This window comes from Bidens hawaiensis, unplaced genomic scaffold, assembly GCF_021521415.1.
Source record: "Bidens hawaiensis isolate Kalapana, Puna unplaced genomic scaffold, B.hawaiensis_p1.1 tig00013988_1, whole genome shotgun sequence".
NCBI classification, from domain to species: domain Eukaryota; kingdom Viridiplantae; phylum Streptophyta; class Magnoliopsida; order Asterales; family Asteraceae; genus Bidens; species Bidens hawaiensis.
Genome location: NW_027492200.1, coordinates 72,289 through 144,377, shown reverse-complemented (window position 1 = coordinate 144,377; position 72,089 = coordinate 72,289). Strand labels below are relative to the sequence as shown.

Below are 72,089 nucleotides of genomic sequence, written 5' to 3'. Positions count from 1 at the left end.
ATAACGTCGCGCAAAAGAGGAATAATGAAAACGCCTAGGCACGTGTCAACATAATCAAGATATGGCAAAATCACTTACAATATGACAAGGATTGAGTATAATAATTTCCTTACAACCTTGTTCTTATTTCAACGTGCAAGCATATCTTATATTCAACAAGCAAACATGCAATATAAAGAGATGAATGGGGAATGCGCAAGATGCGAAGAAGGGAAAAACAGAATTTCATTCCAAAGCATTGAAATTTACAAGTTTACAAGATGATAAGATACAAACTACAAATAAAAATAAAAAACATGAAGGGCTTCTCAAGTCTCCACGTCGACGTCAGCCTCTTCATAGTCCTCATCACCGCCCTCAGCATCTGGCGCAACCCGCTCCTCGTCATCTCCAAACTGACCATAGTCAAGTTGTTCATCCTGAATGGAGTCTTCTATCACAATAGTGTCAGGAGCGGATCCTTTGGCCACGCCAGAGCCGCTAGCAGGAGCAGCATTCCCCGCGCCATCATCGCCGCCACCAGCCCCTTCGCACTCGTCAAGTAATTTCTTTAGCGCGCCGAGATCGGGCTGGTCAGCAAGCGCGGATATCTGCAAATCATAAGGAAAAATATGAGTACAAAAAGACTTGGAAAATAAGTCAAGGTTATCTCATTAAGTTTAAAATACCTGCGCAAGGATGGGAATGGGAGTATTCAAATACTTCTCCCCCATCGCGGCCATGTCCGCGCAGGCAACGTCGCTCTGATAAGGGTACTCGGATGGGTTCTTCTTCAACATGCCATATTCATAGCCATCCGTAAACCCTTCAGCTCGACCCACCAAGCGCGCGGCAGCGTTGCAATCCATCACAAGGGCCTGAAACTCGTCTGAGTATTTCATCGCGTAAGCGCAACGAGTCATACCCTGTGAGATTAGCCATTGGCGATCCTGCGCGAGGGAAGCAACAGACATCTCAAGAACAGGAATCTGAGAGTTTAACAACTCAACAGTTTCCTTAGTCTGTTTCAGCTCCTCTTTGTCGGACGCTGCTGCCGCCAGGGCTTCTTCCTTTTCCGCTCGCGCAAGATCGAGTGCTTCCTGGCTAGACGCTGCCGTCGCCAAGGCTTCGTCTTTCTCGGCCTGCGCGGCCGCCAGCTCCTTCTTCAGGCGCGCAACCTCACTCTCCAGCGATGATTTGTCAGTTATAGACTGGACAAGAGCTTGGTCACGCGCCTCCGCGTCCAGCTCCAAGTCGCGCACTCTACGCGCGTACTTGGCAGCGTCCGCCTCGGCCGCCTGTAGCTTCTCCCGCGCAGCCTGTAGCTCATGACCGCGCTTCACGAAGGCGGTGTTGGCACTTGCTCTGTTCTCACTGAGCTCTGCTTGGAGCTTTTCAGCTCTCTCTCGAGCATCAGAAAGATGCCAAGCAGACACTTTAGCCTCTTGCTTGGCTTCCGCAAGAGCATCACGTACCTTTACGTAATCATAGCGAAGCTCTTGGGAGGCAGCAAAGAAAGCCGACCCAGCAAACAGATGATCTTTGAGCAAGTCATCGCGAGCGCGGCCCTCCTGAAACCTCCTTTCAGCTGGAGGCACAGAATGAGCCCAGAAGTCCTCACACACACCCATGGACTGAAATGAGCTGTCCTCAGTAATGTTCCATCTCGGGCGGTAGATGTGATCGGCTTCCTGCAAACACAAAGTAATGATCTAAGTCATCAAAACACTAATATGGAAGTCCGCGCAGCGGAGCAAAAACGAACTTATACCTGCGGGGACGAAGCAGAAAAGTCAGCGCCAGGCCCACGAGAAGACGGCGCCGCGAAACCTCGTGGCGCTGCAGGGCTGGCGCGGCCGCCGTCGGAGTCTTCAACTTCAAACTCCTCATCCTCCTCTGAAACAGGCCTTTTCTCCTGCGACCTAGAACCAAAGTCAGTCTCGCGAGGAGGGCTGTGCGCAGGAGGAGGTGAGGGAGGTCTCGACGCCGCCAGGTCGGCGCGTAAAACGGCCTCCTGCTCCTTAGTAATCCCGATGAGGGGAGATTCAGCGCTTGCAGGAGCAGGAGCAGAACCAACGGCGCTGGCACCGGCGCCAGGAGTGCCGCCAGCAGCTTGTACGCCAGCTATGACTCCTATGAAAAAATCAACAAAAAGAAATGGTTCATGACTTGATCTAAAAGAAAAAAGTCAGAAAATACAAGCACAATACGTACCTTGGCGCAACTCCGTTCGCGAGGCGAACATCACCATGAAGTCCATTCTACCCTTTTTCGAGGGTAAAACAGGGGACTTCGAAGCGACCTCCGGCGCAGCCTCGGCATCTTGTTGCGCTTGAGGTTGATCCACCAAGGTCGCCGGCTCTACAAACATTTAAGTGAGCAAGGATTCATTTGTAATTCTATCAGAATCGCGCTCATAGAACCATAAAAGATAACCAAAGGATAAGCAAAGTATACCTGTCGAAGGCGCAACGCCGCTTCCCTTTTCCACCGCGCGAAGGGAGGAGGTAGTGGCACCATACCTCGTGTGGACAGGAGGTCTGCCCACTTTTTGAGGCAAAGAAGACAAGGGAAACTTGGAGGGAAACTCCTGGGTTTTCTCAAATCCCCTCGCCTGAGTAGGAGGATCCTGAGCAACAGGGGCAACATCTTTCTTCTGTTTCTTACTGGCCCCTGCGCCAGTTTTCCCCTTAGCTTTACGCTTTAGTTGGGGTGCCTCCTCCTCCTCCTCCTCTTCCGCGAGCTCCAGCTCGTAGTTCTCAAGCGCGTCTACAATACGTGCAAAAGAAGTGTTAGCCAAATTTGGTATTATAAAGGCAAATGTATAAGTACAAAGGCTTACCAGGCGCATCGCTGTCAAAGAGAAATCCCAGATCAACAGGGATGAACATGTCATCGAAGCGATCGGGGAAGCCAACCTCCCCAGCGCCCAGCGCGACGGAGCCACCCTCCATATGCTCATCATAGGCGGCGTGGACATACTCCTTGCTGACTGCACAAAACAAGTCAAATGATATCAGCAAAACGAATTATATTCGCGCAGAAGTAATGCATTGAATTAACTTACACAAGCCGTCAACTTGGATAACGGGCTCAGTCGCGCTGTCGGCCCACCTCCTGCTCATACCAACCCCCACCAGCGCCTCCTCGCAAATGTTCTTGGCGGGGGATGGTTCGGCAGTCAACTTTTTAACCCAGGCGCCAGTTGGGTTCTTGAAGACACCCACATCCGCAGGCGCAGAAGAGATCGCGCGCATGGTCATGCGGATGGGGATCACACCAGCCTTAATGTAAAAAAATCTCTCAGACCAGTCATGAAGGCTCTTGAATGAAACAGTGCAGCACTTGACCTTCTGACTGCGAGGAATAAATGAGAACCAAGAATCTTGGATCTTGGGATTATAAAAAAACTGAAAGCGCCGAGGGGTGGGCTCCTCGTGCTGAGATTTGCACATGAACTCAAAATGAGTCATGCGCACGAGTCCAAACGGATGGACTTGGGATATATGAATCCCATAAAACCTAAGCACCGCACCCACAAACCTTGTCATCGGGAGACGAAGGTTGCAGTGGGTGAAAAAATGGCAGTTAAGGGATATATAGCCGGTAGGCGGGTCCGCCGCCGTTTGCCCGGCAGCCGGCAACATGCAGCCATACTCAGGGAGAAATCCCTGAGAGGCGACAAGGCTGTCAAAATCGGCCTGCCTCAGTTTGCAGGGGATCTCATCCCACTTCTTCACTGCCTTGGTCCTCCCTACCTCCTCCGATGAGGCCTCAGCAGCCCTCTTCCCCTTGCCGGTCTTCTTCAACGTAGACATCACTAACGATTTCACACGGCGATGGATAGGGGAGATTGTGTTGTTTGAGCTATCAGACATACAACTGTAAAAACGGACAAAGGATGATCTGAAGAACAGAGATCTGGAAGCAGAAGACGGTTATTCGGAATAGAATGAAAGAAAGGAAAGTTTTGAATAAAACAGCAAAGAAGATGAAGAATAAAAACTCTAAGGGCTGGCTTTTATAGGCCCAGGAGAGAGAAAAATTGGTGCTGATCGGATTTCACGCGCCCCCACTCGCAGGTGTAAGCCAACGCGAGCGCGACACGTGTCCCTGACACTGTGTGAGGGGACACGAAAAGAAACTATACAGGTGCTGCCAGAGTTCACGCGCCACCACTCGCAGGAACGGACCAACGCGAGCGCGACACGTGTCCCTGACACTATGTGAGGGGACACGAAAGGCAACTGTAGCACCTCGAGCACACGAAAGGTCTGACACGTCTCCATCACTGACGCATGTCAGCAACAACCAACCACGTACAGGGACGATTCGTTTTCAACCAAAAGGATAGAATTTCGCGCAACGATGATTAATAAGAAGAAAAAGACAAACCCCTACTAAAAGAGCAAACTATTAAGTCTAATATCTATCTTACCTCGCTCGCGCGAGACAAGACACACATTAGACTGGGGGGGCTTGAAGAGGTATGTACCCGCCTCAACACCGAGCGAGGCGGGTCAACCCACAAGATATAGACAAGAGGCTTGAAATCAAGACATTATGAAGGCACAAAGCCAAAACCTATGCGCATGGCGCATATCACATATGCTCACGCATATCACATATGCTCAGGCATCACTTGCTCAGGCATCACATATGCTCACGCATCACATATGCTCACGCATCACATATGCTCACGCATATCACATATGCGCGTGGCACATCCGCGCGTGGCGCATATCACATGCTTGTGCATATCACATCTGCGCATGAAACATCTGCGCGTGAGAATAAAGAGAAGACCTCGCGCATCCTCAGGATAGGCGCGTATCACACATGCACATAATCAACCTCGTCCTTATCCAAATCAGGATTAGGGCAACCTTGATTGTGCACGTCAGACAACCTTCCAGAAGGTATCTTTTTAAGGAATAAGAATATGCTGATGTTGACAGCTGCCAATGAAAGGTGGACAACTTAGCAAAACCCATGTGCTACCACGTGATTATAACCAATGAAAAAGCACCAGGTGTCCCAGAGGACACGTGGCGCAAAGCAATTGGAGGAGGCCAACAAGGCCCTAATTAGGTCTGAGCCCAATCATGGGAAACCCTAGCATTATAAATACCACATCAACTCCACAAGGAGAGGGACATCCAATAACATCCTATTACAGAGTATTCAGCTACATTAAGCAATACACTCCAATTTCCTTACTCTCATATTATTATCTTCTCCTACAAACACTTATTCTCACACCGGAGGGTTACCCCAAAGAGGACCCCTCTGTCCCTTTCTGAGGGGTAAGTTAACGGTGCTGTTCATTTTGTAGGTGGAGGAATCCAGATCCCAGAGAACCATCGGTGAAATAGCATAACCACACCCGAGGAAAGTAGATCGTCTACCAGTGAGTCGATCCACGTTTCTTCAACATACTCAATGTAACCGAACTATGAACTTATTCTTTCGAATCTAGTTAGAAGAGGCAATTCCCGGTCCTATATGAAATTATTCTAGTTTTGAGTTGTTATATTTAACTCAATTTATTTAACGGGGCTGTGTTTTGGTTGAGTTGTTATATCTCACTTAATGTAACCTAACTATGACCATGTACTTTCGAATCTAGTTAGAAGTGGCAAATCCCGGTCCTATATGAAATTAGTTTTGAGTTGTTATATCTAACTCAATTTATTAAACGGGATTGTATTTTGGTTTATTTGTTTGAGCAGCTTATAAAAATAGGTCGTGTTCCGGTTGACCAACTTATTCCATAACTAAAAAAGGTAGACACGTCAACCCATTTATTACAACTTGATTACAATCTGTTTACAGCATGTCAACCTGTTTGACTTGTTTAGATAAAAAGATTAATCGAGCTATATTCAACTTCAAGTTATACTATTTTAAGCATATCTAGGTTTCGATCTTGATGTTTTTCTTTTACTTATATTATATAGTATAAAGTGTCAAAGTGATATGCAAGCAAGGCTTGAGTATAACCTACCTTTACATTGTTACCATTGTAGATAACGAAAGAGGTTTTTATTTCTATTATGTAATATGTACTACGCTCTCAATCATAAAAGATATAAAACATATGAAAGTAATGTTTTGATTTAAATAATATTCTTTTAGCAATAATAAAAGCAAAAGTGTTAAAAGAGAATAAATTCTATAAATATCCAGCAATCTTATATATGCCTTTACTTGTAGCAAGTGTGATTTGTGAAGCAATCAAAATGGTGAGAACAAAGGTCAATATGCTTTCTTGGTTATTCATCTTTCTCTTTTCAACCCAGATCCAATTAAGACTTGCTCATGGAAATGAAAGAATTGAACATTCAAAAAGCCTAGCTCTACTCCAAGAATCTCGACTCGAGGTAAAGACTCCTATGACCTAATTAGGGTTCCTTTTACATTGAATATCTGTATTAAATATATTGGATATTAAATATATTGGAGTTGTTTATAATGCAGGGTTAGCGTCAGTAACTTTTGATGGCAATCAAGAATCTATGAAACATAATACCGTGACATTAGCAAAAGGACAGAAAGGGGGAAGGGGAAGCGGAGGTGGATCAATAAATCATACTCAACAAGGCATCGACAGATGCTCCTCATCGTGTGCTCGAGTTCATAATGGTTATTAGTTCATGCATTTTTGTGTTTATAATAACTTAAAATTTTACCATTTAAAAAAAATGAAAAATAAGTAAGAGTCATGTGCTCTTGTTTCATTTGTGTATTATGTTTTATTTTTTTATATGACTTTTATTTGGTTGTTAATAATTCGCATGTTAGTATTAGTTAGTTGTTGAAGTATAAATTCGTTCTTTAAAAATATTCAGCTAATGTTTTTTTAACTGACCACTTGACAAAAAGTTGCGACTACCATTCCTAGAAGTCCCTAGAAGTCTGATTGAACATATGATTTAGTTGATATTATCAATCAATCAAGAGTGAGGTCAGACGGAGAAGTGAGAAGTGTTGATTCCATGCGAGGGATGTCCATCGACGAACTAGTGAGAAATTGACTTGTTGTGGTGACAATATGAGAAGTGAGAAGGTGAGGTCTGACTGAGTGAATTTTATCATCGATTAGGTTTTTTCAGGAATATATCGATGATATAACCGATGGGCTTAACTCAAACGTTAAAATTTGGATATTGGGATTGTAATGCTATAAAATTTGGGCCTACTACGTTGGTAATAAAATATTAAAACTTTTATGCTTGATATATACGAGCAAGCCAATGACTGTTCTTACATTGACTGGAGTTTAGCTTCTTTACAAACCAGGTTGAGCCAATTTCAAATGAGCCTTTTTTCGAGAGTGATTCAAGCTTTAGCTTATAAAGCTTGGACTCTGATTGTTTTGTTTATAATATATTATTTAATTATTATAGTTATACACATTTATTTCTATTTTTGTATAGTTATGATTATATTTTCGAAAATATTTCTATTTAATTTTATAAATTTTTATATGATATATATTTTTTTTGAAAAGACATAGTCAGACCCATTGTTACTATTATATTGCCTATTAATCAAGTAATCCAAGTAAACTAAGGGTGTCTTGGGTGAAGCTTGGCTTCAATTTGGTTTCATTCGGCAAGAATTATTCAACCATCCCTAACGCAGCGGGTTTGGTTTCAGTTTGAAGAATCAGGTAAGGAAACCGAAGTGAGGGAGGAGAGAGACATTGCAATAAACTACTTTCAACCAATCACGCTTTTTATTATCTTTTTCTAAACATTTTTAATTCTAAATCTCAATACACCTCTTATAAATCTTCAAAAATTACCTACTTTTAACATGACACACAGAAAAGCACGACCAATGCATTCTCCAATTAGTCAAATCTTACATTATTAAATCCTCATTCACCCCAAACACCCTAATATCAAACTCATTTGTTTTTTTAATATAACACTTTATATAACTTATAAAAAAATTGTTTTATTTATTTTATATCTTTAGTTTTATTTATTTTAAAAAAAACAATCCAAGTACAGTCAGTGAATAGATGACGTGTCTCTTCCATACTCATCCACCGAAGCCACTACACTCCTTCATCTCGCCACGTGTCACCACTCTCAACTTACGTGTCACTTCTACCCATATATACTCACACCTATCCTTCAATCAATCAAAATTATTAATTTTTTCTTATACATATTACAGTTACATTTAAATCTACTTCAACTTCAATGGCAATCAGAGTAACTGTGAGTACAAGATACACCAGTTATTTGTTTAATTTAAACCATTGTTCATATGTATGTATATGTGCATGTATATATATGTATAAGATATAATAAGAAAGTGTTTGCAGAATTTGGTGAAATCAATGGGGATTAAGCCAAGAGGAAGCCCAACGTTTGCTACATCAGCCTCTCCCAAGACCAAGTAATTTTTTTTATTTTTACGGTATATTACCTACTCGTAGAGGTGTGCATGCATGAAAACGAAAAAACCGAATGTTTTGTAAAAAAAGTATAATTTAAACTTACGATTCGGTTTTGGTGTTGCATCTAATATAAACCGAAAAAATTCAACCGAATTTACAGATTTTTATTTTTGGTTTTTGTAAATATTTAATAAGTATGACCGAATTTAAGATTCGGCTTTGGTTATGCATGTGAAATAAAAACCAAAAAAGCTTAACCGGATTTACATATTTTCATTTTTTATTATGTGTTTTTGAGTCAAGTAATTTATTAAAGTTTAGCAAGTATGACCGAACTTATGGTTCGATTTTGGTTATGCATGTTGAAAAACAAACCAAAAAAACTAAACTGGATTTACATATTTTCATTTTTCATAATGTGTTTTTGCGTCAAGTAATTTATTAAAGTTTTTAACAATTATGACCCAACTTTATGGTTCGATTTTGGTTTCGGTTTTACATATAATAAAAATTAAAAACTGAAGAAACCGAACCGGCCATAAATAGAGATTTTCATTTATAATCCATTGTTTTAAGTAATTTTACGCCCTGCTTACGGTGCGCGCATATAATGTATATATGTGTGAACCCTCGGGTGGGCAAAAGTAAAATTGCACTAATTTTGACGTTATTTTACTAATCTCGTGAATATAACGTTAAAAGTGGCGGAAGGTTAATCAGGCATCATGTGGTGGCGTTGATAGCCGAAAGTCAATGGCACATGCACCGATCAGCCGGTGTCCCGATGATTGAGTGCTATGTGCCTTATGTCCAAGGCTTGATGCAAAACTACTATCGAGCCGGGGGTCTCACCGGAAGCAGCCTCTCTATCCCTATGGGATAGAGGTAAGGCTGTCTACATCTTACCCTCCTCAGACCCTACCATAGCATTGCTATTGGTGGGATATACTGAGTACGATGATGATGATGATGATGATGTTTTAAGTAATTTATAAAAGTTGAATAAATATGTACCTCAAATATTTTAGGTCAAATATATGATAATTAACCTGTTATTAATAAAAAAGGAAAATTGGTTTTAAATAATCCAAACTATGCCTTATTGGTAATTATCAGTTTCAACTTTACACTTGCCTACTGGCAGTACCAACTATTTGTGTATTTGTTTTTAACGAGCCGCGACTAACAGGTGTTAACTCCGTTAGTCTTTGTCTGACGTGGCCATCCCAACTGTCAAAAATCATCTTACGTGGAACGCTACGTGGCGGCTGACTGTGTCCTTTTGTTACCTACTTTCAACACCACTACCATCACCTAAAACAATCCATAAAAGATCATTACATCTACCAAAACTTCAATTCCAATCAAGAATCACCAGACCCTCATCTTATAAATAAGTTCAATTAACACTAACATCAAACCCTAAACTTAAAAACGCCTATATCCCATTGCATACAATCACCAAACCCTAATCTTGAAACCGTCCAAATTAGGCAAAACAAATCAAAACCCTAATTCTGTTCATTCAATACACGGCCCTGAATAATGACCAAAAGGGTAACCTAAATTCGTAAAATTTAGGAAAAATATCCAGAATTGACTCCAACCCTCAACCGTTGGATCAATAACACCAGAAAAAAAAAACCCTAACTCGTCGTCTGTATCATCTTCTTTTCTTGGTTTGAATTGTATGATGGAAATTGGGCAAGAGTGTGTGAATTAGATAGTATATGTGTATTGTGTGATTGCCGCCGTGTAAACAGCACCGGCGAGTATGTGACTGTGAATAATGATAAAGTCGTCGAATAAAAAGGCTTTTAAGAACATGATTCCTACCTTTTGTGGGTTTGAAGATCTAGGTATGTTGAATGAAGTTGAGAGGTGTGTGGGTTTGAAGATATGGGTTTTGGTTTGAAGATCTGGGTATGTTGAATGAAGTTGAGAGGTGTGTGGGTTTGAAGATATGGGTTTTGGTCTGAAGATCTGGGTATGTTGAATGAAGTTGAGAGGTGTGTGGGTTTGAAGATTTGGGTTTTGGTTTGAAGATCTGGGTATTTTGAATGAAGTTGAAAGGTGTGTGGGTTTGAAGATTGGGTTTTGGGTTGAAGATCTGGGTTTTGGGTTTTGGTTTGAAGATATGAGATTATAATTGCCATGTAAGCTACCACATAAGACATAACTTGACAACAAAGCGTGCCACGTAATCAAGTTTTTGCCAACTAGACATGCCACATAAGCATAAGACTAATGGAGTTAACATCCGTTAGTCGGCCCGTTAAAAACAAATACACAAATAGTTGGTACTGCTAGCAGGCAAGTGTAAAGTTGGGACTGATATTTACCAATAGGGCATAGTTTGGATTATTTAAAACCAATTTTCCATAAAAAAAAGTGATAATTTATTTTTTTTGCCAAAACTTACTTTCGGTCCCAAATTTTCAAGTCAAAAGACTCAAAACTACTAAACGAACCGGATTCAAAAAAACTGAAACCAATCGGTTTTCAAAATTCAAAAGAAGTTTAGGTTTCCGGTTCGCTTTAGTCCAAAACCGAACCATGCACACCCATTTGGCCTTCTACCAGAAATTGATAACCATACTACATGTGTTCATTCCGATCTTAATGAATATATATGAGATTTGGTAATTAAATAGGTCGTTGAAAGGCGCATACACACCGGTGTACATCTCACTAGGGTTAATACTAATGGCGGTTAGCATCGGAGCGTTCACAGCAACGCATCAGCTAAAGAGATCACCGAATGTTTCGGTGAAGAAATCGAAGAGGGAGTCGTTGTCGGAGGTGGAAGAGCCGGAGAAGGTGGCCGAGGAGTCGAACGACTTCATTAAGAAGTCGTTCTTCAGGAAGATTGCGCACGTCCAGGACGCCGACCGCCAGGAGATCATGCCTGATCAAATCCGTGGAGATACTTATGCAAAGTAATTATTATTATTTTTATTATTATTATTATTATTATTAATTAGTTAACATGAACTTAATAGCAGGTTGGACACAGTGCCGGTTGAACCGGTTATACTGGGTTTCGAATAAGTAGTCGGTATTTAAAGTCCGGAATTTAGAGGCCGGTATTTATAAGCATAAGTGGTTAGCTAAAGCATCGAACCGCCTGTTTTTTTAAATACCGGTTTAAACCGGCCTACCGGTTTTAAGCCAATAGATTTTTCATATTTTTTTTGCGGCCCATATCTTTTAAGAATGACTTTTAACTTAGCAGGTAAAATTAAAATAAATATACTGGTGAACGATGTCATATACCTAATACACACTTTTATTTATAAAAAAAACAATTTGAAAATCTAGTGCTTTTGTATTACTTTTTATTATGAATTAGTTTTTGGATTTTTTTTTGTTTCATGTAATTTTGGGCTATTTTTTGAGTTGAAAGTTGCGTTTATATAAAATTATAGGGTGAAATTCAACCTGTTGAATCGTTGTACCATTTTTTTAACACAATTCGGTATGAGTAAAATACTTGTTTTTAAAACCAGAACATTGGTTGGACTTAAAAGAGATAGCTGGATTGTTGATATTTGTTTGCGAAATCTCAGGCATGAGAAGCCGTCGACTGAGTCGTTGAAATCAGTAGGAGTGGATGTGGAGAAGAAGCCAGCCACGGCCACTTGAGCACTGAAGAATCGAATCGATGCTTGAATATGTGATGTGCTACTTTAGTATTATAGTTGGCTTAGATTTTTCATAAGAGGCTTGAGACACAATTAAGCGTGTAAATAAGCAAAATATATAATGCATCTGCTTCTTCAAATTGTAGTTTTGAAGTAAAGTTAAAGTTTTCCTCGACTAATGTCAATGGTTATTTGGTTCGTGAATGCATGTAGGTCCACCATCTTGACCGAACCATATTAATTACACATGCTCGTCTTTGTTAATTTTCTTTTGCAATATTGTTTGTGTTTGTGTGTTGTTTGATAATTGAAGGTCATCTTGACTGAACCATATTAATTACACATGCTCATCTTTGTTTAATTTTCTTTTGCAGTATTGTCCGTGTTTGTTTGTGTGTTGTAACTGATAATCGAAGGTCATCTTGACTGAACCATATTAATTACACTTGCTCATTTTTGTTAACTTTTCGGTATTGTTCATGTTTGTGTGTGTTGTTTGATAATCGAACCTCCCCTAAACAGAGGTTGCTTCGGTTGAGGTTGCGTCGGTTGTGTTGTGGTTAGAATGGTGGTAACTGGAGTATAGTTTTTGAACTCACAAATCAGAATTCATTTTTTTTGTTTATCCTAGCCAATCCATATATATATTAATTATAGCAGGTCATAATTGTCATGTTTATGCTATGTAATGATGTCACATGGGTGAGTCAAAAAAATGTTGTTATGTTATCGTCACGTACGGAGTGAGTTAAAATGTTGTTACATTGTCACATAGGGTGTTGTTACGTTATCTCGTCACGTAGGGAATGAGTTGAAATGTTGTTGAGTCAAAATATTGTTACATTGTCACATAGGGATTGAGTCAAAATATTGTTACATTGTCACATAGGGAGTGAGTTGATGAAATGTTGTTACATTATCGTCACCGTCACGTAAGGAGTAGTTTCACTTTTAACACTCACTGAGACTAATCAGACTAATTAATTTGTAAACATAATCTAATTATCTATATAATTTTATACGTTTATTTATTATTATATAATGGGGCAAGGGTATGAATAAAAACCCTATAAATATAACACTTTCATCCTTTATCTTTATAATCTTCAAACAATTTTCCGATACCCATTTTTCTTCTACGATCATAAAATCTTTCAATCCAAGCAAATTGTTCTTCCATCATAATTAAGGTTTACCATAACTCGATACAATTTAGATCCATATAACACATTGTAAGTTATAACAAGCCTTTAAAATATAATTTTAATTTTTGGCTTTATATAAAAAGTAATAATTTTAATAATCTAAACCATGACTTATCGAATGGTGCTAATTCATACAAGCTATTAATCAATTGCATTCATAATTTTATGAGTTTCAAATTTAAATAAAAAATTTATATAAAATACTTTTGTATTCACCAAATATTATAAATACAAATTTTAATAAATACATGTATCATATAAATAAAGCATATTCTACGAATCGTACACATTGATCTCGGACTTTGCTGCATGCCAAAAAACCACACGTGGCAGTCTCTTATGGACTGTTTTATTGCTTAAACTAATCTCACTTAATAATAATAGTAATAAAAAATTAATATATTGTATACTTCACAAAAACTAAACCAAACAAAGAGACCTCATACCACCTTTCAAGTTTCATCTTTGGATCATGGCACCATGCAAACCGAAAATCAATCGTTTGCGGTTCATTTGTTTGATTTTGATCGCTTTATTCACGTTGGAGACAAATGCTTCTTCAGGCAGTGTGAGTGATGAGCTTATAATCATATAATGTAATGTGTTATATATATTGGACCATATTGTTAGTTTTGGAATTGCTAAAGATTTTGTTTTGTCTTGTCAGATATTTTACGAGTCGTTTGATCAGTCGTTTGAGGAGAGTGGTTGGATTGTTTCCGAGAATGAAGATTATTCAGGTGAGATCTGTTGTTTTGACATGGAATTAATTATGTGTTCTTACGGTATTTGATTTGATTCATCGATTTGTTTGTATATAGCATTAATAAATTTTCAGATCAACGAGACATTTATTGAAATTTAAGTAGTTAGTTTACCGCGAAAATCTACTAAAAACCATTGATGAACTATGTAGGAATGATAATGTGTAATCATTCATCGATACACACCACTGACTGGTCATACAACCTGTATAACCTTTTCTATATATATAGTTATGTTGCCTGTATGATATTAATTTGTGAAAAAAAAAGGTTATAAATTATAACATGTATGAAAATACAAAAAGGTTTCATATGTGTGTGTATGATATGTGAAAAGTGTTACAAACTTATAATAGCGTGTATAAAAATAAGATAAGATTCTAAGTGTGATCATATGATATGGGAAAAATGTTAACATGTATGAAAATAAGACAACTAGACAAGATTTTTATAATAGTGGGCGTATGATATGTGAAAAAGGTTAAGTTATAATAACGTGTATGAAAGTAAGATAAGGTTTTAAGTGTGTTCATATCGTATGTGAAAAATGTTATAACAGCATGTATGAAAAATAAGACAAGGTTTTTATATGTGTTCGTGTGATATGTGAAAAAGGTTATAACAACATGTATAAAAATAAGACAAGGTTTTTATATATGTCCATATGATATGTGAAAAATGTTATCATGTATGAAAATAAGACAAGGTTTTTAACTTTTTATATATGTCCGTATGATATGCGATAAAGGTTATAACAACGTGTAGGTAAATAAGATAAGGTTTTATATGTGTCATTGTGCCATATGATATGTGGAAAAGGTTATACAAGAACGTTTTAAGGTGACTTGCAAAAGTTATACCTCGTGTATAAACTTATATGACAGTTATATTTTAACTGACTGATGTGATAGTTATGTGTTATGTCACCACACTTAATATTCCATTCCTTGATGTTTAAAACTCAGGTGTATGGAACCACTCAAAGAGCCAAGGCCACGACGATTACGGGCTTCTGGTTAGCGAGCAAGCTAGAAAATACGCAATCGTAAAAGAATTAAACAAACCTATGGATCTTAAAGACAAGACTATTATTCTACAATTCGAAGCTCGTTTTCAAAACGGCCTCGAATGTGGTGGTGCATATTTAAAATATCTGCGACCGCAGGGATCAGGCTGGAGTCCTAAAGACTTCAACAACAAGTCTCCTTACTCGATCATGTTTGGCCCCGACAGATGCGGGGCCACAAACAAGGTTCATTTTATTATGAACCACAAGAACCCCAAAACCGGAAAGTATATTGAGCACCACCTTAGCTCTCCACCTGGAGTCCCTTATGATACAATGACCCACGTGTATACCGCGGTATTGAAACCGAATAACGAGTTGCGTATTTTGATAGATGGTGAAGAGAAAAAGAAGGCTAACTTTATTTCAAGGGAAGATTTTGAACCGAATTTAATACCGTTAAGAACCGTACCCAACCCGAATGATGTAAGGCCCGAAGGCTGGGATGATGTTAAAACCATACCCGACCCGAATGCTAAAAAGCCTGAAGACTGGGATGAAGACGCACCATTGGAGATTTTGGATATGGATGTTGAGAAGCCAGACGGATGGTTAAACGACGAGCCAGATGAAATCGACGATCCGGATGCGTTAAAGCCGGATGATTGGGATGACGAGGAGGATGGCGAGTGGGAGGCGCCTAAAATAGAAAACCCGAAATGTTACACTGCACCTGGGTGTGGAGAGTGGAAAAGGCCCATGAAAAGGAACCCGGGTTATAAAGGTAAGTGGTATGCTCCACTTATTGACAACCCGAATTACATGGGTGTTTGGAAGCCTCGTGAGATCCCGAACGTTGACTACTTTGACCTTGAGAAACCGGAGTTTGACCCGGTTGCGGGTATTGGTATTGAGATTTGGACAATGCAGGATGGTATATTGTTTGATAATATTTTGATAGCAAGTGATGAAATGAGTGCTAAATCGGTTAGAGACGCCACGTGGAAGCCGAAGTTTTTAGTTGAAAAGGCGAGGCAAACCGCGGAGGAACGGGCAGCTAGTCTTAGTGGCCTCAAGGGTATCCAGGTAATTAAGCTATATAAGTTCAAGATTTTATTTTTATTATTTTTATTTTTATTTATATATATATATATATTTTAATTTAATTTTTAAATTTGGTTGCAACAAATTGCAGAAATCTGTGTTTGATGTGCTTTACAAGATTGCTGATCTACCTGTATTAGGTGACCACAAGATAAAGGTTGTGGTAAGTCAATTTACATATATTTAAAGAAAAAAAATTGCATTTACAAATATTTGAAGCTTGTGACACAAGAATTTTAACGTGGTTCGGTCCCAGCAGAAGACCTACATATATCAACAGGCTTAGGATTTTTCTTATTAGCTCAGAATTAAATAACAAAAAATATTACAATTACATAACATTGTATATATAGAGATAAAACTAGGGTTAACAGCTTAATGAACAAGAAATAAATATGAGCCCGAGCCCATGTTCTCTTTGTCGCCATTTTGGGCCCAAACCCAAAACTGGCCCAAAACCTTCACTAATCGTTATTCTTTCGACCGCACAAATTAAATATTGTTCAAATGATATCACCCATTCGACTGTCCAAATCTGTCTTGATAAGCTTCATTTTAGAAAAACAGCCTTCAACGGTTTGAATTTGTGTTTGTGCAGGAACTAATCGAAGAGGCGGAGAAAAAACCGAACGTTATACTTGGAATCATTATTTCACTTGCTGTTGTCATTGTTAGTCCCTTGTTCAAGATCTTGTTAGCTAAGAAGAAGAAACCAGCAGTAAGTACTTTTTTTGTAATTAAGTTATAATTTTTTTTAAAACTTTAACATCTTTTGTTGTAATGATTTTTTTTATTTTTTTTTAATCAGGTGAAGGTAAATGTGGTGCCAAAGAAAGATGAAGGAAAGATAGAAACAAGTGAGGATCAAAAGAAGGATTCAAAGCAAGAGAGCTAAAGTGTGCTAGATTATAAGCTTCAGTTTATGGTAGAATTCAATATTTAGTTTTTACTAGTTGTTGTCTTCTCTTCATTTTTTAGGAAGTTTTATCAAATTCTTCGAACATAAACGGAAGATTTTAAATGAAAATAAGAGTTTTGACGGATCGTCGTTTCTAGATGTCTCTTTGCTTGTTTCAGTTAATGCTTTTGCGATACACGTGGGTCGTGACGGTCTTATATGTAGAAATAAAATTACGAGGGTTTTGGTTCACTGGGATTCGAAGAAATTGAAATTTTAGGGTCATTCATATTGTCATTGTCACTGCCACTGTCATCATACCCATTGTCACCATTATCACCAATGGCTCCACCACCTAGAGGTGCACAAAAAACCCGAACCCGGAACCGGACCCGAAATAAATACCCGGAACCGGTTTTTCTAATACCCGGGTTTTTAATACCCGAACCCGACCCTACCCGTAGGGTACGGATAGGGTATGCATTTTGGCACTAAAACCCGAACCCGAACCGGACCCGATTTGTACCCGGTAATACCCGAAAACCCGATTTGTACCCGGTAATACCCGGAAACCCGATTTGTACCCGGTAATACCCGGAAACCCGATTTGTACCCGGTAATACCCGAACCCGGAACCGAGGTTTTCCAATACCCGAAACCAGGTATTTCAAATACCCGAAAAATACCTTAAAAATACCCGAATAATACCCCTAAAAAGTGTAAACTTTTAAAAAATCCAATCTATATAAAAAAAATACCGGAAAAAAAGCCGAAAAAACCCGTAAATAGAGTTTTTTCAATACCCGATAATAGGGTATTCAAATACCCGGTTTTAGAATACCCGGTTCTATACCCTACCCGAACCCGATGCATAGGGTATGATTTTTAGAGACAATACCCGACCCGAACCCTACCCGACTATTACCAATACCCGGTCATACCCGTACCCGGTCATACCCGAACCCAGTTCTATACCCGAACCCGGGTATTTAGAAAACCCGATTTGTGCACCTCTACCACCACCATTGAAGTCGTCACACCCCAAAACCACGGCACAACTTCGCATCATTGTCTCCACGCCACCGTCAGCACTTTCTGACTGTTTTAACAAATTCACAAACTAGACATGATTCTTTTGTCAACCAAATGCATCACAAATTTCAATTCTTTTAATTAAGTACAACACAGCATTCAAACTTCTATAACAAAGTAACAGATAAATACAAGAAATAACATTGTAATGTTAGTAAAAACTTGTGTTGAATTGTCACTTCACCGATACGTGTAGATTTGTGTTATCCCTTGTTTCAGCCTCTCCTTTTCTCCATCGGATTCCCGGACGTCGTGTGTTCAAATCTCTCCATTTCCCCATTGGACTGCACCGCCACCAGGTGAGGAGCCATTGTATGTCATGCAGTTCACCTACAACTCTTAATGTTTATATGTAGTTTCATGTTCACATAAAGAAAAAGGTATATGGATGATTAATAGCTTATTACATGTAACATAACTTAATCCTAAAAACTTTTGGTTATTATAAGTGAAGTTAAGATATAAAAAAAAATTATATTCAATAAGCCGATAATTCCCTGCAAACGACTGAAGAAAAAGAATCAAAAGTCTAAAGAACACGGAATGTAAACTTATATCACAAACAAACAAACATCCGCTTATGGTCTCAGTTAAACTCTTATCCTAACAACACCGCTGCAGGCCTTATTAAGTCTCTATAAATTAAACAACAATAAAGAACAAAACAAAGAAACAAAACTGTCAAAACTGTCATCTACCAAGTAACAAAACAACGGCAAAATCTCCCAACAGACGAAAACATAAACTTTTTGTTTGCAGCATGTCATGTCATGTCATCGCTCTCTCCCAACTGCAACCCTTTTTTTTCTCAACTTAACGTTTCCCAGCGCCAGCTTTCTTAGCACTAGGCAGCGGGTTTTCCTCGTCATCAGACTCAATATCACCGTATTCCCACATTCCATACCGTTTAGTACGCGCTTCGTCTTGGTACTTTTCTAGTTCATCGAGCATTTGTTGTATGTCTTTAGGCTCCCATCGCCTCCTTTTCTCCAGCCTTGCCACTCCTCCCTGCAAAATAATATTATTTTCAAACTAAATAATTTCGTAATCATATGTCACGCGTAGGGGTGGCAAATCTGACCCATTGGGTTGAATGGGTTGTATTAAAATGTATATAATGGGTAAAACTAAAAAAATAAAATGATTGAAACGAGTCAAAACGGGTTGACATTTCTTGAAGGTTTTTTTTATTTATGGAACGAGAAAACGAAAGAAACTTTTTAGTACTTTTACTTTTTTAGTTTTTTATTTATATTTCAAGTTATGATTTTTTAATTATTTTTTTTTTTTAATTTTTAATGAGGGGTTTTTGAAATGGGTCAAAATGGGTTGAGATTTCAAAAGCCCCTCGTTAAAAAATTCAAAAAAAATAATTAAAAAATTATAACTTGAAATACAAATCAAAAACTAAAAAGATAAAAATACTAAAAAGTTTTCTCCGTTTTTCTCGTTCAATAAAAAAACTCGAGAAATGTCAACCCGTTTTAATCATTTTCTTTTTTTAGTTTGACCCATTCTGACCCATTATATACATTTTAATAAAATCCATTCAACCCATGGGTCACATTAACCACCCCTAGTCAAGCGCTAAAAATCAGGCATACTGATTACGGACCTTGAGCATGATGGCATTAATGCTGGTATCGGCCTCTGCGTCGATCAAAGTTACCAACAGAATATTTCCGGTTCCTTGGCCTTTGACTTTTCCTCCGGAGTTGTCTCTATCTTCAATGACAGCTTTGAATACCTTCGGCTCACTAAGTGTGTTTTCACTCAAATGCATAGCTGCTTCCTGCCCGTAATCCTCCTCCAACGAAGGTACCTTCAAGTATGCCAGCTGGCAAAGTTGAGCCAGCCCGGGTGCAGAGGATACAGATGGATGCAGAGGCCGTAACTGGCTGTAAGTAACAGCTTCTTGGTTTCCATAATCAATGTAAAACACTTCAAATTTGTCTTTAGCTGATTGAACAGCGCCACGTGGACCATTTACAACCTTACACGTCAATAAAACTTTTATTAAAATCATACTAAAAAGAGAACCAAAGAGTATAAAATATAATTCTGTCTACTCACCATGGCTCGGTTCCATGAGTTATCTGCATTAAACTGTGCAAGGACGATATCGCCCTTCTTTGGATTAAATGCGCCAATCACAGGTGCTTCTTTGAGGTTTAAAGAAGCAAGTTGCTGTTGGATAGAAGCAACTTTCTGATCTTCGACAGCCTGGACATAGAATTTGCCTCCACCGAGAACTTCAGTCACAATTGCCTGTATTTAAACTTTTGATTAATAAAAATAACAGATCAAGCAGATTAACTGTTAAATATATAATAATAATAATAATAATAATAATAATAATAATAATAATAATAAAATCATAATAACCTTAAACTCTTCTTTCTTTTTTGTATCATTAGCTGCACCATTAGAAACTTCCTCTCCTTCTACGTAGTTCTCCCATATCTGCAACAAAACCATCAATCAGAGTCCGTTCCACAATCGAATTTAAATTTAATATACGATTTTAAAACCAAAATTTCTCACCTTTAGTTTCTGCTTTTTGGCAGACTGCTCAGCCTGAGCAAGAAGATGAGCATCTTGGATCCTATCAGCACCGAACCCTGTCTGAAGTCTTGCAAGGCCAGCTTCTAAAAGGTAGACCCCGACATTAGTTTTTGATTCCCACAAGGTACCCAAAAAGGTCCCGGTTCTATCAACTGTCTCCACCTCAATCTGAGCCCACAAAATAATCTTAGTATATATCAAGAGCTAAAAAATGTCGAGCATCAGGGAAAAAAAGGAATGTCACCTCTACATCCCTTTGCATAATCTTGCGTCTCATAAGTGAAATAGCATCGTTTGAGTAAGGCTCGTCACGAGCAGGGCATCGGACACCAGATAATGAGAAGGCAATGCTGCATGTTTCTTTTGGGACAAAGAGTTTAAACCTATGACCACTGAGAACATATTCAACGACAGCTGTCATCCTCCTGTTACGTTGCAGAAACGGGAGGAAATCTTTGGCTTTCTTGGCTGATGTCTGAAGAAATTAAAAACCGAATTCATTTATAAATCTATAAAAATAATTTTAAATAAAAAAAACAATGGCGATTATGATGGTCATAGTTAAAGTGGTTTGAGAGTTTCTAACCGTTAACAGATCTGTGACATGCATACTCGGTGGATCTTTAGCAGAATGAACCCCTTTTCTACCAGCAGTGGCACGAGATTCAGCTGCAAGGAGATTCTCATAGTAATTTGATCTTTCCTCGAAGTCTCTATGTCTAATGACAGTTCCCAGCCCACGGGCAATGATGAGCTCAGCAACATTTACACCAGGCTGCTGACTCGCTGCGGTAGCAGGGGTAGTCGCTGACACATCTTCTCTTTCCTTCCCTTGAGACAACAAGAAGACTGATCCAAACCCCATCACCCGTGAATCTCCAGGCCCGGCTGGAGCAGCAGATCCATCCACAAGTGGGACCTTTCTAGAATATTCCATCGAAACTTGAACCTATGTTTAAACAAATATTTCAAAGATTTAGATTACTTTTTCTATCATAATTTCAATGCAACCTAACCAGACTTGGCCCGTCTGTTTCAAGTCTCACTTTATGACGAGTTTCGACATGCATTGTTTTAACGCATCACCCGACTCGCCCATAAACTAATTCTAAAATCATTTAAAAACAAATTGTGAAAAACATCATACTTGCTGGCCAATTAATCTTGTTCGAAGGAATTCTCTGGCTTCACGGGAATAGGGAGCAGGTTTCTCATCTCGTCTTGGATTTCCCAGTTTAGGGCACCTAATACTTGAAAGATTGACTCGTCTCTCAGCTGCTGGACTGCCAAACGGAAGAGATTCATCGGCAACAACGATGCAGTCCCCGCTAATAACCTCAGCCACCTGTAAAATGGAAACAAAATAATAATAATTTTCAATCGAACTTTAAGATAATCGAAGAAGAGTTTATATAAAGCAAACTTAGACCAACCTTTCCAGTGAAATTGTCGGATATTGCCTTCGAGTTAGTAGATGGAGGTACATAGTTTGTCCATAGCCTCAACTTATTCTTCTTTGCGAGAAGTTCTGCAGCCTTTAACTTCCTCCTCGCTTCGTCTTCCATCATACTAGCACTCCACTCGACATACTTTGCATATCCCTACACAAGAATACCATAACAAAATCGAAACGTCAAAACAATCTTCTTAAAATAGTATCAAGTAACATACTGTAGACTTAAAAGTACATAACATACATTTTCAATTAGCTCCATTGCCAAGTCCTTCGGTAAGTCACCATCAGCATAATACACAGAACCAATCAAATTGCTAAATTTGTCAACACCCTCAAGAACAATGCGGACCTGTAGGTTAATTCATTAGCAAACTAGATGAAATTTTAACTAAGCAGTTCTATCAATCAATAATCAAACAATTAGCTAACAGTATACATACATCTCTATTAAGCACACGGATCTCAGTAAAATGTTTCGCTTCCCTTCCAAAGGCGTCAGGGGAAACTTCATTAAAGGCTGATGAAGCTGCAATTCTCTGAGCTGATGTTAAGGGCCCGCGAGAATCACCATTGGTGTCTCCATTTGGTTCATCAGACGGTACTTCAGATGCTATTATAGAATCTTGTGTTTGTTTTCTTCCCATTGATGGTGCCTATTAAAAAAAACATAATAATCATACGATTACATTAACAATAAAGTATCAACAACGATGCTCCAAGAAAGACCAAAAAGAACGTATATTTTAAGTTTTTAACAAACTTCCTACCTGGATTCCAGCAACAAATACTTGAACAAATTGAAATTCTGGAAGCAGATAAACACGAATCGAGCTCCCATCACGAACTTGTTCCACAACCGCTTCCAGGGGTTTGCCTTTGCTTGCAGCTAAGAGGCCCATTGCATCTAAATTGCTGGGATCACCAACAGCAGACGGTGGAAGGTTTCTAATCGAAGCTTCAACAGAACCCGGGGACTAAATGACAACATAAAAAACAATCATTTTATTTTACAATATGTGTGGTAACCGAAAAATAGTAATCATTTGGACTAAAAGTAACTAACCCTGTTCCATAAGCCTACGCCCTGTTGTCTGGCTTGTTCTTCAAGGCGCAGCAGTCCGGTATGCTCAGGAGTCACCTCTCCTTTAACCTCCTTAACCTGAATTCAGTAGTTGCGACTAAGCTGAATGCAAAGATGAAATCCCATAGTACTTACTATATGCTGGTAAAGGAATCAAAATTACCTTCGCCCAGCCATGAGTGACAACCTCATTTCCAACATTTGTTGTACCAATGAAAACACTGCAGAATTCACGGGAGAAATTTGGGATGGTGTATTCTGTTCTAAAAACAACATCCTGCAAAGAAATAAAAAACGTAAGATGAAATATTCAGATTAGCGTCATTTAATGATAAAGCAGGTTGTATGTATCCGACCTTTCCTACGCATAGCTTCCTTAGAAATTCTCTGCTGTCCCATGCAAATGGCTCATCTTGGCCACCTCGACGTGCCTAAGTACAAAAAAAATTATGTGTTATTTATTATATTTTATTGTGGCAGATAGGCATTTAAGGAATTTTATGTTAAAGTAGGCATACTAGTCGTGGAGCTGAAAGATGAGCCAAAACGATAGTCTTTTCAGGAGGGATTTCTGCTTTGGTAATTCCCATAATCACCAAAGTATCCCCAGATGAAACAGCTTTCACTTTTCCTCTCAACCATCGTGAGTTTGCAGCTGGTTGTGCCATCACTACAGATCTACAAAACATAAACCGAAAAAAAAAAGACATCAAGCATTATTAAAACTAACAACTTAAATATCGCACGGCACATAGTTTTCTCATTGTTACATAAGCAATGTACAACCACTGTATAAACTAACAGGGAAATAAGTATTCAGGCATAAAACATTTTATCGGCAATTAAGGTGATCGACATCCCTATAATTCAAAATTCATGTCATCCAAGTAACAGTGTATCTTTAGCTTTTAACCGTTTCAACATAATTAATCACCGCCATTACACTTTTAATAAACCCCTGTTTAAAGTTGCATACCCTGCCTCACTCAAAATATCTGAACCAGAAATCAAGCTATTATCACTTACAAGACTTATAAAAGATAAAAGATGATTCTTTTCAGCCATTCCAGTATTACACACATATACAAAATCCACTAACATACAATCCATCATCTCAGAAAACCTCACAGATCAACCTCATGCATGTAAATACGCAGATTCATAAAATTAGGTTTAATAAAACCAGATGATTACATTTCAATCACATCACAAATCTCACACAACCATCCAATCTACCAAACAACACAAATCAAAATCACAGTATAACGTATCCTCCTGCATCAAAACACGCAAATTCACAAAATTATGCATAGTAAAACCACATAACAATCACGAACACATACATTAACACTTAAATCACATAAATCTCAATCAATCATCCTATATCACGGATCTACCAAACAACACGAATCAAAATCACAGTATACCATAACCTCATGCATGTAAACACAAATATTCATTAAATTATACACAAACGCATACATTAACACTTCAATCACATCATAAATCTCAAATAATCACCGATCTACCAAACAACACGAATCAAAATCAGTATACCATAACCTAATGCATGTATACACAATTATCAATTCAAAATCCACCTAACTATCACGAATGCATACATTAACACTTCAATCACATCCTAAATCTCAATTAAATCATCCTAAATCACTGATCTACCAAACAACACTCATCAAAATCACAGTACACCATAACCTAATGCATGTAAACACAATAATATGCAAAATTAGATCTAGATTCAGATCCGAACAGCACAATACCTGTAAACAGCCTGTTAAAGCTCCTCTCAATCGATCAATCAACCAAATCACTAACACAGCTAAGCTTCAATTACACACTTATAACCAATTAACAAAATCCACACGTAAATAATTAAAAGCTAAATTAATTATAACGTGTTCGGAACTGTGAAACCAGTGGGTATTAGATTAGTTAGGCCGGCGGAGAAAGTTTTGTTATATAAAAAGAAGTGGAATTTGTTTATATATCTATTTAAAGGTTTATTGGATTTTTTGAATACGCGGATAATAATTCATATTCATTTTATCGTACCGGACTACCGGACGTTTCAAATTAAAAAAGGTCGGGCCCAATGATTGACATATTTTTTTTTTCTGAATTTTAAACTAATGTTTTAAGACTTCTGATTCTAAAGATGATACGAGTCAATTGACGTAAAACTTAGTTCGAAACGGTGATTCAAACAACTTGATTTTTGTTAATTGTAAGTTCAGACACCCCGAATTAAAGTATTGTTTCGTCGTTTTGAAGCACCATTTCAAACTAACTTTTACATTAATCGACTCGTATTCTTCTTCCGATCAAAATCCGTAAAAAATATTATTTTGAAATTCGAAAAAAAAAAGGTATAACGTCGTTAAGCCATTTTTAACAGGGAAACCTTTGAGACCAGCTTTTTAAAATTTGAGACCGCTAGTGATGATAAAATACATACGGATTATTATCGATCAATATTATTCAATAAATTCAATATTCCTCATTTAAATACCAAAAGAGGAAGTGATTAACTTGCCCCTCTATTTACGGTAAATTACCAAAAAACCATAAGCGTTTTTGTTCAACTGATTCTGACTAGTTTTGGAGTGTTGGAGTTTGGGCCCACTGGATCTGTATCTATGACGAGATTTTGATGCCACGTCGGATGGGATAGCCTATTGGAATGTGACACGTGTGGTGAGTCACGTGGGGTTTGGTCACCTGTGTCTTTGTGTCTCCGTGTCAAAAGTTTAAGTTGCTGTAAAAATATTTATTTTAATGTTTGTAAAATAATTAAAATTTAAAATAGCAAAAATAAGAAAGTTTGTATATAGTTAAGATTTCAAATATTTATTATACATTTTGTAATAAAAACCTTGAGCGTGTTGTGAAACAAGTCTAATAGCTAAAGAATGAGAGAAGAGATGTAGGGAGAAAGGAAGAGATTTTATTAATTATATGTATATAATACAATGACATACAAGAATATTATATAGGGATGGGAAAACTTGGAGAATAAGCTGTATCTATTTTAGGTGTTGATAATCATAATAATTATAATTCATAACACTCCCCCTTGGTTATCAACTTCATACGCTTCGGGATGCTGCCTCATTAAAAACCTTGTTATGAAAACTCATTGGGACAAAACCATAGCCAAGGGAAAAAGAGTGCAGCGCGTATTGTCTCCCCCTGATTTGTATATCCTTTAAAATTTAACCATCGATCTTCTATGTATGCCGCCTAGAAATTTTGTAGTCAATCATTTGTGTCTTCGTCTCTTGACATGCAAATCCTTAAGCTGAACAATGTTGCATGATCTTTACCTGAAAACTTCTATTGCTTCATTTGGTAAACATATCAATTGTATCCATGACACTATTGTGTTTCTCTGCATCAACAAGACTAACCAAACTTGTTTTGACGGGTTAGTAAAATATAGCACATATCTTTCATACCTGAAATATATGTTTTAACCCAATCTGATGTCTCCTAGCTAGATACATGTCGATGAATATAAATAAAGAAAATAATAATCATATATATAGCTAATAGTACAACATAATGCACATACACAATTCATTATGGCATTTCCGAACCAATAATATTTCATAGTCATATAGGAAATGATATATAATCATTGTTAGACATTCTTTAACGTGCTAAAAGGATTAAATTTGTTCATGGTAAAATTTGTCAACATTTTAATATGCACTTTGATGGATTTATAAACATATAACACATATCCTCGAACTATAAGTCGAGCAATAATCACACTGTGTCAAGGTATTTCAAAAAGAATTTCAAAAAGAATTTTCTCTTTAAAATCTCATAACTTTCTCTTGATGATATGTACATCATTGTAAACTGTGATTATAATAACCTTTTAAGAGTGAAATTTTGATAAAAGTATGGCGAATTATATCCAACTTACCCCCCCTCTTTATCAAAATATCTCTTGATTTGTGCCAAGCTCAATCCGAATAATTTAGTCCATAAGCATAAATCCATGCATTTACCAACGGACTTCTTTTTAACTTGACAAATTATGCATACACATTCATTTTTTTAGGATTTTTGCTGCATAAACTTGCTCATTAACACATCATTTTGTATCACATATCAAAAATCCATATTGTACAATTTCTTTGTTTATTGAGATGTTGTACTTATCATGTACATTCTCTTCTATGTGTATGCTTATTGATGCACACGAATTCAATCATTAAGATGTAACAGTTAACCTTTCAAGTATTCAACTACCTTAGAAAACTCTTCAGAAGCTTCATTTATGTTCAATAATTGTAACGTATTCAAATATGACTCTATACACAACAATCAATGTGTTCTTGAGAACTTACTTTACATGATTAAATAATTCAAATCCTTTAGAGACTTTTTTGTAAACTTTCAGTATCAACCGAATCACAATATTTTATTAAACGCGTAAATTCTCTCTTTGTATTAACGGACTATTTATGTATCGGAATGTCATTGATTCCACCACTGGAGAATACGTCTCCTTATAATCAGTCATGAGTCTTTGCAAAATCCTTGTGCCACCAATTTTGCATTATATCACTTAATTTAATTTTCATAACTTATATAAAATACCCATTTGTATCTAACATATTTTACAACTTTAGTTGTATGGACTGCTGGTCCAACAAACTTTTAATTATTTAGAGAATTCAACTCTGCCTTGTTTGCGTCTTTCAACTTTGGCCAATCATTTTGTAGGCAGATTTAGAATCTTGATCCTCATCATTATCATTTCAAGCGCTAATGATACATATATATATATATAAGTATAACGACGTCGACTCTATTTCGATTCCATATATCTTTGTAGACATGATACAATATAATTTATTGAGAGCTCTTTGTTTTCAGGTACCTAAGGTTCTTCAAGAACCATCATGTCTAATCTCTTTCAAGAGACCTTTTACTGCACCTCGACTTGACTATCTTCATTATTTGCTCCAATTTTTGAGGAAATTTTACCTTTGGAACCGATCAGTCTACCACGCTACATGCGTGAGTTAGACTTATTATCAATATGCTTTGTCCTTCCGGGACATTTATTAATTGGAGCATTAGCAGTTCGTATAGGTGTCATAGTTGGACACTCTCTTTTGGTCAGTGAATCGTCCGGTAATTGATTCGCTAATCTTTATATGTGAATTATCCTTTGAACTTTTAGTTCATATAGTTTAGTTTGAGGATCAATGATAATTCATTCCAACTAAATTCGTTTTCCAACTGCTTTATTTCTCCCCCTAATGTTGGGAATGATGATTCACTGAAGTGAAAACTAATGAGCTATAAACAAATATCACATTAATGGCTCTAAGTATATAATCATAGATATTGACATAAATTCCCAACTTCCTTTGTGGCCTCATCTTTGTGTCTTGTGGTGGATTAATTTCAGTATATAACACACATTAGATGAGAAATACTTGGTTACTGACCAAAAACCAATTACAATGGGAAGGAAGTATCATAACTTGTTGGCTTGATGTGAATTAGTTTAAAGACATGTAAAATCATATGTACTCACATACAAACATGAACCTTTGCTCTCGTGATAATTGCATTTGCAACCAATTACATACATTGAGTAATCGTCTTTAACAAAACAATTTATGTGAGAACATAATATGTTATGAAGTTCAACACTTATTTCAATGATCATTATTAACTTGGGAATCAAATTCATTATTATAACCGAATGTAAATATACCAATCTGGAATAATATGCTTGCTATCTTATTAGCTAAGTCATAGATCATGCAAACATGAAGTTGCGATCTTGATAACCATTTAGACGATGCTTCGATTTTCAAAACACTAAATGGTATCATGTTAGGATATGTGTATCATTTTCTCAATTCCATAACATATAGGGATTTACGCCTCCTTCAGTTGGTAAATAAATTATTTCCCTTGAGAGCAATATTACATGTATAATTATTAGGAAGAATATTTTGGTTCTTCAATAAATGTCACATCATTGACTCGGTGTGGTCTAACCGGTCACGCCATTAGATAATCATGATCTTAAACTTCAGGTTTATGATCGTAGATGTATCATGCTTATTTAATGAAACTATAAATGAGAACAATTTACCATCGTTTTCAACGATCACATTTTATCACTTTATATTTTCATATTTTGTTCTCATATACTATCAATCCCTTTTGCCACTTATAGTGGTTAATCTCATTATCAACAAAAATTTATTAAAATTCTTATGGTCGATCTCACGATTAACATGACCATCATTACAATTTACTCAACTATGTTCATGATGACAACGACCAATACATAGTTCCATGAACTTTAGCGAATGGAGTAAAACCAAACAATTTCATGGTTTATATTGTTTTTTCAAGCATAAGTATATGAAACACCAAACCTTTATACTCTTCTAATAATATTGCTACTTCAGTAGCATATTTGAGGTTTGACAATTGTAAATTGTTTTCCATAATATAAATATCTGTCAAAATCTTATGACCTTCTATAAATCAATAATGAGATTTCAGGGGTATAACACTTTAGGTGCTATATTATCCTAAATAAATAAGAAGATCTACAATAACCCAAACATTACAATACTTCATAATAATAGTAAATAACCACAACTTTATTTTAATTATTTAATTCAATGGTTTCTATGATAGCATATATAATAAAAATATACATAAAGTTGAATTATACAATACATGACCTTATGACATGTTATAAAGCAAGTTATAAAAGTTTATAATAAGCTGCAAATTTTCATCAATTACAATCAAAGATATATAATTTAATCAAGATAAAATTATCACAGGTATATCTTAGATACAAACAAATATATGTCACTCCTGTTTAAGAAAAAAACAAATATCTTCATCAAGTTATCAAGCTATATACTCTTTAAGCAAATATATGTCACCCATATGTCACCCATGTTTAAACATATATATACTCTTTCATCATAGTGATAATAAACACATTTTGTTTGATTGTTCAATTCAATATTATCTATATAAATAAATGAGAACATATGGAAATATGTATAACTACGATAGTGATAATCTTCTAATAAAAACTATTAGACACTTTTATCAACATCAAGTACATGATTTTCAAAACAAACATGATATATATATATATATGATGATGATGAAATCATAAGATACGGTGCATATGCATGTGCACAGAATTTACACTAGAATCTTAACTAAACATTATCAACAAACCATTAATTTGATTTATATCAAACCTTATACTATTTATAAACTATTATTAATAAAATTAAATATAAAACATGTACAACAACATCCCCAAATATGATGACGACTAAGAAAACTAATAATATAATCAATTAAGTTGGAGATGAAACATACCTTGATATCTAGATAGCAAATTGAAAATAACCACTTTTAACGATGTATTATAGATTTTACTGGAACAAGATAAATGTATAACACTTGATTAAAATTGGCCACGTAATTTAACAGAAAAATAATCATGGCTAGTTAAGCTAAGAGCATATATACTATAATAAATCCAAATCGTGTGTATATTATCTGTATATAATTCAACTTATGATAATCGTTTAAATAAATATTTCTTTATACTTCTGAAACTAGTTCCTTTAGCGTAATAAAGAAAGTATATTTTTTACAATTTTCAAACGATTAGTCAGACTATTCACCTTTTCACAGTAAAAAGAATATAATAAACAATTATTTTATTTATTTATTTTGTGTTGATGTGATTCAATCTTTTTATTGGGCTGAAATCTTTTAAAATAAATATATATTTTTTCAAAGATAATAATTATAATTCATTATCGTATTCAAAGATGAATATTAATAAATAAAATAATAATCATGGTTTTAGATATAAGAATTCATACAATAATTAAATGATTCAATCGGTACTTTCAGATGTAAGAAATAAGAGGATACAAATAATGTTAAAATATATAAACAATATCAATGATATCAAGTAAACCTATCATCACATCATATATATAATAGTTCATTAATAAAGTTTAAATAAGACTTAATAGACCATGATAACAAAACACAGTTATGTTTAAAACAAGACTTACTATTAAGATTTGATTTATAAAAATATTTGATAAAATCTAAACATGTTGCATAAATTAATTAACTATTCATTCTAGGAGAAAGAAAACTTGCAAATCCAATTGATACGAACATAATCAAATCGTAAATTCACGTACCTTTTGTTGGCCGTATATACAGGTTCAATATAAGTTTATAATAACATAATCCACTCCAATATGATCCACTTCTAAAGCAATTCATGCTGATAACGTGTTGTGAAACAAGCCTAATAGCCAAAGAATGAGAGGAGATGTAGGGAGAAAGGAAGAGATTTTATTAATTATATGTATATAATACAATGACATACAAGAATATTATATAGGGATAGGAAAACTTGAAGAAGAAACCATATCTATTTTAGGTGTTGATAATCATAATAATTATAATTCATAACAGAGCACATTAAATTAATAGTCAAGAGAGTGTTATAAATATATTAATTGTGTTTATCAAAAACTAAAATAGATAAGCTTTATGATATATTAGTTATCTTTATTAACAACTAAATAGATAAGCTTTATTCAAATGATATATCGACTAAACACTTTATTAATGAAATATTAGAACTCTTTCTCCATATATTTTGTTCTCGTATTGCTTTATTATTAGGCTAGCTTGATAACATGATCTTTAATATCGAATGAGTAAGTTACCTAATTTTGTTTAAATAAAAAATTGTTTTTAATCATGAAATATAATTTTAACTTATGTGCCTATTGTCCCGGAAAATGTATATAAGTATTTTTAAAGAGAGAAAAAACAGAGAAGACTAAATTATAACATTATACCTTATTTGTTTAGATTAAGATTTTAAATTTGGAAAACATAAAGTTATATATCTTGTCAAAGTTCTCGAAAAGAAAAGGTATATTTTCAAATTTCAATGAAACATTGGTGTGAAATAGATTATATAGGTTTTTTTTAAATCAAATAATAAAACTGATTGAAAAAGTAAACAAGTGATGGAATATTGTATTCCTATAACCTATTATAGCATTTTACTAGAAATTATATTGTTAAGGAATACTATATACCTATTATAGCACTTTACTAGAAAATTGTATTGTTAAATGATATTTGCATGCTAATTTAACTCGTCAAAGATCAGAATAAGATACGAGTTTGTTTTTTTTTTTAATAATTTATCCCTAATATTTATTTTCCATAAAAAAAATACACAAAATTTGGACCAAATTCACTTTAACCTTTAACTCGTTTTTCAACGATGAACAAAATTTTATTAAGATCACTCGAGAAGGTATAGCGAGACGCTAATTATGCTAGGTACAACGAGACTATTCGGTGGATCTAAAAATCAACAAACATGTTCATAATTAGGGGTGTGCATGGGTCGGTTTGGAGCGGTTTTGAGCCAACCCCATAACCGATATTTCGCTTAATGGATAACCATAACCATAACCGATCCGTTATGACGGTTTCGGCTAATCGGTTTTGGAGGTTAAAGAGAGTCGGTTAACCATAACCAAAACAATATAATTGGACCTGAAAGGTTGATACCAAATATTAGAAAAAAATGACTTAACATAATTCAACAAAAATATATAATCCATAATATTAATATCAAATATTGAAAAAATGGCATTATATAATCTAACAATGAAATTTAAGTTAATTTGATAACAAAAGTTGAACCGAACGCATCAAAATGGTATAATCCGACAATATGTTTGTTGAAAATAAATCCCAAACATATTGTTGGTTAAATAAATGGGCCGGTTTGGTTATGACAAGTTTGGAAGTATCTATAACCAAAACCAACCCACATTTAGCGGTTTTCAAAACTTCATTAAAACCGACCCACCGGTTATGACGGTTATCGGTTAAAATCGGTTCGGTTATGACGGTTATGGTTCAGTTAACGGTTATGACGGTTAAATTGCTCACCCCTATTCTACCTAATGGCTAACATAGCCTATCTACCTTCACATTCTAAGGATGTAAAAAGAATCTAATAAACATGAAGCACCAAACATAAATGGATTTTTTTAAATGTACATACTTTTTTAAAAATTAATATGATATGTGTTTGTTAGTTGATATTCGTTTTTTTAAACAACTAAAATTTAATATCTTCACCAATTTATCAAGTGAAACTTGAACTCATAACCAATTAGTTAAAGGTCATACACATTTATCAATAAACCAAACTAATGGTTAAGATATTAGTTGTTATGCTTAACTAAAACCAGCCCATTACTAAATTTTAAATGAAAAACCAATAGCTTTAACTCTAAATCTAAAGTTCAAACTAAAAAGGAACCGTTAGACCACTAATAATTCTTGCTATAAAGAAAACTTCAAGAAAAATACAACACGTTTTTTTAGAGGAAACCAACTCAACAACCCTCACCATTAAAATGTTTATTTTAGACAATCAATATATAGTTATAAACAAAATAACAAATATGCTTTATAAGGAAATTTTTATTACTTTATGAACTTTATATTTTAAAGTTTCAAGTTATGTTCGTAAACATTGTACTATGTAACTTATCTCTTTGAAAGCTTATGTTTTTAATAGTTTTGTTTTCGTATGAATATGAATTGCAATTATTTGTCATCTCAAAAAACATATTCAAAAATATGTTCTTACATGTGTGGTACTTCACAATTTTTATATTTTTGGTTGTGTCGTACACGAGTCAATAACTTAGTTATTGCTATAAAGAAAACTTAAAAAAAAAAAAAATACAAGTTTCACTTTCTATTTTAGAGGAAACCAACTCAACAACACTCACTGTTCAACTATGATTATTTTTCCCAAACGTAAATTTTTATTAACAAACGACGGAATACACCGAAACAACCTTTCCACAAGCCGGCGAGCATCATCAACCCCGAAGTAAGTCAATCACATGAAAATAAAATTACACTAATCTGATCAATAGCTCATATATTAGTACTTTGTTGTATGTTTTATTAAGTTCAATCTATTTTTTTTTTCAAATTACTGTCTAATACTTTTCTTTATCAATATTTATACTATATTAATATATAAATGAACATAAATAAACGAACTTAAACAACTCTTAATTAACAAATATAAACGAATAACCTATACAGTCGATATCGCCAATATATCACCGATGTATCAGTGATATATCGATTGTCGGTCATTGGCGGTATATAAATCAAAATAGCAGTTCAGAATATCAGTACCGATAATATCGACAATATTGACCGATATTTGACCGATATATCACCGATATTCACAGTATCATTGTTTTAAGTCTTAATTATCAACTTTTAGTGTTCAATGTTAATAGTTTAAGTCTTAATCAATTATTACTTGCTACGATTGTTAGTGTTCTGCAATTTGCAAAAGATTAATTTGTTAATGGTATGAGACTATACTGAATTATTAGTGTTAGGTTGTTATATATATGAATTTTACCGATATCCCACCGATATCTTACTGCGATAACCGATATCTCATATATCGGTCTTTCACTAATATCCGATATTTTTCCGCATTAACTGCTTAGCGAATAACACATGCCCTTGTCTTCCTTCTTTTAATGAAACAAAATTTGTATGTTTAAATAAACAAAATTTTCACCAAAAAGTTTATTCCTTTACAGCCCTATATAACCCTATTAAACTAAAAACCCATGTATTATATATGTGAATAAAAAATATGAAGATTAATAAATTATAATCGATATTGAAACAAGACAAGATTAAAATACGTATAAGTCATTACATTTAATATATTTATTACTAAACCCGAAGTGATAAAATAGAGATTGATACGCAACGTAATGGTAGGGGATAGTCTTGGCGTTTCATGTGGTCCAGGTTTAATTCCTGTGAGCATCGTTTAGTTAGGCGGCACCGGGTGATAATAAGATACTATGCGAGTAGGTGACATTCACTAGTTGGATAATTAAACTGAACGGTTTGTCTCAACATGTTGTCATGCCTTCAGGCTAGTGTTAATGGTCTTAAGAGAGGGTTTTTCCCGAATCAAAAGGCTAGTGTATCCCGTTGTAGTGAATTTAGCCAGTAGCCCACTTAAAGGATCATTGTTCGTTAAAAAATTACGTAACACAACCAATTAATTATTTATTAGGTTTAGATTCATATAGTATTAAACCTGTAAACGAACATAATAAACACAAACAAGGACATGTTCGTGTTCGTTCACTTAACTTAAAAAAACACAAACACATATTTTGTGTTCGTGTTTGTTTATTTAAAAAATAAAGATGTCTGTGATCGTTTATATTCGCCTGTTTAAGTTCCAAACGAACAACTCACAAACAAATATACACAAACATAAATGAATACAAATGAACAAATTCTTCAGGATAATATTTAATTATTTTCTATTATAATGTAAACGGACATAAATAAACGAACATAATTAAACGAACATTCATGAGCATAAATGAACAAACGAAATATTTATTCATATGCGTTCGTTTATTAAATAAACGCACGTAAACAAACTTCCCGCCAAACAATTCACCGAACGTTCCGTTCAAGCTTGTATATATATATTTCTTATAAAAAGAATGTCAAAACTAGTTCAACTAAATCAGTTGACATTCTCTCTCTCTCTCTAAAGCAGAATAAAAAAGTTATATAATCTTTCAGGTAAATCATCTTTCACTTTCCACTATTTTAATACTACATTAATAATCTTTCATATTATTAATTGAATTCTGCATTCAATTCTGCATCCATGGTTGTTAATTCAGTTGAAAATCGTTGTGAAATGGGTTTCAATTCATGCATTGAAGTTGAATTCAGTTTGGGGTTATGATGCTTAAATTGATGATTTGATATATTGAACTTGATTTGTTGATCTATGAGTATTTAGGGGGTGATCTTATATATCTGTTTATAGTTATTGGATTATTTGTGAGATTGGCTTTTGTTTATGCCTATCAGGTGTTCGATGAAATGCCCCAATGGGTTTTCTTGTTTGTTTTGTTTAAAGTTGAAAGCTTTGTTAAACCTGGTGTTATATGATTGTTTATTGCATGTGTTTAGAGATGATATATGAGGTTTAGTTCAGATCAAAAGAAGTTAATGAGGTTTACTTTTACTTAAAAGTGATTTGATCATTTTAAATTGTGATAAAGTTATGTGTCTTTTAGTAATTTAGTCCCAATTTTGTTAGTTTAATTGGTTTGTGGTGTACACGGGTGTAAACGAGCCAAGCCCGAGCGTGACTAGGCTCGAGCTTGACTCGTGAGTTGTTTTTTCAAGCTCGGGTTCGGCTCGTTTATTATTAATTAATTTATGTACGATAATAAATAAACCTTTAAAGACTTTAAGCTCGGCTCGATCTCGTGTAGTACCTTAAACGAGCTAAAGCTCAGCTTGAACTTGGCTGTGCAGTGTGAAATCAATACATAGAATGATATAAGTCCAAAAGATCATAGGTTAAACTTAAAAGGATACAAAGCTCGAGCTTAGGCTCTATAACTAAACGAGCTTTATTTGAGGCTCGGGCTCGTCTCGAGCTCAAAAAAGCTCGGATCATTTCCAGCTTTTTATCGATCCGAACTCGAGTAGCTCGAGAGCAGCTCGGCTTGTTTGCACCCGCAATGATAATAGGTTTACCCTTTTTGTTATTGGAGTTTAAACTTAAAATTTTGAAATGTAAGTATGTAACTTCTTTTTTGGTGTCACTGTGTGTCCTAAGTGGCACACAGTTTCTTCATAGTGTATTAAAACATGCTCTTGTAACTTTGTATTTGATTATGAAGTACGGTAGTAGATCCACAATTTGCAAAAATGAACAGATGAAACTGTATGAATTACAAAACTTAAAATACGACTCGAAAAACCTGAACTGGAATATATGTCTGATGTATCTGGTATTGATAAAGAAGACTTTGGTCCTCTGGTTTAGAATACTATGAGCGCATCAAGTAGAAGTTAAAGAGATAAAGGCCTATTATTATGCTCCATAAATAAACAACCAATATAACTTGCGTATCGGATATTGGTCTATTTTTAGACCTTTATTACACGCATTGTACATAATTGGATCATTAAGCATATGTTCTTATTCTCCTGCGCAGTGAACGATTCCAAGTGGTATTGCAAGTTTGCAACTTGCAGTTTGTTCCAATATTCTCAACTGCACTTTGACATTCAACTGTTTTTCATTATAAACCGTTATATAAACTTGGTTTTAAATTTCTCTCCAGTTCTTGTGATTTTAGTCATAGACATGCTTAAGGCCCCAGATCATCAGGTTGCTGGACACGAAGCCGGGCTCGGGAAGCTGGGCCCACTCATCGACGATTCGGGTCGGTTTTACAAACCTCTGCAGGGCGGTAACCGCGGGTCTGAAGAGGTAGCCTTTTACGAATCATTTTCTTCAAACGTTAATATTCCCGACCACATACGCAAGTTTTTCCCTGCATATTATGGCATTAAAACCGTTAAGGCTTCTTCTGGATCCGACCACCCTCACTTGGTGTTGCAAGATCTTACATCAAACCGAGTCAACCCGTCTGTAATGGACGTCAAAATCGGGGCCAGAACGTGGGCCCCGACAGCTCCCGAGGCGTACATTGCTAAATGCTTAAAAAAGGATCGCGGAAGCACGAGTATTCCATTGGGATTCAGATTATCCGGGCTGCAAGTCTTTATCGATGACGAATCAGGGTTTTATAAGCCTCATAGAGATTATATACGTAAAACCGGCCCGGATGATGTTAGATTACTTCTTAGGAAGTTTGTTTCTTATAACCCATCCGCAGAGACAGAAACGGGCCCGGGCCCACCAGATTGTTCTTTGGCATCTGTTGTATATGGTGGGCCGAACGGGATTTTGGCTCAACTGTTGGAATTGAAGGCGTGGTTTGAAGATCAAACAGTTTACCACTTCTACGCTTGTTCGTTTTTATTCATGTTTGAAAAAGGGCTGGCGCTAAAAGGTTCCGGGTCAAACGCAGAAGTCAAACTTATTGATTTTGCTCATGTGATAGATGGTAATGGTGTTATTGATCACAATTTTTTGGGTGGACTCTGCTCTTTGATAAAGTTCATTTCCGACATACTTTCAGAGACGAAGGATTGTAAGGGTACAAACGGTCAGGTTGAACATTGAGAAACTCTCGTATTGTTGATGTTCGTTAATATTTTATCGTATCAGTGTGTTTAATTTTGAATGTATTTGTTTACCGGATGTTATTAATAATTCTTTATCTTTCAATTGTATATTCATCTTTTGATTGATCATCGACTTATAAAATGAGTCTATTTGGGCCGTGTTTGATCTAAAGCTTGAGTTCGGCTCGGGAGCTGCTTTTTCTAGTTCGGGCTCGGCTCGTTTATTATTTACTAATTAACTTAGATACATTTTTAATTATATATTATATTTTGAGAAAAAGGAAAACGAGCCTAGGCTTGGGTCGAGCTCATTTAGTTTCTTAAACAAGCCAAGGCTCACCCGAGCTCGACTGTGAAGTGTCAAATTAATAAATAGATGTCCAAAATTGGTAAAACTTAAAAATATGCGGCTCGGGCTTGATAACTAAGAGCTTTATCTGAGGCTCGGGCGCGACTGGATCTTGGAAAAACCTGGCCCGTTTCGAGCTCTTTATCAATCCGAACTACTCGAGTAGCTTGCTAGCAGTTGGGCTCGTTTGCACCCCTAATGATCGTAATTAGCACATCAATTGTTTATAACTTTCTTCCTAAAACGTATACAAGTCAACTCGGGCTGACTTGTTTCAGGTTAACCTGTTGTATGAACTAACCGGTCCACTCACTCATCTACCTCTAGTACTTGGTGCATGGAGCACAAAATGACATCTTATCCTACTTGATTGAAGTACACATGATCTTGCAGCTTAAAAGTGTTGCTTTACATATTCAACAGATGTCTGTTTTTTCCGTCTAAACACCCTTTGACTGGAATTAAACATCCTTTACATAAAATAAACACCCGTGCTAAAAGAATTAATTGGTTTGTCTTTCTTTGTAATTCTCGTTCAAGTATTATCTAACAAAATCGTATTGTGTTTGGGAGATCTAGCCTATCTCGGATTAGGCCAATTATCTTATATTTCATCATTTCGATTTCCGGTTTCTAATAGGATGTAAAAATAATTCAATGACAAGGAAAATAAAATTTCCAACCTCACTTTAAAGCAAGTGAGATGATGTTTTGTGACAAAATGCTTATTTTTGAGTGTTTTGAGGGAACTAAGAGGTGTAACTATTTATAAAAAAACTTTAAAAATTTGCTTAGCCAAAAGGGTTGTTACTAATTATTAAAAAGAAGTTGATTAGAAGTTGCTTGTGGTGTAAGTGTAGGGTGATAGAAGACATCATAATGTTGGACTTGGTTTTTTTTGCTTTTGTTGTTGTCTTTGATGTCTCATGTGTGTCATGTACAAATGAGATACTTGGAAGACCTGGTACAAGTTTAAAAGACCATGCTCCTTTTGAAATATCACTTTATTGGACATTAAACCAACATTTAAATTTATGTATTTGTTCCACAATTTTTTTTTGAAGTGACTACACAATTGTCCACTTTATTCTTATTTGGGATGATAGCATAAGCCTAATTTAGACTAATCTACAGTTTAAAAGGTGTAACTATTTATAAAAAAAACTTTAAAAATTTGCTGGATTACATTTTCATTACATAAGTTGATACTTTATTTATTAAACAATACGCACGTGTGTGTATGAAATAATGGGTGTTTGAAAGTCAACATAGCATTAGATCATATATTGGCATGTGAAGAGGTATGTACCCGCCTCAACACCGAGCGAGGCGGGTCAACCCACAAGAATAGACAAGAGGCTTGAAATCAAAACATTATGAAGGCACAAAGCCAAAACCTATGCGCATGGCGCATATCACATATGCTCAAGCATCACATGCTCAGGCATCACATATGCTCAGGCATCACATATGCTCACGCATATCACATGCTCACGCATATCACATCTGCGCGTGGCGCATCCGCGCGTGGCGCATATTACATGCTTGTGCATATCATATCTGCGCATGAAACATCTGCGCGTGAGAATAAAGAGAAGACCTCGCGCATCCTCAGGATGGGCGCATATCACACGTGCACATAATCAACCTCGTCCTTATCCAAATCAGGATAAGGACAACCTTGATTGTGCACGTCAGACAATCTTCCAGAAGGCATCTTCTTAAGGAATAAGAATATGCTGATGTTGACAGCTGCCAATGAGAGGTGGACAACTCAGCAAAACCCATGTGCTACCACGTGATTGCACATGGGTCAGGTAAAATACCTGGGTCAGAGAATAATCAATGAAAAAGCACCAGGTGTCCCAAGGACACGTGGCGCAAAGCAATAGGAGGAGGCCAAAAAGGCCCCAATTGGGTCTGAGCCCAATCATTGGAAAACCCTAGCACTATAAATACCACATCAACTCCACAAGGAGAGGTATGCCCTATTACACTGTATCAGCTATATCAAGCAATACACTCCAATTTCTTACTCTCATATTATTATCTTCTCCTACAAACTCTTATTCTCACACCGGAGGGTTACCCCAAAGAGGACCCCTCTGTCCCTTTCTGAGGGGTAAGTTTACGATGCTGTTCATTTTGTAGGTGGAAGAATCCAGATCCCAGAGAACCATCGGTGAAATAGCATTATCACACCCGAGGAAAGTAGATCGTCTACCAGTGAGTCGATCCACGTTTCTTCATTGGCGCCATCCGTGGGACTTCACGCGCCCCCACTCGCAGGTGTAAACCAACGCGAGCGCGACACGTGTCCCTGACACTGTATGAGGGGACACGAAAAGACGATACAGCTGTTGCCAGAGTTCGCGCGCCACCACTCGCAGGTACGGACCAACGCGAGCGCGACACGTGTCCCTGACACTATGTGAGGGGACGTGAAAGACAACTGTAGCACCTCGAGCACACGAAAAGTCTGACACGTCTCCATCACTGACGCATGTCAGCAACAACCAACCACGTACATGGACGATTCGTTTCAACCAAAAGGATAGAATTTCGCGCAACGATGAGTAATAAGAAGAAAACGACAAAACCCTACTAAAAGAGCAAACTATTAAGTCTAATATCTATCTTACCTCGCTCGCGCGAGACAAGACACACATTAGACTGGGGGGGCTTGAAGAGGTATGTACCCGCCTCAACACCGAGCGAGGCGGGTCAACCCACAAGATATAGACAAGAGGCTTGAAATCAAGACATTATGAAGGCACAAAGCCAAACCTATGCGCATGGCGCATATCACATATGCTCAAGCATCACATGCTCAGGCATCACATATGCTCAGGCATCACATATGCTCACGCATATCACATGCTCACGCATATCACATCTGCGCGTGGCGCATCCGCGCGTGGCGCATATTACATGCTTGTGCATATCATATCTGCGCATGAAACATCTGCGCGTGAGAATAAAGAGAAGACCTCGCGCATCCTCAGGATGGGCGCATATCACACGTGCACATAATCAACCTCGTCCTTATCCAAATCAGGATAAGGACAACCTTGATTGTGCACGTCAGACAATCTTCCAGAAGGCATCTTCTTAAGGAATAAGAATATGCTGATGTTGACAGCTGCCAATGAGAGGTGGACAACTCAGCAAAACCCATGTGCTACCACGTGATTGCACATGGGTCAGGTAAAATACCTGGGTCAGAGAATAATCAATGAAAAAGCACCAGGTGTCCCAAGGACACGTGGCGCAAAGCAATAGGAGGAGGCCAAAAAGGCCCCAATTGGGTCTGAGCCCAATCATTGGAAAACCCTAGCACTATAAATACCACATCAACTCCACAAGGAGAGGTATGCCCTATTACACTGTATCAGCTATATCAAGCAATACACTCCAATTTCTTACTCTCATATTATTATCTTCTCCTACAAACTCTTATTCTCACACCGGAGGGTTACTCCAAAGAGGACCCCTCTGTCCCTTTCTGAGGGATAAGTTTACGGTGCTGTTCATTTTGTAGGTGGAAGAATCCAGATCCCAGAGAACCATCGATGAAATAGCATTATCACACCCGAGGAAAGTAGATCGTCTACCAGTGAGTCGATCCACGTTTCTTCAGCATGCTTGAAATATAGATAGAAATCTAACATGTAAGCTGATGTGACACGTTTAAGTACATAAACCGTCGATACTCTAATAGCATGAAACCTACCATCAACAAATGTCCAAAGTTAGAAAGGAAAAAAACACAAGTGTGATCAAAGTAAGGATGCATTTTGAAGAAAAATGTGAAGAATGTGTTCATATTGAAATTTCAGCTTCAAACCTGTCTTTGTTAACCTTTTTAGTTTAGAATTTTCTTGCTCATTGGTTACCAATCTATATTGTACAACTAATGCCAGAAACAAACAAAATACAGAACATAGTCACATACATATCAAGTTATGAGTTATCAACAATTTATAAACTATAAAATTTATAACAACTTAAATACTGTAATAAATAAATGTTTTCTTTTGTAATTCTAATATTTATTTCTGCTAAAAGTATAATGTTTTGACTTGTTAATATCAGTACATAAAGGCAAGTATGTAAACCTACCTATGACTTTCAAATGACATTTTTAAAGTATTTAAGTAAAAAAATTGTAATAAAACAATTTGACTCCCGAAAATACAATAATTAAATTAACTTTTAAACGATACAAAACACAAACGTAACCAAGACACGTTCACCCCATATTCCCTTTACCAACACAAGAATATACAATCAACAACAATGTGCTTATTTATTTTTCTTTTACAAAAAGATAACAACTAAAAGAACAATTAGGTGGGTCATTAATCACCAATTTGTATACTTTCAAAACCAAAATTATGGTTTAACCCAAAATATTATTTCCATCAAACCATATCTAATATGTCCATTTCACATTTTTACCCAACAAAGTCACTAAATTATCCATTGGACTAAAAAACTCCTAAAATGTACATCCAAAAACCATCGGACACACCATGACTGCATTGTTAGACGACGTTATTATCTTGTGAGGTCTAACAATATCTATAACGAGGCAATCTCATTTATTTTGATGTCCGATATCATTTATTGCGAGGCGACATTATTATCTTGTGACGTATGCCAGTTTTTATTTAAACCCGATTATGTTAAGTACAATCTACCAGTATTTAGTGAATTCCGAAACAAAATAACTGGTCTAAAAACCGCCGCCTGCTGTAACATCCTACTTTCGGTTATATTAATAAAATAAAGTTCGTTTATTTTATAACGGGTCGTTATCGGTTTAGTTGAATAGAATACGGGTGTCAGGGAATGTTCTGACATCCCCTGACCTAACCCTAGTTCGCTAGGGAGTAATTGACGAATTAGAAGCGATTCGCTAGCTGATTCGTTTAAGGGAATATAACGAACTAGCTTTGATTCGTGTACTAATTCGTTAAGGAAAGACTGACGAACTAGCTTCAGTTCGTTAAGTCCAATTCGTATGTCGACCAGTTCGTTATAAGGTTTGATTCGTTATGAGACTGGTTCGCTATGAGGGTCCAATTCGCTAAAAAGGCCAATTCGTTATGAAGTAACAGATTAGCCAGTTCGTTATGAAGGACAGAAGTAACGAATGAACACCAATTCGCTAAAGAGCATCTTAACGAATCAGAACTTTGAAAGAATGACAGAACAGTCCCTAGACTTAGAAAATAATGTTTTAATTACAATTAGGCCCTTGAACTTTTAAGTAGCAAATTAATTAACGATTCAAATGTTAATGGAAAATGTGTTACGACAGTTAATGGAAATAAAATTTTTCCAAGCTGACCTGGCAGCTCGACCCCAGCCAGGGGCTCTGCCCCTTGGACCCTGCTAGGGGCTGCCGCCCCTAGACCCTGCTGCCAGGGGCGCTGCCCCCGGACCCCCGTTCGTTGTGGGTTATATAAAGATAGAAATACAACATGAGTAGTAGTAGTTAATTGATACGTGTAAATATTATACAGTTAGCCGTGCATAACTCAAGAAGGGAATAACGATTAACGGAGAGCGTAACAGGATTCAGGTGAGTTTTTAGCCCCACTTCCTTGTTATGTTTTCGGGGCTGCATGCATACTCGATGTGATAGTGAATACACTTATCTTAAGTGATAAGTGTATGCCTTGTATGATTTACGTATGATGATTGCTTGACGGTGCGTGAACGATCTTCGGATATTGCATGAACCGTCAGGTGGTAGTTAAGATATGATTGATAAGTATGATGAGAGATATGATGTATGTATGAATATATGATGTATGCATAATGTATGTATGTTATGATGATGGTACGTGAACGCTCTTCGGAGATTGCACGTATTGTCAAGGAAAGCATGTATGAACAGGTATGGCACAGTTACACGAAACAAAAGGACCAGACCCTAATAATATCTGTGATGTTAGGGACCAGACCCTTATAATATTTGTGATGTTAGGGACCAGACCCTTATAATATCTGTGATGTTAGGGACCAGACCCTTATAATATCTGTGAGGTTATAGGGCGAAAGGCTCTTTAAAACGTATGATTATGTATGTAAAGAAAGTATGAAAGTAAGAATGAAAGTATATGCACTTATGTGTGTATGAAAGAAAGTTGAGAGGTTAAGTATGAAATGTAAGAAGGTATTGTATGATTATGTGATTAACTAGAACTCACTCAGCGTAGCTGACTTTTAGTATGCACGCAGGTGAGTAGAATGAGGCAGGTAGCTTGAGGAGGACACATGGCAGAGTTGGACGAATCTGGCATCTGAAGATTTTGCTATGATGTTTTATTTTAAAAGACTATGTTTTGTTTTTAAATGACTATGAATGCTCGATAAGACCAGAATTACGGTTATGGAATGTAATGGTTTGAATGTTTTTAATGTTCCGCGAATGTTTTAATTAACTCTGATATTTAGAACTGCGTTTTAGGAGTAAATCCAACACGAAAGTAGGGCTACCGGTAACGGGGCCTTACACCTGCCATATTTAAAAATTGACGATTTTACTGTAGACATATTTAAAAAGGGTGTTGCTAAACGTACCCACTCTCAACCATTTTTACTAAACATACCCCCTCCCTTAAGTTTTACATTAACACAATTTAGACCTTTTGTTTGTTTCTTTTGTCATTTTGTTATCTTTTATTATTATTATTTTATAAAAGCATTTTTTTTCCTATTTTTATTTAACAATTTTTTTTTCCAATTTATCTTTTTATGTATATTTACAAGCCTTTGATAAATATATATTTCTTCTTACTTAGAAAATATTTTTTTTCTTATCTAAAAAACGTTGTTTTTCTTGTTTTAAAAAATGTTTTTTTTCTATACTTGTTTTAAACTTTTTGGAGAGCCTTTTTTTTTAAAAAAAAATTAAGAGATAGTTTACATTCTTTTATATAAAATCGTATTATTTTTTATAAATAAAAATGTTAAATAATATACAACTTGATAAAAAATTGACTATTTTCTCATATAACATTAATCTCATGCACATATCCAAACCTAACAAAATTGTTTTGAATACATTTTATAAAAATAAATAAAATAAATTAGCTAGAGAAAACATACAAAACTTTTTAATACATGTATAAAAAGAAAGAAATTTTTAATAAGATCTTAAAGAAATAAAATAATAAAATCAATAACAAAAATATATAAAAAAACTACAATAAAAACTTAATAGTTTTTTGTTTGATATTTTGAGAGAAATATAAAATAAAATAAGATGGACTAAAATCAATTACAAATGTTAAGGGAAATGAAAGTTCAGGGGGGTGTATGGATAGCAAGGGAGGGGGTACGTTTAGCCTGACCCTTTAGTATTAATTCGAATGAATAATTTGATGATTTTTCTTTTTGATATCTATTGTCAAAATCCAAACCATTATGGGGGTGTTTGAGATTCCTTATTTAAAGTAAAAGAGCTTTTTTATGATAAGTTGAAAATGTCTTATGCTTTCTAATAAGTAGTTTACAAAGATAGTGTTTAGATTAATATAAAACAATAAGTTGTTTTTTAAAAAAGTATTTGGTTTAACTTATTGATTTAAATGACCAAAACCAATGGGTAGTATGGAACTTGAAAGGGTGTAATGGGCATTCTAATCTTATAAGGAGATAAGTTGGCAAACTCCAACTTATTGAAAACTCTTATTTTAGCTTTATTGATTAGGAGAAATGAAAAAGGCCATGTGTTCCAATACACTTTGTTAACACAAAAAGACTTACTCAGCCGCGTCATAAGTTATAAAGAGAACGAAAATAAGGAATTCCAAACACCCCTTAAGACTTACGCTGAAAAATTAGTTGTAATAAGAGGAAACTCAAATATAAGCTAGAACCGAAGAAGAAAACTTTTTTTCACCGTTGGATTTGGATTTGGATTAACGTATCAAAATTTGAACAGGAGAAAGGCATTGCGTGCGCCTTTGGTTGACCACTAAACCCATCCTTACCTTTCCGATTCATTTCAACTCAATTCAAACAAGCAAGCAACTCATTTGGCATCTTACTATTAAGTTGACCGACCGCCACCTTCACGTTAACTTTAACGCCATCCAATCATAATATTATTATTATTATTATTATTATTATAAACTCGTCAATCCACCAAACAAACACAAAGTAATCAATCAAACCCCCAAATTCTTTCATCTTTAACGTGTAAGCTTCATCCTCTTGATAATAATAATAATAACAATAATTTCTTCTTCCACATATTATTATTATTATTACTATTCAATTTTTATAATAACTAATTCATCATAATTCATATCTAAACCCACTTCAATTTCTGTATATACCTGTAATAATAATAATTTCATCTTACTTATTATTAATTATTATTATTATTATTCTTCAATGGATGTCTCATGTTCATCTCCGTTATCAATCCACCACCGACCCGTTTTCGCCCCACCCATCTCGACCCGACCCGTTTCCAAACCCTTCACCCGATCCGCTTACTTCGGTGTTTCCATCACTCACAAACCCTTAAAATCAAATACCAATAATAATAATAATAATAATAATATGGTCTTTCGCGGGAAAAGACGTGGGTCGTTGGTTATTGTGGCGGGTGTGTTCGAGAGGTTCACCGAAAGAGCAATTAAGGCGGTGATGTTTTCGCAGCGAGAAGCGAAAGCGTTGGGAAAAGACACCGTCTTTACGCAGCATCTGTTGCTGGGTTTGATCGCCGAGGATCGGTCGAGTAACGGGTTTTTAGAAAGTGGGATTGGTATCGAGTCGGCTCGGGAAGTTGTTAGGAGTATTTGGAATGATGGTGATGGGGATAATAAGGGGGTTGATGTGTTGTCGGGTTCGGCTACGGATGTGGCGTTTTCGAGTAGTACGAAAAGGGTGTTTGAGGCTGCGGTGGAGTATTCGAGAACGATGGGGTATAAGTTTATTGCACCCGAGCATATTGCGATTGGGTTGTTGACGGTGGACGACGGTGGTGCTAGCCGTGTGCTTGAAAAGTTAGTTAAATGTTATATCATGTTTTTTTATAATTTATTGCATTTGATGAGTTTTAGTTGTGATGTTATGTTTAGACACTAGGCACATTTCGTAGACACGAGCATCGTATAGGCCTATACGAGGCATATAGGTACATAGGTGCCAGCAAGGCCGTATCCGAGAACTGTTAAAAAAAAAAAATTTTGGGCCGAAGGCAAAAAATATTTGGGCTTTAAGTAAAAGAATTTTTTGTTAGGTTTAAACAATTAAATTTTTGAATGGGCTTACTTGGTTATGATTTGGGTTGTGCAAAATTTCTTTTTATAAAAATAAGCTTAAATGAGTTTAAACATTAAAAATATATTTTTTATACATAAAAATACATATATATTTTTTTAGAAAAAAAAAATTTCCGACCTACAGGGTGATTGGGCTTTGTTACCTACGCCAATATGACGTGTGTAGGCCCTGATGTCTTGTATAGGGTGTTAGGCCTATACAAATCATATAGACGCCTACAGAGGCGGACCCAGGAAATTTTTTCTTGGGGGTCGGTTTTAAAAATCCATGTGGTCGCCGTCAATTTTCTTGGAGCGTGGTCGGGATTTTAACATATAAATACTAAAAAAATAATATTCTAGGGGTGCGAATGACCACAATGTTAAAGCATTGGGTCCGCCTCTGGACGCTAGGTTTGCATGTTGTCCAAGATTCTTGTCTTGTTATACTCTGACAGATGTAGGTCGGTTATCGTATAAACACTAATAAAAGTTCGGGTATATTTCTTTAGAATTTATTATGAAATGCTATTAAAAGTTATAATTTTTTTAATTATACAACATAAAATAATGAATATACGACTCGTATAGGTGCCTATATGATCTGTATAGATCTATAGGACTCGCATACTCGCATAGACCTATACGAGTCATATATTTTATTTGCACACATTTCCATCTATACGAAACATATAGGCCTATACGAGTCATATAGATGGGACCTGGAGTCTGGTGGTGTATGCATAGCGCGTGTCTTTTAATTAATCTTTCAACTATGTTTTCTCAGATTAGGGGCAAATTTGAACGAGTTAGCTGACGTGGCGGTGTCGAGACTACAAGGAGAGCTTGCGAAAGATGGAAGGGAACCCCCTGCGTCTAGACAAATGTTAAAGAAATCGTCTTTTGGTAAAACATCTAGCAACCCACAAGAAAGCGCAAAAGGTAAACGCTTTTTTTGTGTTTTAGACTATTCTTAGTGGAGCGTGTCAGCAAGGCCACTCTGTTAGTTACAATACCATGTCGGTAATTTATAATTGAGAATTTTGCAGGTAAAAATGCCTTGGAACAATTTTGTGTGGATCTTACGGTTAGGGCTAGTAATGGGCTTATTGATCCGGTAATTGGGCGAGACACTGAAGTTGAAAGAATTGTTCAAATACTTTGTAGAAGAACTAAAAATAATCCGATTCTTCTTGGTCAAGCTGGGGTCGGGAAAACCACAATTGCAGAAGGATTGGCTATTCGAATTTCCGATGCAAATGTTCCCGTGTTTCTCTTGGTGGGTCGTGTTTTTAGTTTATAAATTTAACATATGTTTAGTTTCTTGAATTTAGATTTTTGTTAAAATGTTAATTTTTTTGAATGCAGACGAAACGTGTTATGTCATTGGATATCGGTTTATTAATTTCCGGTGCAAAAGAACGGGGAGAATTAGAGGGACGTGTAACTTCGTTAATTAGAGAGGTTAAGGAGTCCGGTAAGCGCACATTTTATTTTTTTTAAACATCATGATCGTGTTATATGAACACCGACAATTTTAACATGTTTATTTTTTGTAACGTGACATTATAGGCGATGTGATTCTTTTCATTGATGAAGTTCATATGCTAATTGGATCGGGAACTGTTGGAAGAGGTAACAAGGGGTCCGGACTTGACATTGGCAATCTTTTAAAGCCGTCACTCGGGAGGGGTGAATTACAGGTTCATTTTTTCTCCCTCAAAACATTTTAAAACCTTTTATATAATGTGTTTTTTTTTTATAAAAATTATTTTAATGAAAAAGAATGTTTTGTATTATAGTGTATCGCGTCTACGACTATGGACGAGTACAGATTGCATTTTGACAAAGATCAAGCATTGGCACGTCGGTTCCAGCCTGTATTAATTGAAGAACCGAATCAGGTATAACTTAATGATATATAAAAAATTATATTAGATTATTGAATCTGAAAATATTATATAAAAAATACAGGAAGACGCGATCCGGATTCTGATGGGATTACAGGAAAAATATGAGGCGCATCATAAATGTAAATACACGTTGGACGCGTTAAATGCAGCTGTGTATCTGTCGGCAAGATACATTCCAGATAGATATCTGCCGGATAAAGCCATTGATTTAATTGATGAAGCGGGAAGTCGAGCAAGAATGGCTGCTTTTAAAAAGAAAAAAGAACAACAAGTTGACATACTTTCTAAATCACCCGATGATTATTGGCAAGAAATTAAAGCTGTTCAGGCCATGCATGATGTGGTAATGAATCGTCCTATTGCTTTGATCTTACTAGGCATGTAAATGAGCGTTTATGCTCGTTTAGTTAAACGAGCGAACACGAACACATGCCTTGTTTGCTTGTTTATGATCGTGAACATACGTTCACGTTTGTTTTGAGTCCGTTCGACTCAAGGCCGGCCTAGGGGTGTGGCCGGGTAGTCGACGCCCACAGGCCCGACACCCGCTAGGCCCGGAATTTTTTTTTTTAAAAGTTGTATGTATTTTTATGAAAAAAAATTATGTATAATCAATGTTTCAAAATAATTTCATAACCATTAGCTTGGTCTAGTGGCAAAGAGGCATGACATCTAACCAAGAGGTTGTGGGTTCAAGTCTTAGTTGAGACATTTTTATGTTTATTTTTATACACAAGTTTTTTACACAACTCAAATCATAACTAAGTAAGCCCACTTAAAATTAAATTGTTTAAACCCAAAAAAATTGTTCCTTTTACTTAAGGCCCAAAAAAAATTTCGCCTTTGGCCAAAATTTTTTTTTCGTATTTTCGGAGACGGCGGGCGTTCGATTAATTTATGTTTTTTGGACTCGTTACAATTTAATCTAGTTTTGATAATTTTTAGACCCAGCATATTGCTGTTCACATTTACCTTTAATTGGTTTTTAATCAGTTACATTCGTTTATGTTTATTCGTTTAGATTTATGAACCGTTCGCTTATGTTGTTAACGAACGGACATGAACGAATATAAACACATTAGTTTTCTTAACGAACGCGAACGTTCACTAGAAAACCCATTCATTTAGTTTTTCATGTTCTATCGTTTGTTCGTTAAATGAAACATTCGAACATGAACTTGTTCCACTCGTGTTCGGCCGGTTCGTTTACAAGCCTAGTTTTAACGGGACGGATAAGTTGGGTAATATGTCAAAGCGGGATTTGTGTTGAAATTTGAAACGGGTTTTTTCTAGTATAGTGACCCATTTTAATAAAACGAGTCAAAATCAGGACTTTGAATAACGAGATGTAATCTGAAATCAGGTTTTAGCAAGCAAACGTAGCAATCTTGTTGACCCGCAGGAGACCGACGATGAGACCGATTTGACCTCCACATCTGATGACCAAGAGTATGCACATATTTACATTATACCTATTATTACACAAATTCATTTGGATATTATAAATTATTAATAGTAAATAACTGTTTTAACTTTTGAATTACTTTTAGGCCTTCAATAGTGGGAGCTGGTGAAATAGCAGAAGTTGCATCGTTATGGTCCGGAATCCCAATTCAACAGTTGACCGTTGATGAAAGAATGTTATTAGTGGGACTCGATGAACGGTTAAAAGAACGTGTTTGCGGTCAAGATGAAGCTGTGGACGCCATCTGTCGCGCTGTTAAACGATCACGCGTCGGTTTAAAAGATCCCGACCGACCCATTGCAGCCATGCTGTTCTGCGGGCCCACCGGAGTCGGCAAAACCGAACTCACAAAAGCCCTAGCAGCATCTTATTTTGGCTCGGTAATTATTCATATTCCAAACCGTAAATTTGATTTTTTTTTTTTTTTTTTTTTGTGACGGGATTTTGTTGTGTGAAATATAGGAAACGTCTATGCTAAGACTCGACATGAGTGAATACATGGAGAGACATACAGTCAGCAAGTTAATAGGTTCACCACCGGGTTATGTAGGGTATGGTGAAGGTGGGACCCTCACTGAAGCCATCCGTAAACGCCCTTTCACTGTCGTCCTTCTTGACGAAATAGAAAAAGCCCATCCCGATATCTTCAACATTCTTCTTCAGATCTTTGAAGACGGCCACCTTACCGACTCTCAGGTTTGTACACCTCACAAATCTAAAAAAAATAAAAAATGAAAAAATAAAAATAAAAATAAAGTTATTTAACCTTTTTAAATTATGCAGGGTCGTAGAGTATCGTTTAAGAATGCGTTAGTGGTGATGACATCTAACGTGGGGTCCACTGCTATCGCCAAGGGTAGACATAATTCTATTGGCTTTATGCTTGATGATGACTCATCATCATCTTCTTATGCTGGATTGAAATCACTAGTAATGGAAGAACTCAAGGCTTACTTTCGGCCCGAGTTGCTTAACAGAATCGACGAAGTTGTCGTGTTCCGTGCTCTTGAAAAGACTCAGGTACTTTGATTACAAAAACAACGTTATTTAAATAATAGGGTAAAGTTAAAATACGAAGGGAGACAAAAATGAGAAGTGTGAGAAGAATTTGTGACCGCACAAAAAACCCATTAAAAATAAATTAAAAAAAAATCATAACTCAAAATATAAATAAAAAACGAAAAAATTTTAAAAACTAAAATGTTTCCGCCATCATTCCCATTCATAACAAAAATTACAAAAAAACAAAAAAAAATTGACGAAAAGACACAATGCCGAGATCAAAGACAATGACGAAAATGAACAAAAGACACAACTATAACTAAAAAAAGACACAATGGATTGCAAAATATAACACAATGCCGAACAAAATATAGCTGTTAAGTAATATAACACAATATAAAGAAAAAAAGACACAATGTCAAGGATAAAGAAACAATCAATGACGAAAATAAACAAAAAACACAATGATAAACAAAAAAAACGACTTTTTTCACTTACCATTGTGTTTTTTTTTAATGAAACGAGAAAGACGGTGGAAACATTTTTGTATTTTTACTTTTTTCGTTTTTTTATTAAATTTTGAGTTATGATTTATTTATTTATTTTTTTAAATTTTTTTTAGGGTTTTTTTTGTGTGGCTACAAACCCTTAAATAATAATAATCGGTCAAATTACATAAACTTTGGTAACGAACATTGGTCCAACTTTATTTACAGATGCTCGAGATATTAAATATGATGCTCGAAGAAGTCAAAACGCGGCTCGTTTCGTTTGGAATAAGTTTAGAGGTGACTAAACCCGTAATGGAGCTAATATGCGAACAAGGTTTCGACAGAAGCTATGGTGCGAGGCCTCTTAGGCGGGCCCTCACTTTAATAGTCGAAGATCCTTTGAGCGAATCGCTTCTTGGTGGTCGGTTTGACCAAGGTGACACTGCTGTCATTGACCTTGATGGGTCGGGAAACCCGGTGGTTGGTAATAAGTCTCGCCGGAATGTGTACTTGTCTGACACGTCAGCGTTGTCGTAGGTAAATATCTGTGAAGAACCTGATGATTGTTTCGAGTTTTTTAACGTACAAAAGGTGATTCGTATGTATGTATGGTGTATAACTGTTTTAAGTGTATATATTAGAGAAAGGTGATTATTATAGGTTTAGAGGTGCCAAATTGTATTCTTTTTCAGTGTTGTAATAGGGATATTATATTTATATCTTGTTCAGATTTAATAAACTGGGATGTTATATCTTGTTCATATTTTATAAACTATGGGCTAGTGTATAAATTTTTGCGGTTATGAGACCGCTATGGTGGTTGTTGATACCAGCCCGATTATCCGAATCCATTATTCGTTGACGAAAGTTCTTTGAACGTTCCATTGTGTGTAACTCTTCCATTGGAGTCCCAACCGGTTAACCAAACCGAAATCGGAACTGAATTGACACCACAACCTGTATAGTATAAATTGGTTTTTAACTGATATTAACTTTTAGGGACCGTTTAAAGATTTTCACATAGGAACGGTTAACCGGTAATAGGCTAATAAAGTTAATTTTAATAAAGTTAACTTCAATAGGTTAATAAGGTTAACCGGTTATTAGTTGAAACAAACCGGTTACACATGTTAAGGGTTTTCCACTAAAAGGCCGGTTAATAATCATAACCGGTTTTGACCGTCTGGTTAATAACCAGTTACGGTTATCAACCAATATTCTAAATACCGGGTAACCGGCATTTACACCTCTACTTCCGTGCACGGGCTTTGAGAATGGAGTCAGTGGCAACAGACGCCTATGGTCGAGGTGCGGGAGGTAGGGTGGGTTTAATTTATATTTTCCTTTCTTACTTAACTTTAGGGCTGTTCACGAGCCAATTGAATAGTTTGAAATGAACCGAAGTGAGTGTACCTTTGCTCGTGCTTAGCTCGTTTACGAACTGAGCCAAATCAAACGAGCATTTTACGAATGATCGTCGAGCGATTTCTACCGCCCTGCTTAATTTATATTTGCTTCTATTGAGTTTGGATCATATACAAATAAAATTAAACAGCTGGCTGTCAGAATTTAGTAGTGTAATTATATATACAAGTAATGCATTACGTAATTACATCGTAGTGTAATTACACTACACATTACACTATGATGTATATATAACTACATTACTAAATTCTTACGGTCAACATATTAATTTTATTTGTATGTTAGCTTTCCATGCTTCTATTTCAATAATAACAACAATAGTAATTTATAAGCAGTGATTTTTTAATAATAACTGGTAAAAATGCTTGTAAGAAAAACCATATATCTTTTAGAAAAGTAGAGGAATATTCGGATTCAAACTTAGCCAAATGACTAGATGACTACACTTGTGATCTATCTGGCACTTTAAGATATTATTAGTTAAGTCATCCCAATAATAATAATATCATTCTCAGCTACCTTCTTCACCAACTCAACATAGTGAACCTGCCAATGGCTGCTGCATCAATGGCTTCTTGTGGTTACAGTGTTAAGGTTTACAATGATCTGACTGCATTAGCAAAGCAACCCACTATTGGTTCCAATCCTGTTAAATATATTGCTGTTTTCTCCAGCTCAAGGTATACTGCTTACTCATCTTATATATTTCAATTAAATTATAAATATGTTGATCTCTTAAATTTTCTAGGGTTTTTTTTTGAGTGAATATAAAAAGGGTTTTTTAAAAACTGAATTTTGAAATTAGGGTTCAAAAATTTAAAGATGAGATAAATTTTCATAACTAGTGAATATAGAACAATATAGCTATTTAAGGATATTACCGGTGCGATCGAGCTGAGCTTGAGCTCGGCTAGTTTCGAGCTCTCTTTTTTAAGCTCGAGATCGTCTCGTGAGTCTTTTTTCAAGCTCGGCTCGTTTATTATTTATTAAATAGTTTATTTACATTTTTAATTAGTTTATATGCATTTTAACTAGGGGTGTGCGTGGTGCGGTTCGATGCGGTTTTTGGCTAAAGCCAAACCGAAAACCAAAACTTCAGTTTTTGAAGTTTTGGAAACCGTTCGGTTTTGGTTTTTTGGGTTTTCGTTTTGGTTTTTACGGTTTTTGCCATTTGAGCTTAATTGTATAGTAATAGACTATTATACATTTGATCAAAAATATTGGAGTTACAGTTACATATTTATTAAATTCTTATAAATGACGTAATATAAAATATAAAAAAACAAAAATTTGGGAGTTCGGTTCGGTTTTTTTGGTTTTTTTACATGCAAAACCAAAATCGAACCGTTAGTGCGGTTTTTACAAAAACATAAAACCAAACCGTCAGTTTTTGTTTCGGTTTGGATTTTTCGGTTTTTTCGCTTTCGGATCGGTTTTTTCTGTTTCTTGCACGCCCCTAATTTTAACTATTTTTTATATATTTGATACATTAAATAAAATTTATAAAAAAACAATAGGCTTGTTTAGGCTTGCTAGCCAGCTCAAGCTCGAAAAGTGAAGCTCGGGCTCATTTACTAAATAGGCTTACTTTAAGGCCCGGGTCGTTTCAAGCTTATAACGAGCTGATCTCGAGCTCATGAACCAGCTCGGCTCGTTTGCACCCCTGTTTAATTTAATTCGCATCAGGGTCTAGAAATTATATAGGGCTAATTGTTATGTTTGGGTTCTACCCAGATTGTCATACTCATGTTCACTGAATACCGTGATTCCAAAAGCTTCATCCACAGCTTTAGAGGTATCAAGATTCAAGAAAAATATTAAATTTATAAAAAAATATATATATATTTTTTAATTTATCTAATTTCATTTGGGTGGTTAACATAACAGGATCAAATATATGTGGAAACCGATGAAATCCCAGTGCCAAAAGTGATCATAGATCAGGACTCGGATACTGATGCAACGGTGGTGGAAATCACATTTGGTGATCGCCTCGGCGCTCTTCTTGACACCGTATGAATCCTTACTAATTTGTAACAAACATTTGTATTTACATTTTTTTTATTTGGTTACACGAAAATGGATATAAATGCAGATGAGAGCTCTTACGAATCTTGGACTGAATGTTGTCAAAGCAAATGTTCATATGGATTCTTCTGGGAAGCACACCAAGTTTTCGATAACTAAAGCGTAAGAATTTATATGGGTTAACACTTCTTTACAATTATATTATAAATTCTGGTTTATTTATATAAGGTTATATGTGTGTGTATATAAAACAAAAAAAACCATTTTTCATAAAACAAAAATTTTAAAAACCATTTTGAGCCATAAAAAAACCCTTTTTTTAAAAAAAATTATAAAACAAAAAAAAAGTGAAAATTTTTAAAAAGTAAAAAAATCAAAAATTTTTATTTTTCATCCCGATTTCATAAAAAAAACTCTTAATTATACACATATGTATGTTTTTATTTAATCTCGATTTACATGATGTACACATATGTGCATTATTATTTATCTTAGTTGTACATATGTGTATAAACAATACCTTGTATGAAACTAAAAAATACGTATTATACATATATGTATAATTTTGCTAAACCGATAATTTTTTTTATGAAACCGGGATGAAAAATAAAATTTTTTTGGTTTTTTTATTTTCGCCTTTTTTTATAATTTATTTTATTTTTTTAAAAAGAGTTTTTCTTGTGGTCCAAAATGGTTCTCGAAGTTCTCAATTTCAAAATAGTTCTCACATGATCCTATATATATTTTTGCAGCTCAACTGGACGTAAAGTTGAGGACCCAGAGTTACTAGAGGCGATACGTTTAACAGTTATTAGCAATCTTCTTGAATATCACCCGGTATTATATTAATTTTGTTTACGTGCTTAAATTACTAGACTGTCTTTAATTGTTATTAATTAAAGTTTATGAAATTAATGATTCAGGAATCAAGTGCGCAGTTAGCAATGGGCGAAGCCTTCGGTATCGAGGCACCAAAACATAAGGTAGTTAAATCACTTTTTTTTTAACTTCAGATTTTTGTAGAAATGTTTAGTTTTTATGAATGAAACGTGTTTAATAATTGATGAACTAATCCAGCTTGATGTGGACATTGCAACCCGGATTCATGTATATGATGACGGGCCTAACCGAAGGTACATTAGGATTTAGGACCCATCTTTATCTGGAAATATTAAAAATTAAATTTTAATCAGGTGTTAAATACTTAACTTATGCAGTTTGCTGTCGGTGGAGACCGCAGATCGGCCTGGATTACTGGTGGATCTTGTAAAAGTATTTACTGATGTAAATGTTGCAGTAGAATCAGGAGAGTTTGACACTGAGGTAATTAACTAATAATAATAATAATAATAATAATAATAATAATAATAATAATAATAATATCTGTTATATAAAGTTTAGCAATCTGGATAGTATCTCGGAAAACAGTCGCAGATATGTGCTTCGGTGAACACACATACTCAAAATATAAAAAAAACTGAAAGTTGGTTATCTTAAATAGAAAATGATTTAAAGTTGGTTATATGAAAAAAAATATATTTAAAGTTGAGGAAAGTGGTTATATTCCTTTTCAGGGAGTTAGCCCAAAAATATAGACTATTAATGTTAAAAATATAATTTTTACAATCTTATTAAATACAACAATTATTATAATAAAAAAAAGATGAGCACAAAGTATTGGCTAGTGGGCCCGGCCCAAACTTTTCGGATCGCTTAAAATAAATTACCCGTTTAACCCATCACCCAACTTTCCGACCCGTAAATTTATCATCTTTCAGTAAATTTAAAATCTTGAATAAAGATTTAATATATTAACTATGATTTATGTCATGCAGGGCTTGTTAGCCAAGGCCAAATTTCATGTTAATTACAAGGGCAGATCACTTATCGAGCCGCTTCAACAGGTGAAACATCATCACACACAAGATTTAATCGTATAAAATTTCGTGTATTATTTAAACTTTTTATGGTTATTTTTTCAGGTTTTGGCTAATAGTTTACGCTACTTTCTAAGGCGGCCAACGACAGAGGATTCAAGTTTTTAAATGTTTCTGAAAAATGTATCAGAAGCCGAGTATGCAACCTAACTTGTTGGACTATAATGTTTTCTTGTAGAATCATTTTTCTTATATGTATGCTTACTTTTCAAAGCCGAAAACATCTAATAACTACTTGTCATATACGCACTGCCTTCTTTACATATTTTTTAGACAACTCAATGATGTTTCCTATATACAACGACGTTGGTTCGTGGCTACACTTGCATTCGTGCTTTTGTAATAACGAAACGAGTAAATATTTTTAAGAAATTTTTAATATTATCTTGATATATATTACTACACATTTGTGATTGGATATGGCTTGAAATTGAATGGAAATGGAAATGGAAATTAGTAATGGCATGAGTCATGGCTTTATTATTATCCAGATGAGACTTTTGTGGGGAAGATGAGGACTGGCTCAGGCATCATCTTATTATGCCCATACCATATCTCTACCACTATTTTCAACTTTTTATCTCTATTTTAATTTTAAAAAAATAAATTTTATTATCTAGAAATAACATAATTATTCAGTTTCTAGACAAAATGTGCCTAGTAGACCAATATATCACTTAGGTGAAGTTTGTTTTTTAAGAGGTAAAATGTCTACAGTTTTGCAAACCTCTGTAGGGGTAGAGGTGGATCAAATGTTTGCAGTTTGTAATAAGAAAGTTGTTTGTTTTTTTAACTTCTGTAAACTGTTAAAATAAACTGAAATTTAAATAAACTGATTTTTAAACTTAGTTTTTCATCATTGAAATTTTAAAAACACTGAAATAATAATTTAGAATGAGAGGTAACGAAGTAGGGTACAATATGTATCACACCCCAACCTCACGAATGTTACAGTAGGTTTATGCCTCGAGTGTCGGATTTCGATCGGTGGAGACGCCGGTGGAGGGACGACGGCCAGTGGAGGGGCGTCAACTGGAGTGAGGGGTGGTGGCTATAGTTGAGAGTCTGTGAAATAGAACGATGGTTTATAAGGCTATGCGTAGCGGAGGGGCTACAAATTGGGCGAATTGCAACACGTGACGCCCAGTCAGCAAAGGGTAAAAATTTGTTTTTTTGGTGTAATGGTGTTGTAGGCTAATATATATATACATATATATACACCACACACAAACATATATAATAATAATATAAATATATATACATACATACATACATACAGTACACACACAACACACATACATTCACAGGCGACAAAGGTCCCCCCCCCTTATCGCCCCACATTTCGCCCGGGGGGGGCGGTGTTGTAGCCCCTATCGCCCGCTTGTCGCCCCATAAATTCGCCCAGTACGCATAGTCTAAGGTTAGAAGAGGTAAAAGAGCCTGGACTAGAACTACACCAAGAAGAGTCCACACACCTGTTTTTTAATAAGCTCATGTTTGCGCTCTACGCGGCGCAGACATAAGATCTCCCGCATAGTTTTTTTCATAAAACAAACACCACCTTATTTTCATGTAAGCTGCCTTTTTATATCGATTTTGAGATTAGAAAATATTTATTTAAAACAATTTTAATGAGATATATGAAGTGTAGATGACTTGCAGGAATGGGGAAATTAAATAAAGTGTGATCAACTTACTACTTCAAATTATTAAATATGTATATAAATAAATTTCATAAAAAAAGAAATACTAAAATAAAAATGATGGGTATAAAATAGGGTGGAATATTGAACTTGAACATTGATATCAGAGTTGATCATTTATCCTTGCAATATGTCTACAACAATTGGAAGAGGAGCTCAAAACATGCATAGAGTCTATATCAAGTAAATATTTTATTCATTTACAGTTATTAAACCGGTGGATATTGAGGTTCCGCAAGCGATACTTCCCGATACTGTATTTGAAGCATCAACTTAATATTCTAAATGTAAAACAGGTTTTTTACAACATACAGGCCGTATGACAGTGTGAAAAAACGTCATACGAGCTGTATGACTTTGTCAGTTGTCACATTAGTCATCACTTATCATTCATTTCTTTGTTAGTCAAATATATCATAAAGGTTATAACTTATATGACCATTTTTCGCATGCCATACAGCTCATATGACGAATTTTCTCTTGTCATATGGCCCATATAACTCATACGACACGTTGGTGGTGTCTGGATAACATGTCAGTGATGTTCTTTAGACGCAGCCACATAAAACCATTGTATTGTATCTATTACTTTAAGACCGGCTGAAGAAACACTAACCAGACCCCAGACAGATTACTGGTAACCTGGGGGTTGGAGAGATGTTTCCCACGAGGGGTTAGACCCTTGGAAGATGGTTCTTCTGATAACCTGCAAAACAGACACCGTGAGCTCGTCACTGAGAAGGGGGGGGGTTCCTCCTTGTGACCACCCTCCGGCGTGAGAATCAGACTAGATTGCTCTTTAAATATAAAAGTATATTAAGAGATTGCTAGAGCAGATATCAGGTATAATATGATGATAATGTCGTAAGATATGATCATACCATTTGTGGTATTTATAGCCGAAGGTAGGTTTCCAAGGGGTTTAGCCGGCCCAACACGCTACCAACTGTAACCTATGCACGTGCCCTGCCTGTGAGTGGTGGATAGGTAGCGGCTGACACAGAGCAGGCGTGTCGTGCACTCTTCCTCTTCTGCCAACTACAGGCTAGGCACGTGGTATGGCAGGAGTTGGTGGGTAGGCGGCGGCTATTGGTCACAGTGCTGTGGCGTGCTGTCTGCCATGCTGCTGTCAGTGAGCTGTCGCATTCTTGGTCAGATCTTTTGTCTGTACCTCGTCAGGTATCACACAAAAGATCCTCCATCATACGGACTGGCTCATTTAGGCGGGAGTTTTCCCCCTCCCGCCTTTGCTCATTCCTTCAGGTGACACTGGGGAGAGTTAAGTGCCTAGTGCGTGTAGCCATGCTGCGCGGGTGGCCTTCCCTCATGGCTTGTATCCGAGGCTGCGGGAACAGGCGGAGTCCTTCACCATGGGAGGCATTTCCTGCGGGACCAGCTTGCATACTGCGCGTAAGGACGTCACTTCTCTGAGCATGGTTGGTCCTGCGGATCCAGTTGGTCTCTGCGCAGACGTCCCTGTTTAAGGTGAGTCTTGCGGGTCCAACTGGGCTCTGCTGGGACCTACCTCTTCAAGTCCCCCCAGTCCAATGTTCTTCTCATGCGTGTTTAATAAAGTGAGGTGAACTTTTGGACTTAAAAGGGTTTTGAAAAGGGTTTTGTAAGGTTTTCCATGGGAAGTCCTTGTCACTTGCAGAAATGCCCGAGTTTCCTGCTTGGTCTTTGGGTATGATGCGGGTAGGTCTGTAACCTCCTCGCAGGTCAGGAGCATTGAGTCCCAGTTGTGTGGATTCTCCATGAGGTTTTGGTAGTTTTGAACATAGTGATCAATTATGTTAAAACCACCAATTCCATCCTGGAGCTTCAAACAACGTAGTTCTCGACGTTCCCGCTATGCGGGGATGTTATTTCCTTTTCCGCAAGCATTGCCCAGAAGATCCTTCTTGGTTTCAATTCCCAGCGGAGCGCTAGGTATGTGAAGGGTTTTGCCTTAACACTGTACCTGCGCTCGTCTTACGGTTACTTTACTTCCAAGGTATTCCTGGCGTCAATTCCCTGCGGGTGCTAGGTATGTGAAGGGTTTTGCCTTTACACTGTACCCGCACCTGTCTTATAGTTACTTGGTTGCCGAGGTACTTGGCTTCAATTCCCTGCGGGTGCTAGGTATGTGAAGGGTTTTGCCTTAACACTGTACCCGCATCCGTCTTATGGTTACTTGTTCGCCAAGGTTTTCTTGGCTTCAATTCCCTGCGGGTGCTAGGTATGTGAAGGGTTTTGCATTAACACTGTACCCGCATCCGTCTTATGGTTACTTGTTCGCCAAGGTTTTCTTGGCTTCAATTCCCTGCGGGTGCTAGGTATGTGAAGGGTTTTGCCTTAACACTGTACCCGCATCCGTCTTATGGTTACTTGTTCGCCAAGGAAAGGGGGTATTTTCCCGCTTCTTTTTTTTTTTTAAATTTTGAATTTTGAAATTCGAAAGGTTGGTGGAAAGATAGGAACAGTCCAAACCTCTGAAACGTCGCGCGACGGTTTCTTCTGACTGTGTCAGGACGTGCAGGAAGTTATGGTGACGTGACATTATATGGTCATTCCAGACGCTTTTTCAGGCGCGTGGGCGCGATTTTTCGGGCGCGTGGCCGCGAAATTACTGGCACACGTCCTGTCAACAGCTGTTGCCAGTCTGCTTTTTGCCACGTGTCATAGTTTCATTGCACATTTGATTTCTCTCTCCTCCGCATTAAATTCACCGCATTAATTGCGATTACTATATAAAGGGGGGGAGGGTTATTTGCAATCCACACTTTCCACTTTCATCTCTTCTTCTCAAGTAATTTCCGGCGAATTTTTCTGTTCAGTAAAGCATTACCCTGAAATCTCTTTTTCGTCTTTCTTCCACCATGTCTTCTCATGATGCTGATGACCAGAGGACTGCTGGCGAATGCCAGTGCTCTCTTCCTATCGATCTGTACCAGTATATCGTCAGGAAGTTCATGCTCGAGTCTCTCGAGCCTGAGTTTCCTGAACCCCACCATACTGTGTACGATGCCCCTAGTGGCAAGATCGGGGTTTATGCTGCATTCTTTGTCTACGGAAACCTTAGGTTTCCGTTGACAAAGTTTGTGTACCGTGTACTAGAGAGGCACGGTGTGCACCTGACAGAGGTGCACCCCATGGCCATTGCCAAGGTCCGGCACTTTGAGTGGGTGTGCCGGATACTGGGCCTTGAGCCCCTCGTTGACCGCCTGATGACCTTCTATACATGGAGGTGCATCCAAGGGTGGTACACTCTTACAACCCGTATCAAGGGTTTAAAGATTTGTACCACCGAGCGGAGTCTTCGCTCATGGAGAAGAGAGTTCTTCTTCATATCCGCTCGCGCCATCCCCATCGCCATGAAGTTCAAGAATGGCCAGGCGCTTCCGAACCTTCCCGCCCTCAACTACGAGGAGGCGGAATGGTTCTCGAAGATTTCCCGGGTCCAGTCCCCGGTTTTCCGTTTTCCGGAGTCGGCGATGGTGATGTTGGGGATGAGCCGGGTGTGGAAGGCGGCGAATGCGGATAAGGTTCCGATCGTCCTTGAATATGGTTCGAACTCTGTCCCTTATGGTACGTCTTGTTTCATTTTGCTGACTTCGATTTTTACTAACTTTCTTGTTGATTTCAGAGGGGAACGATCTTCAGTCGCTCCTGAACCCGCGGGAGGAAGATGGTCCCGCGCGGATGGGTACTCGTGCTCTGGACGAGAACGAGTTGCCCATCTTAGAGCAGACCGCGGGTCGGTTCGTGGAGGTTTACCCGCCAGGCCAAGAGATCCTGAGCCACCGACGGCCAGGTAAGCCTATCTTCTACCCTGAACCTCTCAATGCTGTGCCTGCTGCTGGAGTTGACATTTCTTCTTCTGAGGAATCCGCAGAAGGTCCTCCACTGGTGCGGAAGAAAAAGGCTGCCGTCGGGAAAGGCAAGGAGAGGGTGGCCTCTACGGCCGACCCGGTAGTCCTATCTGACTCGGAGTCAGATAATGCAGAGGTGGCGGGGAAGCCCGGTGGTGAGGAGACCACCGTTCCGGAGGCTGTAGCTGTTACCTCCGGGGAGGCAGTGACGACGACGGTTGCCGGTGTCAAGAGGCCGGCACCATCGGGTTCGCCCCCGCTCGTCCGTGCGTTCAAGCTCAAGAAACCCCGTGAGTACCCCCATAATTCTTGTCTAGATTTGTTGTTTCAAATAAATTTTTCTAACACTTTTGCTTGTGCAGGTGTGGATGTTGACGCATTCCAGGGTGGAGTTGGAGCAAGTATTCCCCCGCCAATGACGGTAGGCTCGGTCAGCCTTCCCGAGGCGTCGACCCAGGCGTCTACGCCTGCTTCCGCTGGTTCCAGCCTTCCTGAGGCTGTTCCAGCTGAGAAGGTGTCTCCGCCGGCCGTGAGTGCAATTTTTACAGCATCTTTCACGGAGCCGGCGGTTACTGTTGCTGAGGAGGTGGCGCCAACCATTGCTGCCACAGCGGCTGTCACTATACCTGCGCCACCGGCACCGACGGCCGGACCATCAGGTATGCGCCAGGCTTCCCGCCGATCTATGCCACCTTCCCGTCTGCCTGACCTGTTGGATGGATTTCCTTTAGGTTCAGGTGATGGGTTTGGCGGCTATCGGCCTGTTATTGACCCTACAGGTACGTAGGGTTCTTTTTCCCTTACATATTTTTATCATCTTTTCTTAACTGCTTTTGTTTCTTTTGCAGTGTCGGATTCCAATGAAGTGTATGTTCCAAGATGGAACATACGCCGAGGAACAACCCTTCGCACCCCTGTGGAGTGCGTGGACTGGGCTCGCCACGCTGCTCCTCATGGTGCGTTGGGGGAAGCCATGGCTAGCTACCAAGAGGGTAGGCTAACCAATGAGCTTCGGGTTCTCCAGGCCCGAACGCAGCCCCGCGTCGAGCTGCTTTGTCGTGAAAACGACAAGTTAAAAGCAGCTCGCGCCAAAGATATATCTGAAGCGCGGGCTCTTCGGGAGGAGAACCGGCAGTTGGCCGCTGCCGCAGCCGAGAAGGAGAAGGTATTCAAGGCCCTCGAGGTTGAAGTCCAGGCGCGACTCGAGGCCCGCTCCAAGGCTGCCCAAGCTGTGAATGAACAGCTTCGGCTGGCCAAGGAGACTGCGCGAAACTCAACTGAGAGGGCTGCCAAGGCTGAAGCTGTTGCTGAGCCACTTCGCGAAGAGAATGAGCAGCTTAAATGCAAATTAAAGGCTCTTCAGCATGCTCATGACGCCTTGGCAATGGAAGATGCCAAGAAGCTGCAGGAGATCCTTGACCAGAGGGGGGTGCTTGACCGTACTGAAAGGAAACTCAAAAGCGTCGAAGAAGCTGCCGCCAAGGAAGTTCAACTTGCCAACCTTGATAAAAGCGGAGCCGAACGTGCTTACAAAGAAAGTCAGGCTACCCTCCAATGGCTGCTTCGAGAAGCGTTGCCTCAGGTATCCCCTTTTTACTCTTTCTGCTTGTTAATTAGAAAATGTTCTAACTTGTAATTTTCTTTTGTAGGTTGTGCGTCGGGTCCTTTCAGAGACCTCTTATGACGATGCGATGAGCGCAGCCCTCAACGCTTCTCATGAGGATGGGGAGAAGACTGGCTTCCTGCTTGGTCTAGGGTTTGCTGAGAGAGGCTTTCCGCCCTCCAACTTCCCTTTATTCAATGTTAATACTGAAGCTGCTTATGACCAAGCTGTGAACCAGTATGCTGCCTTCCCGCATCCAGTGGTGGAGAAGGTGAATGAAGCTGCTGCTGCTGATGATGGGCTCAACATCCTTAAGGCTTTCCTTGGGCAGCCGCACTCTGACGGTGCTGGTCCAAGCGGAGGTGGCCCTGAAGCCTGATCCTGAAGATCTCTTCCCACCGCTAGGATAGACTTAGCTTTGTATAGATTTCTTTTAGGCGGGTAGTTACCCGGCCACTGTTGTAATATATCATTGAAATATTAATCTTTTTGCGTATAAGATTGTTATTTCCTTATTTGGGTTCCTTGCTTTATAAACTTATGACTTGCATACTTAGTTTAAATTAGCAATTTTCCAAGTGTTCAGAATAATAACCTTTGAACGTGGTTGATAATAGGTGTGAAGTTTTGCTTCCTCTTTCGTGATTGTGCGGGTAAAACCGTCACTTGCACTTAGTAGGATGGCAAAACTTTACCCTTATCTGACCTGCGTGTAGGTTTCTCTTACCTTTTGAGGATAAGTTAACCTTTGAACGTGGTTGATAATAGGTGTGAAGTTTTGCTTCCCCTTTCGTGATTGTGCGGGTAGAACCGTCACTTGCACTTAGTAGGATGGCAAGACTTTACCCTTATCTGACCTGCGTGTAGGTTTTTCTTACCTTTTGAGGATAAGTTAACCTTTGAACGTGGTTGATAATAGGTGTGAAGTTTTGCTTCCCCTTTCGTGATTGTGCGGGTAGAACCGTCACTTGCACTTAGTAGGATGGCAAGACTTTACCCTTATCTGACCTGCGTGTAGGTTTTTCTCATCTTTTTAAGAATTTTGTTTTGAACCGTTCGACGCGCGGTTGTTGGTGCAGTTCCCTCGAATGATTCATGCGGGATAGACCGGCACTTTCATTTAATGGGATGAACTCCTTCAACTGACCTGCGTGAAGGTTTGCCACGTTATTGGGTTCGTGCGGGTAAGACCGCCTTCCCACGCAACGACTTCACGTAATGTGAATGTCGTCCAGTGTTGGATAGTTTTAACCGTTCGACGCGCGGTTGTTGACAGGTTATTATTCAGTTTCCTTAATGATTCATGCGGATAGACCGGCACTTTCATTTTTGGGTGCTGAACTTTTTCCCCTTCAACTGACCTGCGTGAAGGTTTGTCACGTTATTGGGTTCGTGCGGGTAGGACCGCCTTCCCATGCAATGACTTCACGTAATTATGCGGTGAAAACCGGCATATTAGTGTCCAGAAAAGTATAAATGTAAAATCATCAGCTTCGATGTTCTAGAGAGAATCATTTCCATTAGAAGTGGCTCTTGGCCTTTTCTTTACAAATTGGAATTGATTTACATGCAAACTGTGTAAATGAGCTCCCTTCCATGTTGTTGGGATGGGAGCGCCATCGAGCCGACACGCACCTGTTTCGGGATCTCGTTCTTTACGCAGCATGTAGTCTCTATTGAAGCTGATTTTTTATTCGTGTTTACCCCAGCCGTGGTTCCACACGCACCTGCCTGCCTGCTTAGCTTTTATTTCGCCACGAGGTGCGCGAGCGTCCCATCTCTGACGAATGTTTCGACCATGTCTTTTACGTCTATGCATTCTTCAGTGTTGTGGCCTTTTGTTCTGTGATAGTCACAGTACTTGCTCCGATCAGCATCGTGACGATGTCGGATTTCTGGAGGCTTTGGCCATGGGAGCTCTTCAGTAGCAAATATGTCAGTGACGCTTTTGGTAAGTGGCGTCCATCTGGGGTTCCGGTGCGGCTTTACATTATCCCTTTCACCCAATCGGTGCTGTAAGCCGGATGAGGTGTCAAAGTTTACCCTTGACTGCCAAATGCCTTGCTTCCGTTTTTTGTTCAATCGGGCGGTGAGGACGTTGTCCTCTCTCGTCCTCTGGGTGTAAAGGTTTGTGCTCTGCGGAAGGTCTCTACCCAGTTGCTTCTCCGTTTCCGCATAGCGTTTGGCTGCTGTCATGATGCCATCCCATGTGGATGGCATTCCATCTTTACCCGTTAGGGTCCGGATAAGCTCTGGGTCCTGCGCGCCCTGGATGAAGGCTGCGCGAACAAGATCCTCGCTGATATTGCCCAAACTTAACTTCTTTGAGTTGAAGCGAGTGATGAAGTTTGGCAGAGATTCATCTTCTTCCCGTGTGCATTTGAGGATTGTCCATTGCTCCTCGGTATACTTTCGCTGCTGGCTGAAGTGTTGGTTAAACTTCTGCTGGAAGTCTGCCCAGTCGTAAATGTGGTTAACCGGTAAACGATCAAACCAAGCCCTAGCAGCCCCCACCAGCGTCATTTGGAACATGTAACACCACGTGGGTTCCGTCCAATTGCTAACGGTTGCCCCCGCTATGAACCTGTTCAAATGGTCGTCTGGATCAGATAGGCCGTCATATGTGCCTATGTTAGGCATTTGTTTAGCACTCTTCGGGGCAATTGCTTCAGCAATGTCCCGTGCAAATTTGGACGTTCCTGCATTTGTAACGTTTGGTCTGAACGTTTTAGAGAAGTCTCGTGGACTTCCATCTATGCTTTTTGGTTTGAAGGCTTGTCCAAAATGCCTTTTCGGTTGGGTTTCCGTTTCTTTACGCTTCCCTTTTGCCTTATGACGAGGGTTCGCGTCGGAGTCGGATTCCTCCGAGTCATCCTCCCAGTATTCGAATTCGTCGGCCTGTTGCACGGAACGCAAGCGTTCGTTCAACTCAGCCTGGAATTCCTTTTGTCGTGCCTCCGCCCATGCCTTGACTTCGTCGAGAGTCTGGCGGGGGAGTCTTCGTTTTTCAAACTGGGTATCGGTGGATCCCAGTAGGCGGTCATTTACTGCACTTGCCCCTGCTTTAGTAAGTGGGGTAGTGTTCGTAAAATTTACTTCACTTGCTCCGGCTTCGGTAGCCGGAGTAGTGTTTGTAAAAACTGTGTTGCCGGTATTCCCCCCAATAGCTGGGGTTGTGGTTACCGGAATTTCTCTAACCATCTTTTGTATAAAGTTTTGAAAAAACTGGAGAAAATTGTAGTTCTAGCTTTATGCACGGATGGCGCCAATGAAGAAACACTAACCAGACCCCAGACAGATTACTGGTAACCTGGGGGTTGGAGAGATGTTTCCCACGAGGGGTTAGACCCTTGGAAGATGGTTCTTCTGATAACCTGCAAAACAGACACCGTGAGCTCGTCACTGAGAAGGGGGGGGGGTTCCTCCTTGTGACCACCCTCCGGCGTGAGAATCAGACTAGATTGCTCTTTAAATATAAAAGTATATTAAGAGATTGCTAGAGCAGATATCAGGTATAATATGATGATAATGTCGTAAGATATGATCATACCATTTGTGGTATTTATAGCCGAAGGTAGGTTTCCAAGGGGTTTAGCCGGCCCAACACGCTACCAACTGTAACCTATGCACGTGCCCTGCCTGTGAGTGGTGGATAGGTAGCGGCTGACACAGAGCAGGCGTGTCGTGCACTCTTCCTCTTCTGCCAACTACAGGCTAGGCACGTGGTATGGCAGGAGTTGGTGGGTAGGCGGCGGCTATTGGTCACAGTGCTGTGGCGTGCTGTCTGCCATGCTGCTGTCAGTGAGCTGTCGCATTCTTGGTCAGATCTTTTGTCTGTACCTCGTCAGGTATCACACAAAAGATCCTCCATCATACGGACTGGCTCATTTAGGCGGGAGTTTTCCCCCTCTCGCCTTTGCTCATTCCTTCAGGTGACACTGGGGAGAGTTAAGTGCCTAGTGCGTGTAGCCATGCTGCGCGGGTGGCCTTCCCTCATGGCTTGTATCCGAGGCTGCGGGAACAGGCGGAGTCCTTCACCATGGGAGGCATTTCCTGCGGGACCAGCTTGCATACTGCGCGTAAGGACGTCACTTCTCTGAGCATGGTTGGTCCTGCGGATCCAGTTGGTCTCTGCGCAGACGTCCCTGTTTAAGGTGAGTCTTGCGGGTCCAACTGGGCTCTGCTGGGACCTACCTCTTCACCGGCATTAAGAAAGGCGTATCATAGAAAGAGTGGAGGTTCGGACGCTACAAGGTTGAACCATGATGAGCCAAAGAACAAAAACCTGTGCAATGGATCTCCTTCAGATACAAGCATTTGGGTCCCAGACAGTCGAACCGGAATCTATTATCCTAAGGGACAAGAAAAGGTAATTGAAGATATTCCCTCTCATGCTGCCAAGGATTGCACCATTAATTGGTTTTCTATGCCATAACATATGTTGTAATTTTCTTGTTATTCATACTCGAACAATCGGTATGATTCGGTTTGCTAAAGGTGATCATAAAAAAAGTTGTTGATGAATTACTATAAATGCAACTACTTTGGTTTGATTTGAATCCGAAATTAACTCTCTTTTTTTGGACTAAAATATAGCATTTTATTTTTATTAATTTAAAATTAACAGGTCCGTTAAGTTTGAGAGTGACGGAAGAAAAAAAGTTGCAAGTTAAAAGTGGTAGCAGGCAAATCATTATTTGAAAGTGTGAGTATTAAAAACTAATACTCCTTCATATTTAAACCATGATTCACAATTCAAAAATAAATATAATTATTACATAAGTTATGTTATATGTAAGGAAGTAGTGGTCAACAAAAACATGAGTGATTTAATATGTAAAAAGAGTATAGAACAAAAAACAAATAAGAAGGTTAAAAAATAAGGTTTTATGCCACAAATGTTAAAGATTATACAAAGTGATTGGAAGCGGATAGGATAGCGTTACAAGTGCCGCAATGGAACCATTACACGATTGCACAAACGAATTAAACACGTAGAACAAAATTTAAAAAGCAAGAACAAGGCAATTTACTTGGTGCGGGATTCGATGTGAGTCCTGCGTCCATGGACTATAGCTATGTATTTTGTTAAGAATGCCGTGGACCAAGAAACCAAACCGGGCCCTAAATCTCAAACACAAGAGTCGACCCCCAACATACAGGTAATGATTTTGTATTAAACGTGATCCTATGTTTAAATTCGTTAAATGTTTAAATTCAGTTAAAATAGTTTATATTATAAAATAATAATCAGGAAAAATAATGTATACCATAACACCAGTTTGGTGGGTTATAATGTTGGCCTCATATTATTAACATAAATATACCTAAACAATGCAGTCCAATTCACCTTTGGCCGGGATGTTCACTCTTACAATGATCGACATGCTTCTTCTCATGAAATACCATCGAATATTCAAATACGCAAAGTTACGAGAACAGTTGGAAACCTAACACGAAATTCGTGGTTTGGATCGAACACCTGAACCCATTTAGCTAAACGGGTCATGTCTGGACAACCCGATCAGTTCATGGGTTTATTATATTTGTTTAGAATGTGTTTATGTATTAAATTGGTTGAGTATCTGACGCAACATTTAAAACTTGAAAGGAAATTCGTATGATATTTTATAATTAAATGTAGTTGTTTTATATAAAATTATATATTTGTTGTAAAAGTGTAAACTTAAAGTATTAACAGGTGAACACTTTAGTAAAAAAAGTTTGGGTCAAACATGTTGTGTTTGGATTCACTTGTCTAACCGATATTCAAGTTTGGATTCATATCAAATTTTTGTGATCTGGTTGATTGGTTCATGCAACATGTACCTAACAGTCTTCCATGTAACTGTTAAAGCCATGATTCTCAAAGGCACAATTTAGTTAACAGTTAACACATACACAAAGGACGCCGATTCAAACTCACCTATTTAATAAACGAGTTAAATCAATTTTAGTGAACAAGTCAAAGTTATTATTTTAGTCAACATTTTGATTATATTTTACTTTTATTATTTTGAAACACTTGTACTTAAACGAATATAAAACTAGTTATATATACTTATATAGTTACGCAATTACGTATATTTGATTATTTTTTTGGTATACAAAAGAATAAAAATTAAGTTTTATTTCATGGGCATACATCTTTTGGAATGAAAAAGTAGCATATAAGCAATTAAAGTGTCAATAAATAACAAGTACCTTCATACCCTTAAATGTTTATGGCCAAACATAAAATCCACGAGTATGACATTGGGTTCCACATGAAGTCCTTTTTGTCGTTTATAATTTTATTGCTTCAACTTTCTCCATTATTCTTAACCGGTAACCCGCCCAATCTGACTGGTTAGACCGTTAAGACTAGACATCGGTTACTTAACCGGTCAGGTTGAATACAGTTGAACCATGTTCATTTGGGCTGGCTGTTTGTGGGTTGGATCGTTGCAAATGATCGAATAGTTTAAAAGAGTTTAAACGTTCAAGCGAATCACATTTTGGAAGTTATGATCTTAAGAAAAAAACATATTTTAAAGATGTAATTTTTTGATTATTTGGTTTTATTAATCTAAT

At 37.3% G+C, this 72,089-nt stretch overlaps 5 protein-coding genes and 1 pseudogene across 5 annotated transcripts; 5 read left to right on the top strand and 1 right to left on the bottom strand.

Moving 5' to 3' along the window:
• The first annotated feature begins 8,168 nt into the window (after positions 1 to 8,168).
• On the top strand, positions 8,169 to 12,143 carry LOC143545663 (uncharacterized). The gene is made up of 4 exons (XM_077037508.1): positions 8,169 to 8,213; positions 8,321 to 8,394; positions 11,050 to 11,334; positions 11,965 to 12,143. Exons 1-4 carry the CDS (start codon positions 8,196 to 8,198, stop codon positions 12,038 to 12,040), a joined length of 453 nt encoding a protein of 150 aa, XP_076893623.1. The 5' UTR covers positions 8,169 to 8,195; the 3' UTR covers positions 12,041 to 12,143.
• A 1,573-nt stretch (positions 12,144 to 13,716) lies between these two features.
• Positions 13,717 to 17,013, top strand: LOC143545633 (calnexin homolog). Its single transcript, XM_077037483.1, has 6 exons — positions 13,717 to 13,812; positions 13,912 to 13,984; positions 14,974 to 16,148; positions 16,210 to 16,281; positions 16,717 to 16,836; positions 16,927 to 17,013. The coding sequence occupies exons 1-6, from the start codon at positions 13,717 to 13,719 to the stop codon at positions 17,011 to 17,013; spliced, it is 1,623 nt and encodes a 540-aa protein (XP_076893598.1).
• A 1,621-nt stretch (positions 17,014 to 18,634) lies between these two features.
• Positions 18,635 to 23,916, bottom strand: LOC143545662 (ribonuclease TUDOR 2-like). The gene is made up of 16 exons (XM_077037507.1): positions 23,729 to 23,916; positions 23,567 to 23,641; positions 23,374 to 23,487; positions 23,193 to 23,288; positions 22,897 to 23,103; positions 22,570 to 22,782; positions 22,371 to 22,478; positions 22,107 to 22,274; positions 21,821 to 22,018; positions 21,260 to 21,622; positions 20,918 to 21,148; positions 20,653 to 20,841; positions 20,494 to 20,571; positions 20,182 to 20,376; positions 19,724 to 20,101; positions 18,635 to 19,116 (listed from the first exon to the last, which is right to left on the bottom strand). Exons 1-16 carry the CDS (start codon positions 23,897 to 23,899, stop codon positions 18,922 to 18,924), a joined length of 2,979 nt encoding a protein of 992 aa, XP_076893622.1. The 5' UTR covers positions 23,900 to 23,916; the 3' UTR covers positions 18,635 to 18,921.
• A 13,656-nt stretch (positions 23,917 to 37,572) lies between these two features.
• Positions 37,573 to 38,715, top strand: LOC143545643 (inositol polyphosphate multikinase beta pseudogene; annotated as a pseudogene).
• Positions 38,716 to 47,217: 8,502 nt separating this feature from the next.
• LOC143545660 (chaperone protein ClpD, chloroplastic-like) lies at positions 47,218 to 53,741 on the top strand. Its single transcript, XM_077037505.1, has 12 exons — positions 47,218 to 47,840; positions 48,886 to 49,040; positions 49,148 to 49,377; positions 49,467 to 49,575; positions 49,671 to 49,801; positions 49,901 to 50,002; positions 50,073 to 50,354; positions 51,375 to 51,460; positions 51,562 to 51,856; positions 51,939 to 52,172; positions 52,260 to 52,496; positions 53,195 to 53,741. Exons 1-12 carry the CDS (start codon positions 47,224 to 47,226, stop codon positions 53,504 to 53,506), a joined length of 2,790 nt encoding a protein of 929 aa, XP_076893620.1. The 5' UTR covers positions 47,218 to 47,223; the 3' UTR covers positions 53,507 to 53,741.
• A 1,154-nt stretch (positions 53,742 to 54,895) lies between these two features.
• Positions 54,896 to 58,569, top strand: LOC143545661 (ACT domain-containing protein ACR11-like). Its single transcript, XM_077037506.1, has 10 exons — positions 54,896 to 55,074; positions 56,129 to 56,189; positions 56,282 to 56,407; positions 56,490 to 56,584; positions 57,175 to 57,259; positions 57,346 to 57,405; positions 57,500 to 57,555; positions 57,640 to 57,745; positions 58,258 to 58,326; positions 58,405 to 58,569. Exons 1-10 carry the CDS (start codon positions 54,947 to 54,949, stop codon positions 58,465 to 58,467), a joined length of 849 nt encoding a protein of 282 aa, XP_076893621.1. The 5' UTR covers positions 54,896 to 54,946; the 3' UTR covers positions 58,468 to 58,569.
• Positions 58,570 to 72,089: the final 13,520 nt, after the last annotated feature.

Bases quoted from the DNA above. Each gene is read 5' to 3' on its own strand.
- LOC143545660 (XM_077037505.1), top strand. From the start codon at position 47,224: ATGGATGTCTCATGTTCATCTCCGTTATCAATCCACCACCGACCCGTT. The intron at 49,576-49,670 runs GTAAGCGCACAT...GTGACATTATAG, and splicing joins TAGAGAGGTTAAGGAGTCCG to GCGATGTGATTCTTTTCATT. The intron at 49,802-49,900 runs GTTCATTTTTTC...TTTGTATTATAG, and splicing joins TCGGGAGGGGTGAATTACAG to TGTATCGCGTCTACGACTAT.
- LOC143545661 (XM_077037506.1), top strand. From the start codon at position 54,947: ATGGCTGCTGCATCAATGGCTTCTTGTGGTTACAGTGTTAAGGTTTAC. The intron at 55,075-56,128 runs GTATACTGCTTA...GGTTCTACCCAG, and splicing joins GCTGTTTTCTCCAGCTCAAG to ATTGTCATACTCATGTTCAC. The intron at 56,408-56,489 runs GTATGAATCCTT...ATATAAATGCAG, and splicing joins TCGGCGCTCTTCTTGACACC to ATGAGAGCTCTTACGAATCT.
- LOC143545663 (XM_077037508.1), top strand. The intron at 8,395-11,049 runs GTAATTTTTTTT...GTAATTAAATAG, and splicing joins TCAGCCTCTCCCAAGACCAA to GTCGTTGAAAGGCGCATACA. The intron at 11,335-11,964 runs GTAATTATTATT...GCGAAATCTCAG, and splicing joins CGTGGAGATACTTATGCAAA to GCATGAGAAGCCGTCGACTG.
- LOC143545662 (XM_077037507.1), bottom strand. From the start codon at position 23,899: ATGTTTTGTAGATCTGTAGTGATGGCACAACCAGCTGCAAACTCACGA. The intron at 23,104-23,192 runs GTTAGTTACTTT...GTTGTCATTTAG, and splicing joins GCGTAGGCTTATGGAACAGG to TCCCCGGGTTCTGTTGAAGC. The intron at 20,842-20,917 runs GTGACATTCCTT...TTGTGGGCTCAG, and splicing joins TTATGCAAAGGGATGTAGAG to ATTGAGGTGGAGACAGTTGA.
- LOC143545633 (XM_077037483.1), top strand. From the start codon at position 13,717: ATGGCACCATGCAAACCGAAAATCAATCGTTTGCGGTTCATTTGTTTG. The intron at 16,282-16,716 runs GTAAGTCAATTT...GTGTTTGTGCAG, and splicing joins ACCACAAGATAAAGGTTGTG to GAACTAATCGAAGAGGCGGA. The intron at 16,837-16,926 runs GTAAGTACTTTT...TTTTTTAATCAG, and splicing joins CTAAGAAGAAGAAACCAGCA to GTGAAGGTAAATGTGGTGCC.